The sequence below is a fragment of the Periophthalmus magnuspinnatus genome, chromosome 8 (genome assembly GCF_009829125.3).
Source record: "Periophthalmus magnuspinnatus isolate fPerMag1 chromosome 8, fPerMag1.2.pri, whole genome shotgun sequence".
NCBI lineage: Eukaryota > Metazoa > Chordata > Actinopteri > Gobiiformes > Gobiidae > Periophthalmus > Periophthalmus magnuspinnatus.
This window is the reverse complement of record NC_047133.1, coordinates 22,515,679-22,587,767: the sequence shown is the minus strand read 5'-3', so window position 1 is coordinate 22,587,767 and position 72,089 is coordinate 22,515,679. Positions and strand designations below refer to the sequence as shown.

Here is a 72,089-nt window from a genome sequence, read left to right as displayed (position 1 = left end):
GATCCTCCAACAGAAAAGTTACACAGTGCACCTTTCTATATTGAGTGACTGTTGGACTGACATTTGGCGCAGAACGTTAAATCCGCCATTTTGTTTTATGACCACTCGTGTTGTGCTCTTTGGCAACACACTACACACCGCTGAATAAACTTGAATTCACTGGCATGGCATTTTAGAGTTTGTTTCAACTTCTTTCCTCAGCTCCTCCTTTGGTCATTTCCTTTTGAACCTAAACCACATGGAGAGCAGCAAACACCAAAGCGGGAGGTCAGCCCCCGAAAAAGACCCGAGACCCTCCCTCCTTCCCTCCTTCTCAGCGGGAGCGGCGCCAATCACCAGTGAGGACACAACTCTTAAAGACTCAAGTATCAGGGAAGTGTCAGCAGCAGCCTCAGCTCTCGGCAATCAGTGTGAAGCAAGTGCAAATGAGCAGCTTGTGTGTGGAGCTGATGGAGAGCTGCCATCCCCAGATCTGGGCCTGTGATTGTTCCTCTGTACACATAAATATGCAGTCACATTCACACTACATCTGTCACCAGCACTACAGTGTTATTTAAGACCAATCAACACCAAGGCTCAGTCTTGGGATTTCTGAATGCATCACCAGTTTGAGTGTTTGTTCAGATTTATAGAAGTCTCAGGTTCACAATGGAGAAAGAAGGTAACCAAATGCAAGTAATAAAGTACTGTATTTAAGTAGGTATCTGCACTTAGTCAACTGTAGTCATTTTTTTTCAGTGGATACTTCTTACTTTTACTTCACTACATTTGAGAGCAGGATCTGTACTTTCAACTCCACTACATTTTGAACAAGACTGAAAAGTTAAAAATACTTTTCACATGCTTTGATGGATTATTTTTACCTTCTTCGTGGTAACATCCTGAATAAAGTTTTGAGCAAAGAAAAATAAATACACAAAATTCAAACAAAAAATGAAAAAATTGATTCGAATTGTTACTGCTGATCAAAATATGTTTTTTTTTTTTTAAATAAATATCACAACATTTAACACACAAATTAACAACACTTGTGTGAAATACTTTTACTTTTTACTCTTATGTACATTTTTAAACAGGTTCTTTAATAATTTTACTTAAGTAGATTTATTTCATGTGATACTTTTACTTTTACTTGAATAATTTCTTACCTCTGTATCTGTACTTTTACTTAAATAACAAAATTGAGTGATTCATCGACCGCTGGAGAAATGATGATCAGAAATAGCTCACTATAAACTGATTTGTTTGCTTTTGCATGTATATTTACTGTATATTTTAGGTATACAGTATCGTTGTTATGGCCTCGGCTCAGTAGATCACAACAAAGAACGGGGAGCACACAATCAGTAATGTTTAAGCTTTTTTGGGGCAGTTATTTTAAAAAAGTTTGATAATGATTGTAATAAAATGTAAGTGTTGAAATGCAGGTGTAGATACAGGCAGGGCGGTGATAGTACGGCGAGCTCTTTTATACCCAGAGTTCCAATAGACTCTAGCCTAGAGGATCCTGGCAGCTCCACAGAAACAACGACTCAAAAAGACAATTATATATTAAAACACAGTGACAAATTGCACCACAAGGGGGCCATAACAATCATGAATTTACAATACAAACACATTTGTATTAGCATCTTTCAAGTTCCCCAGCTCTTCACATTGGATTATTTCTGTATAGTGCAAATCTCTATAGTCACACATATCCCGGGACCGTCTGACAAAAACACAGCTGAAAACCTGTGTCTTTACCTCTGCCATCAGCCACTCGTCACACCACCTCAGCACCTCTTTCACCGAGCCTCTGCCTCACAAAGTTTTCACCTATATTAACCTGAGTAATACTTCTATTAAAAGACAAGGTGAGAGTGAAGCGTTCGAACACGTCAAGTGAGATCTAATTGTGATCTTCAGCTCCCTCCTTTGTTTTCACACAAAACCAATCGAGACACTTCTGAACGCACAGTGAACTGTCTCGGTAGGTATTACTTGATCATTAATTGATTTGATGTGTGATGTGCTTGTTTTAACAGATTTGGTATTGGTGCATGCTTAAATAAAGTTTGATGGTGGTTTGTTTAGTTGAAAGATTTTATATTTTTCTATTAGTCAAATAAAGGACTTATATAGGGGCCAATTTGGAGCCAAGTTCTAATGGCGAGTATCATTTCAATTCAATGTATTTTGTAATGCCCAAAATCACAAACAACAGATGCCTGAACATGGGAATTAATTTAACCAACAGAACGTTACGGAATCAACAATGAAAGAGAAACAGACAAGCAACAGAAAACAAGGAAAAGGATAGCTGTGCCAAAACATCCCCTGTCCTTAGACCCACCTTCTCCAAGGAAAAAGGTTGCTAATGTTAACAGGAGCAACCTGGGGAAAAAAGGCGCCTGATCTGACTGTTATTAATGTTAATATCTTGATTTATGGACACAATAGAGAAATAAAAACACCAGGATCATGTAGAGCGAGTAAATCCGAACAATTTAAGACCAAAATGATGAATCTGGCAGCAGCAGTTACAGAGAGAGGGACGACGTTTTTTCAATAGAAAGTGAATTGGAGCCGATGGAGCAGGAAGTGCGCCTATGCTCACTTCCTATTTAGAACACGGTGGCTAACAGGTTAGCTATGATGATGTATGATATTTACATAATTTCAAAACAACTACAACTAGCTCAAGCAATGCATAAAGAGGCACTATGTAACTTTTCTAGTGGTGGGTCCTCCCTATGGAGATGCTTTGCCTAGAATGTACCACCAAATGGCATTAAATAAGCATTTAACGCCACTAGGTCAAGTTACAGGTCAGATCTGTGGAGAGGGGACACTGGTCACAGTAAGAATACATGTTTCTTGAGATACTTTTTAGCAATAAACACCCCTAAACTGCAAGGTAGTGATGAGTTTGATATACCCCAGTGAATATAATGACATCTCCATTGAGACGACTACTAGAAAAATTCCATAGTGTATCTTTAACCAGCATCAAATACAATCACATGCTCAAATGTATACAAAGTGTGTGGACAAGTGCTGACTTCACATACACATAAAATGCTGAATCAAAACTGCAAGCTTTCCCTTTCAAATAAACCTGTCTATATCATTAAATCAAGTTGGCACCATCTGCACAACCCTATGCCCAAACTGGCGGCCATTTTGTATCAGGCTGCATCAAACCACGTCACAGTTGTATGAAAACACTCTAGTCTCCTGCACATACTGTAAACCTGCAGGAGAATGTTTATTTGCATTTGACTTGATATTAAAATCACACACTTCACAGAACGCCTGTAGAATTGCTCCGAAGTGTAGCCTGGAGCGTAAATATGCTTTGAACACTAAAGATCAATTGTTTGCGATGATCAAATACTATAGTGCAGAGAGGATTCTGTTTGAAGGCTGCTGATTGCCGACTCTGCTGATTCAGTGACATTTGGTAACCCCAGCTGCGCATAACCACACTCTGATCTGGTTTAAATGATACACAGGGACATGCAGAGAGATACACTGTACTTTTACTATGGCAATTATTTAGTGTTGCGGTAAATACTTGAGAATATCATGTTTCAGCAGTTTATAACCAACCCTAAGTGGTGTTCCATCATTATACAGAGTGGGAAAGGGGCCAAGCTGTATGCAAGACAGTTGTTAGTAGGTAGTTGTATCATTTAGTAACCAAGGCAACTGTCTTTAAGGAGCAGTTAAGTTTGGATATTCCCTTTATTTATCATTTTTTTCTTACTGAGAATGTCAAACTGATACAAAGTTAATTACAAATGTCACAGTAGGAAAAATATGCAAGAAGAACATGCAAGAAATTATTTGAGAGGAGAGTTAAAGAGGCAGTTTTTGTTAGGAAAGACAATCTGTTTTTCAGCTGGAATGGGGGGCTTAGACATCATTTATCTCTCATTTATAACTCCATTTTCAGACCTAGAAAACAAGGAAAACAATAGTAACAGCCAGTATGCTAATAGGTGTGAGATAGCACCCATTAAGGGCCTGAGTGATTATGCGAAAAAGACTTACTTCACTCAGTTCACACTTCAATAGACCTAGCCAACAAACAGAAACTGTACACAAACAGGTGTTTTAGTTTCAGTGTAGTCAGCTCCTCCCTTCAGATAGATATAAGGAAGTGATAAATAAGTTATTTATTTATTTGATTGGGACAATGCATGTAAATGAACAGATTCAACATGAACTTAAACACACCAGATTATAGACAAAGGCTTATTTCCATCCGTTGTCTCAAGGGCTTGGGTCAAAAAAGGGTCAAAATAAAAATTGCACAGTACACTCATTACACAGTTCCCATAATTGCACATTCCGCTCATTGCACATTTAACACATTGCACATTCCACTCAATACACAGTCTCCATCTGACCAGAACTGAAGAAGTGCCTTGGATGAGCAGCAAAACATCTTCACTCTAAAACTTTTGCCCAGTTGACAATAAAATGTTTCTTTTGCTTTGGATCTTACCTGGACGACTTGGGGATTACACAGACAACATAAAAGAATCTGATAGAACCTAGAAGAAGAAGAAGGCTAGCAGTTGGTATCAAAAGTAGATCGTGACTAGACACTAGGTATCGAGGGATAAACACAGCTATAACTTTAAAGTTGCTAGAATGTGTATAGTAATGCCAATTTTAGCTCTGAACTTACGCAACATTATGAAAACAAGTATAATATAGGTGTATATATGGACTTTAAAAACATGGAGGAGCTTTATGGAATTCAACTTGTGAAGAGCAAGGATTTTGGGCTCTGGACAAAGAGATTAAATATACTTCATAGTGATGGTCAAGCTTAAACATGACATTTGCATCATACAGAACTCAAAGAGATCAACATCACCTGGGCTTGTGGTGTAGTTCACAGCGTTTTCCTAAAATATTGTCCGGGGGAAGTGAAGTGTGTAGAGATAATCCATAGCAGGAGTCTACTCTATGGGCTCAGTCAGTCTGGTTGGCGTGTCATCAGGTCCTCCAGCTGCAGTCTGTGTGACCTTTATATGATGAACTGAGCCCAGCCACTCTCCTGACATGTGCGTTTGTCTTGGGAGTATTTGGCAAAAGAGCTTCAACTTTCCCTCAGCGCAGAAGCCATGACTGAGACCTGGGTCATTCCAAAGGCTAGTGTACTCTTTCTCAACATTTAACAAGGCACAAAGACTATCTGGGCTGTATTCATCACGGAAAACTAATGCTAGTACTAATATGTAGTATAACGCTATCCACGAGCAGAGATGGGTATTACTCTTACTTATTGCTTTTCAGAATACTTTTCTTGCAGCGTACTTTAACTCCTACTTGAGGAATATTTTTTATGGAAGTAACAGTACTCCTACTTAGGTAAAGGCTTTGATTACTCTTTCTACAGTGAGTAAGTCTAGTGACAAAATCTGTACGTTGACAATATTCAGTTTCATTTGTGTTTCTTGCAGCGCTCCTTCAGATATTATGATTTTGCTTGGTAAATACTAGATTTTGTGCATTTTAGCTCATTACAGTATGTCTCAAAACTAATCCTAACTTTTACTTAAAGCCTGAAATATAAAATAAACGACCTAAAACTGATTGAAGCAAAGACTCCTCAATTGTTTTCATATTTAGATTATTTTGTTTGCAGTGGTATTTTTATATTTGTCATGCTTCAAAATCAGCGTTCGTATTGAGACACAAACAGCTCTCTTAAGAAGTTGACGTTTTTACCTCATTTGTTTAGTCTTTAACATGCACCATCAAGTCACTGTCCACTGTCTGATCTTTAAATATTCACAGCAAACACCTCGTAGAGATAGAATTGTACAGGAAGTAGTGACGCTAACAGTGAGATTATAAATCAGATGTTATGTCCTGACAACTACTCTTTAAGCAACTCTTACTTGGCCCAACTCTTTCTTTGTACTACTATTTGACTAATATTATTCTAAAGCGATGTTACTCTTACTTTAGTACCATTTTTAGCTACTCTACACACCTCCTCCAGCATCTTGTTAAAAAGATCAAATCAAAGTTTTACACATTCTACTTTCTACAAACAACTTTCCAAATGAAACTAACTAAAAGTGCTGTAACTGTGGGTGTTATGGCGCTAAAGACACACACTTTTATATGTATATTGTGTCGGTATAATGGGGAGGAAAACCCATTTCAAAGTTGAGCAGCGATTTTGGATGTGGCAAAACAAACAGAATTACAAGTGCTCGTTTGACACCTCATCACACTAACACTGAATGTGGGAATATATTTAAAATCAACAACGGCAACAACACTCGAAATATCTAGGGCAACAACATTACAGCACTGCAACAACTTATGGTTCAAACACTTTATTTATTTTGTGGCTTATTTTTGATGATGAACAAAAAAAATCTATGTCTCTATTTAAATCTATCAAAAATACCTTCTGAACTAACTAACCTCACGACAAACCACTGGTCCAATATTAAAAGGACTAAACTTGTCCAAAGAAATCCAGTTGATGAAATGAAAACAGCACTTGGAAAGCACTTTGAGACATTGAAAAGCCCCAGTTATGTCAGCAAACATTTATAATATTTTTCAACTTGAAAATTGTCAAACTCCTCTGTGGCTGCTTTTGTTGTCTTTGTATCTCGCTGACACGTATCTACCATTACTGTCTCTTGCACTAAAAACTATATTTTTCTTGAATTCTGAAGTCTTTACAAGAGATCGTCTGAGTTGTACTTTTTGTGGCTTATTTCGTCTAATTTACCCAAAAGATGAGGAGTGGAGAAGTGCAAAACATCCCGTTGTTTGTCTGCTGCAGGCTTCACCCAAACTGAAGACGTCTAAAAATATGTGACTACCAATTCAGGAAAATATACACTGTAATACAAAGGAATTCACTTTTGTTGCAGTTTTTCAGATATAGTTCAAACGCAGCACTCAGGGTGTAATTCAGACAGCTGTTTGCATCTAATTATAGAGCGTTTTACTCATAGGAAATAGGAAGTGCAATAGCATGCTAGTTGTGATGACAACTTAAACTCAGCTCTGGCCTCTGAATGTTGTGAAAAAAACTTATAAACTCATCATGGTGAACAATTAGGATACTCAGATGCTTGGAATGCTTTAAGAAGTGAGCAACAAACTGTTTAAAATGAACTACCTTTAATATGTTGACAACTTGAAGCAAAGTGTTAATGGAAGTTTTGCCTTTAAAGGTCCTATATTATGCAAATTTGAGTCTTGTGACCTTTAAGATATGTTAGAATGTTGTTACCTCATCAAAAACATACCTGGAGTTGTGTTTTGTTTCATTCACACATGTTTGAGTAACCTGGCATTATTAGTTTGTCTACATCTCCAAAGCTCAAACTGCTCCGTACCACCTTGTGATGTCATGAAGTGGTTGTTATAAAGTTACAAAAGTTAAGTTAACAGCTACCTTTTACGTTTTGTTTTGTAGAAATAGGCAATAATTCCAGGTCTGAAACAATCCAAATGATCCTAGTGAAGGTGTATGGAGTTTAAAAAAAGCACTTCCTGTATTACCACATGACATCACAAGGGGGAACAGAGTGTTTTCAGTTTGAGAGAAGAAGGTTTGTGTGTTAAACATGTGTGAAAAAAACAAAACAAAACACAATTCCAGGTCTGTTTGCGATGAGGAAACAACATTATAACACAGATCAGAAATAGAGTAATGTGGGCCCTTTAAATATATTGGTATTGTGCTTCTATCTCATCCTATCCAAAGTTTTGTTTTCTGCTCCACCCCAAATGTCCTTTGTATTCGCCAACATAACAAACAGCAATCACAACAGACGGCTAATGCGTGTCTGCTTTGATAAAGGCTTCACTTGGTTGTTATTGGTAAAACATAATATCCCATGATGAGAAATCTATTCAAAATCTGATGCAGGAGCTGTATATTGTCTACCTAATCTAATCTAGCGTACTGTAGGGCGAGATAAGAGATCTCGTTGATACTGAGTGCACGAGCTCGTATCCAGCCAAAGTGTTGATGTAACGACACAATGGGAATACTTTGATAAGCCGTATTCCACTAACACAGCACTGAGCAATTGCAGCGCTCCAATACAATCTATGATCATTTTCCTCGCAGACAAGCACAGGCATTCTCAGCAGCTTTGCATTCGCACTTATCACCATCTCCCAGTCTGAGGGGAGGCCATTAGCTGCACAATTACACTGTTTGATTCTGTGTGTGGTTTACCCTCACATTAAGGAGCAATGCTGGCAATGACTCTACATCAACACTGTGGGGGTTGTTTGTTTGTTGACTTTTAGGTCACAGCAGCAATCGTTACGAATAATGAACATGTTTTAGTTTGATGTACTGCAGACAGACTAATACAACCGTTTACTGCTGTTCTGTATTAATCAGGCCTAGCGTTATGACACTTAAAGGTCCTATATTACGCAAAATTGACTCTTGTGAGCTTTAAGTCGTGGTATAAAGTTGCTACCTTCTCCAAAACATACCTGGAGTTGTGTTTTTTTTCCCTTTATTATTATTAGTCTGTCTACATCTCCAAAACTCAAATGCTCTGTTGCACCTTGTGATGTCATGAAGCGGAAGTTTTCAAGTTAAGAGCTACGTTTAACCCTTTGTTCACTTCGGATTGGTCCTTCCAGGGGTGAAATGATCCAAATGAGTCTAGTAGAGTCAAGATCCCAGTCTGCCTTGTGTTTTGTACTGTTTTCCAATTCCTTTCTGTGTCAGAGCCTGGAGCTGGGCGGAGATTTGGGCTCCTCCCATGCACACCTACAACTTATCGCTAATCTAGCTGCACCTGGGGAGGACAAAGGAAGCTAGAACCTAACACTCAGCGCCAGATCGTCCACATATCCACCGTGGTGCAACTCTGCTTGGCTCAGTCTCATGTTTTTGCATTTGTTACTCGTTCTAAGTTGGATATTTTTTGCTCCTCATCAGATCCCGCCACCTGAACCCGCTCAGCTCCTCTGTCTCCGACCCAGCTCTCCACGACCAGTACAAACCTCACACCCGCCGACCCAGCTCACCTCTACCGGTACTGCTCACCTCATTTCTGCCCCCGCTGCCTACGATCTACTCCTGGACTACTGCAGAAACAACCCCGCTCTCAACTATCTGATCAATCTACCATCATTTGCACATTTCAAGCTGTAAATAAACACTGTTAAACTGTTCCCCGAGTTCGGTCTCTTTGGTCCCGCCCTTCAGTAGATTCAGTGAAGCACTTCCTGTATTACCATATGACATCACAAGGTGGAACAGAGTGTTTTCTGTTCAGGGTGTGTGTTAAACATGTGTGAATGAAACAAAACAACTCCAGGTAAGTTTTTGATGAGGAAACAACTTTATAACATAGATCAGGAAATGGTTTAATATGGGACCTTTAAAAGTCAAAGGTATGCACTATGTAACTTTTATGATGGGAACCTTGTCCCCAGAGATATAGATATTGCTTTGAAGATCCTGCTCTCTTTTAGATGCTATGAAGATGTGTACGTCTTGTTTTCTGCATTCATAATGTTATACCTGATTTGTGTACACATATACATTGCCTCCCAGAGTAAACATTTTTCTATCCACAAGCGGTTTAAAGTTTGTGCCCATAAATCAAGCTTAAATGAGCCTTCTTGCTATTAAAATTCAGCTCCCAGCACACTACAATATGACATGCTGTTTATTTTTTTCATCATTTGGGAATTTAAATTCACAAACTGCTTCTTCTGTCTGCATTTGGCGAGCACTGGGGTTTGGATGAATGACAAAAGTATAGTAAGTTTGTGTTGGTCATTGCAGTGCTGCGGGCCAGACTTCCCGAGTTGAGTAGGAACTTAATTATTGGAGGTATAGACTTGGCCGGAGTTAGTTTATCAGCTCTCTTCCTGGACGAGGTGCTGTTATCGCGGCGAGTGTGCCTTCACCTCCAGGATTCCCTTAGGCCCAGTTCAGGACGTGTAGTCTCTGCTCCCCTGTCCTGCTCAAGAGTCAGATACATGCGTCAGTGTTTTGTATGCGCCTGTCTGCCGGTCCACTGGGAGGTGGCGTGAGGTTTATTTTGTGAACAATGTGAAGGTAATGCCAAAGATATGCAGTATTCTCCGCACAGAAAGCAAAACAGTTGTTATCTTGTTGTTTGCGCCGTAGTTTTGTATTAGCGAACAGTTACAATATCGCAAACTGCAACTAAAATCAATCATTTTAGTGTTAAAGGGTATAATTTTTGGGTGTGGCACATGCTTGTTGCCAGAGAGTTGCCATAAATGTTCGGCAGTATGATAAAAATGAATCTATAGTGACAAGCAGAAGATGCTCCAGGCCAAGTTACATGTCAGATCAGTGTAGCGGCAACAGTGCTGATATGGCATGTTTTTCAATGTAAATTCTGCAATGAAAACAGCTGTGTTTTAATAAATGCAAGATTGTTTAATGCTCTACTGTGGAACATTCCAGAAAAGGGAATAACATCTCTTTTCAGTCATACTATAGATATACCTGCTCTGATGGTATTTTAGATTCTTCCTCCACTCTGCAAGTCTTGCCAGCAGCATTGTAATGACCAACAGAAACTAACTTGAATTTTGACATTCATCCAAGTTCCAGGGCTTGCCAAATTCAGCCCAAAGAGGCCGTTTATGAATTTAAATTGCCAAACAGCGGCTAAAATAAACAGTGTTTGTTTGCAGTTTTGTCCACTTGTGTTTTTACTGCTCTAAAACAACTTGAAATAAATGCATTCTTACTTCGAGCTGGCTTGTTTCTCCACAGATCTGACCTATAACCTGACCTGGTGACGTCACATCTCAATGGAAACACGCAGGTTTTGGACACAGGATGTTACATAGTCCACCTTTGATTGAAGCAGCTTTGTTAGTACATGGCTAACACATCCTCTGCAAACATGATCTGTGCTTTACTGCGTTCAAGCCCCCGCTTTCTGATTGTACATCCCAGCAGCCCCTGCAGCGAGCGGATCACCTGACAAGGTTAGGTTCATCCAATATTTGCTTCAGTCAATTCTGAGAGTAGTTGTATTTCTCAGGTGTTTTGCTTCTCGGATATGTGAGGTGTATCAGATTCTTTAAAAGATGAGACATTTTTCTAACTATCATTTTGCCTAAATAAACGATACATGAAAAAGTACAAAAGCCTTTATGATAGGAAAGAAATGTGTTTGAAAATAAAACACCAGACACGCTGTAACTGTCTTAAAAATGTTAAAAAAGAAAAAAAAGAAAGGAAAAGAGAAAAAAGAGACGAAAGGAAAAGAAGGAAAAAAGGGAAGAAAGGAAAAATAAAAATAAAACATTAGACACACTGTAACTGTCTTAAAAATGTTTAAAAAGAAAAAAAAAGAAAGGAAAAGAGGAAAAAGAAAAGAAAGGAAAAGAAAAAAGGGAAGAAAGGAAAAGGAAAAAATAAATAAAAGAGAATGGAGACTCTTCATAACTTCATAACTAAACTCACTCATTCATTCATTTTACCTGCTCAATAATAAAACATTAGCTCATTGTAAGCCCCCAGCCCACCCCCTCAACCCGCCCCCTCAACCCATCCCAAGCTCTGATCATTCTTTTATTTCTGTTTGTCCTATGTTTTGTACCGGGTTTATAATTTTCTTGTCTGTTTCTTTGTCTCTTTGTTTTTGTGCATGTTTCTATCTCTTGTCAAATCATGTTGTGTTTTGTACTGTACTGTTTAACAAAAAAAAACAACCAAAAACTATATGTACAGGGGCACGACAAGTTTTACTTAATTACATGTACAAATGGTTCACTTCATCATATAGAGGAGCATATTTAATGAGGGCATATCTATCCAACACGTTAGAACTGTGCACTTTATCTTTTACAACAAAGTGTAAAGACTCGAGCTATCCTTATATGGCCCAAGCTGCCAAAGGTGTAACTCAACCCTAAATCTTACAACAGTTGATGGATGCATAGCTGACGAAAAGTGTCCAATTCAACAAAAAAGTTAAATCTCAAGTTAGCACTGAAACCTGTCACGATACATCAGCCCTCTGCATTTGGAGCTTCGTATAGATTTTATGTCGGATCTGTTGTCTCCCATTGAATGACATGCTGCCTCTGCTCCACTGAAACTCCCTTGTCTTCCGTGATGTTATGAGTCCTGACTTTGCTTTACGTCGCAGAGAGCGGCGCATCGTGGAGCCCTCGGGTGCTTGTGCTGTGGTTTCCCAAGAGGAGCGGTGCATCTTCCACAGCGCTGTCTAATTACCCCACTGTGAGCCTGGAGACCTGCTCTACACCTGACCTTTGAGAAGGGAACAAGCACGTGCTCAACTGCTCCGAGAAGGTGAAGCAGCAGCAGGGGCCCACGTAATGTGTATGGTAATGTTCGTAATTAGTATGTTAGATGTTTTTCAATTAGCGGATTGAGTTCAAGTTAGGTTTACAGAACAGGAAGAAAGTAAGTAAGAACGCACTTTTCTGAACACTTTCCTAGCATCATATTTATCACAGCGATGACTTATAAGTGCAATGCTCACAACAACTAGCATGCTAACCACACACTTGCTTGTTCTTGGATGATAAATCTGCTTTATAATTAGATCCATACAGCAAACGGTGGTCTCATTTTGACTCTAAAAGGTGCTTTCGGAGATAACTCACAGGCAGTAATAATGTTTTTTTTAAATATATATATTGATACAGGTTGAAGCAATCGTTTTAGTTTTTTTAATGAGTGATTTAAAACCATTCCAGTGTGAAAGTGCTGCTCTCATTGTCCACAGCGGTAACAGGGACAAGCTCATTATCCTCCGTAGATTTATCTCATTAGAAAGGACAAGTAGGTGTATAAATGTAATAAATTCAACTGGTCTGTGTCGAGCATAGGTGGACGTTTCTCAAACATTTCTTGAATCAAGGCATTCGCTGGTTGATGGTAGTTTTTTAAAGCAGACCTACGATGCAAATTCGACTTTTGAGAGCTTTTAAGCTTGTTTTAGTTGTTTCTCCTTTACGTTTACCCTCTTGAAGGTGTATTTGGCGTGACTCGTGCATGTTTGAGTAAGCTCTAATCACTTATTTTTAAGATGCCATATTGCCGATCAATTTCTGTTTTCACTGCCACACCCACCGAGCTCTACTTTGTTCAATTTTATTTTCTTAATCGATGATGCATGTAATATTAGTGAAAATTGCTAGCGTGACCATAGGAGATGCCGACAACCTCACGGGTCTTTGTTGTGATGACGTTTATGGCGACGTCAGCTCCCATTGGGCACCGCAGTTTTCTAATACGGAAGTCTTTGAACTCTTTTCTTTTATTAAGTCATTTTAGATTACTATTGTGATTCTATGTGGTAGATCACAGGTATACAGCAGGATCAGCCACAATATGTCTTCCGTAAACGACTAAACAGGTTTATATCCACACAACAAAAATAAACTAATTTTAAGTTAAAGGACCTGTATAACTGACTTATTTTTTCTTCTTCTTCAACATAACAGTGAGAGAAGGGGCTAAGTGGGCGTGGCTACTACATGTCCTTCACCCATGGTTCAAAATTGGGTACAAGTTAAGGCTTTCTGTCCACCAAATAAGACGTAATCAATGTTTTATTTCATTAGTTAAACATATGTGCTTTACCTTTAACTGGTCTTGTCTTAGTTGGTTTGGTCTCTGTTTAGTCCTGGTTTCAGACCTGGTTTAGTCCTGCATATTTTAAACCTTTATCGGTGCTTATTTAGATCATTTTTATACTGGTTTTAACAAGATCATTTCAGTTCATTACAGACTATACTTAAAAAGCGGTGTATTTTCTGATCTTTCCTCTGTGGTACTGGGTTTGAAAAGTTTGCGAGTGCGTTGGAGCTTAGTGCAAAACATCTCAGGGCTGCTTTAGTATTCCCTTTTAATAAAGCTGCAGATTAAAAGCAGTGGATTCTTCAATGATTTATCTCAGTTTGTATTGTAGCTGCTGCTAATGAGAGACAGACGTAGATTTCACCTCAGTCGGCAAAAGTTCATGACATTTGGAGCATCTTCTTTGGTATTTGCTTTTGAAGGTTACAATGGTCAGCCAGACAGTTTGTGGTGAAGGCAGTGTCCTTTTACTAACAAACCGTAGCTACATTACAGACATAAATAAACAGCTTTCATTCCAAAAGTGCCAACGAGTCCAAAGGCGATGCATACAAATCATTTCGCCTGGTTTGGCACAATTCAAACACACTCTAACACACATTAATGAATCAGTGCAGAGGTGAATGTATTAAGTAATGCAAATACAGGTGGATGTGCCAGGAAGGGCATCTGATCATTTTTACTGTGCACTACTTTTCTGGGAGAAGGTCCACCACTTGGCTGCTTCCATAAGGATGTTATTGCTTTGCCTGGAATGTTTCATATTTGTATTTCTTGCAGTAAGAATTCAGATATTTAACAATAAAAACACCTGTATCCGAATAAATGCGATATATTTAATGCTATCAGTAGTGGATGAAGTACTCATTTTTGTTACTTAAGTAAAAGTACAAATACAGAGGTAAAAGGTTACTCAAGTAAAAGTATCACATGAAAACATCTACCGAGTAAAAGTAAGTAAAAGTGTTTAAGTACCCGTTTAAAAATGTACTTTAAGAGTAAAAAGTACAAGTATTTCACCTAAGTGTTGTTAATGTGTGTTAAATGTAGTAGCATTGATTCAAAAATGATACATATTTTGGTCCACAGCAGTAATACAAGTACATTTCTTAATTTTCTTAAGAATTTTGTGTATTTATTTTTGCTTGCTGAAATTTGAACTTGAAAACTTAAGTTGAGATGTTTCCACGAACATGGTAAAAATAACCCCTCAAATCATACGAAAAGTACTTTTTACTTTTCGGTCCAGTTAAAAAAATGTAGTGGAGTAAAAAGTACAGATACTGCTCTTAAATGTAGTGAAGTAAAAGTAAAAAATATCCACTGTAAAATGTACTTAAGTAAAGTACAGATACCTAAAAATTCTACTTTAGTGTAGTACTTTACTATTTCACTACTTTTACTTCCTTTACCTTCCAGCACTGAATGCCATACTGTGCAACATTCCTGGAAATAAAGAAAAAGCAGTAGCAAGAAACACTAAGACAATTAGTCGTAATTCAAAACATATTCAAGCGTTATGCAAAAAGTACACAAATACACCTGTAGTCACGGCGATGGAGACTAGTAAAGTTGTATTCGTTAAAACCCAACTTTATTTTGCATTTCTTTTTGACATCACTAAGCAATTTTGACTTTACAACTCCAAAATCAGATTGAAAATAGTCCATTATGTTCCAATAGTGTTGACACAGTCTGTGCAAAGTGATAATGTTGGGTGGCCGTGGTATGGGGAGTTTAGTGTCAGCGCTGTGTCATCCAGCCCTAAGCGTTCTCCAAGGAAAGTTATAATTAAGTGAGCGCAGATAAAGTTGAGCTTATTGCTAAACCGGCTCGTCACTGTGCAGCAGGCAGCGGCAGACAGCGCTGGCAGCTTAATCAAAAATTAATGGGCGATATCACAAAAAGACAGTTTGAATGCAGCAGGAGCCGGTACGCATTTGAGCAACACGGAGGACACCTATGGTTTTCGTTTCACTGGAGGCTTATACGCGCCTTATGTAAACCTGATTAATAATAATGATGATGACTTGGGTTTAACTTTCACTTTTCACTACAAACTTTACAAGCTTTTCACAAGCAACAGTGGCTCATTTTACATCTACTCCTCGCTCTTTTTCATAACTGCATTGGAAAAAGTGTCTTGCCAAAGTACAACATGGAGGTACGAGCAAAAAAAAGCTGGATTGTAACGTTAAGATGACTGTACATAACTTAAAGGTCCTATATTACGCAAATTTGACTCTTGTGAGCTTTAAACTGTGTTATAATGTTGTTACCTCCTCAAAAACATACCTGGATTTGTGTTTTGTTCATTCATACATGTCTGAGTAATCCTTTATTATTAGTTTGTCTATATCTCTACATCTCAAAATGCTCTGTTCCACCTTGTGATGTCATGAAGAGGTAATTTTCATGTTAACACCTTCTATTCATTCTATTAGAGATAAGCAATTCCAGAGCTGAAGTGATACAAATGAGTCTAGTGAAGGTGTGTGGAGTTTAAAAACACAGTGAAGCACTTTGTTTGAGAGTCACTATAGTACTCCTCATGAAAATTTGAATGGAAGGGCATCTGATGTATATGACAAATCAAAATGGAAAGAGTAATTCGCTGAAGGAAAAGAGTGGACTAAAGCTAAAGTGGAGTAAAGGTACTGTATGCTTTGTCAGTTATGTGAAGTTATATGCAGACTTTTAGTGTTCTATACAAAGGACTTTCCATTTTACTTTTTAATGAGTGATCCATCTAGAGTGGTGCCAAGCTGCCATGTTTCAAACCCTTCCAAGGCGAGTGTGCTGCTCTCATTGTCCACAGCAGTAACAGGGACTTGCTCATTATCCTCCACAGATTTACCCCGAGTTCACGTTTAAATGATGCTGTGGCTCTGAAACCACCACGGCAGACAGTAAGGAACCAATGTAAGGACAATGGGGCAGGGCCAGTCTGGGTTACATAACAGTGATGCTAAAGATCACAAAGGCCATGGCAAAGTTCATTCAGATTCACTTTAACGGCGCATTCATGCTTGTCGTTATTTTGTTCTGGTTTGAGCTCGCTTTAGTCCTGATGTAGACCCAGTTTGGTTTTGGTTTAGTTAAAAGGTTTAGTTCCAGGTTTAGTCCCGGTTTAGACCCAGTTTTCATATCGTCTATGTGTAATTGTAGCTTTCTTGTTTGTTTCTCCCACCTGATTGTCACTGCTTTGACTGGAACGCTGTGTATCATTAAAGGGCCCATATTACACTTTTAATCTATGTCATAATGTTGTTTCCTCATCACAAATATACCCGGAGTTGTGTTTTATTTCATTCACATGTTTAAACACAAACCCTGCATATTTAGGCTGAGTTCTTCTCTCAAAAGGAAAACACTCTGCACCACCTTGTGATGTCATGTGGTAATACAGGAAGTGCTCCACTGTGTTTTTAAACTCCATACACCTTCACTAGAATCATTTGGATCATTTCAGCCCTGGAATTGCCAATCGTTACTGAACAAAAGGTAAAAGGTTAACTTGAAAACTACCACATCGTGACATCACAAGGTGGAACAGAGCATTCTGAGCTTTGGAGTTGTAGACAGACTAATAATAAAAAGGTTACTCAAACATATGTGAATGAAACAAAACACAACTTCAGGTATGTCTTTGAGGAGGTAACAGGGCTTAAAGCTCACAAAAGTCCTTTTTGAGGAATAAACCTGGTCAAATTTGTTGAGAGGTGATGTTTTTAAAGGTATGTTTGAGCCATAAAACACCTGTCATAAAATAAATGCAAGATAAATACTTGAATACAATACTGTGGAACATTCAGGCACAGCAGTGCAGCAGGAGGCACACCCCCACTAGAAAAGTTCTATAACATATGCAGTTAAGTTTGCAATTTCATAACACATATGAAGTAGCCAGCATAAGATTACTTTGTTTACTATTCAGTATCTGAAGCAAGCAGATTGTATCCCATTATGAACTGGAACACATTTTAAAAAATACATTCTTACCGCTGCATACGGAAAACACTAGACGTTCAGACCCTCATTCTAAGCAAGCAAAATTGGATACTTTGGTGCCACAAATGCAAGTTAATAATCTGTTTTTTATGTTTTAAATGGACTTTCGTACTTTGTTTTGTTTGTTTTTGTTTGTATTTGTCTGTATTTGGACAGGGTGCCCATAAAAAGGAGAGTCTGAGTGCTCTCCCTGTGTAAAAACAGTAAAAAATAAATCATTCTAAATGTCCTTGCTAGATCAATCTTTTCTTTATGACTTTCTTCTGACACAAACATTGCTTGGTGCCTATATAAATATACATCAGTGGCTACAATGTTAAGAGTGATTAAGTAGAGCCTTCTGAGAGCATACTAACTTGAAACAAGCTACACTGAATCGTTCAATTGACATGCACGACACCGATTCATAAAACGAACATTCACTCGTCCATGTCTTTTATGTTGAAGGCTGAGTGGAAATTATTAATGACATCTTTGATTGGCTTTAGGCTGCAATCTGGAGAGGTTAATCTTGAGCTTAGCGTAGAGACACGTTCAGACGAAGACGTAGTGGAATTCCTCTGTAAAGGTGTTTCAAAAAGTAATGAGATCAATGCTCAGATAGGTGCAAAGAATGGATTTAGCCTTCAGCCTTCAACCAGGGTATTTGTTTTGAGATTTGATGTTTTGTTCCTTTTTATTAGCCCTCACACTCAGTTGTAGTAATATCTGTTTTTCTGCTAAAATATTGTAGTAGCTCAGGGTTTCTCAAATGTTTTCATCCACTTTTCAAAATGCACACAGATATTTGAACCATTTGGAAACCACCCTTGTAGATTATACGGTGCATTAAAGTAAAAAGCCGAAAACAGAGGCAAAAATCTTTATTTCTTTCATATTTTGCATGTTTTTGACAGAGGCAGGTTGGTTACATTTATTAACTAAAATTGTACTTCTTAGTAATATATTTGACTGTGTATCAGTACTCTTAAGCTTTGGTTGCTCTTCCCACTGTAAATCTAGTTAAAAAGGCTTCATGTAAATAATAAACTTTAGTGTTTCTTGTACCACTCCATTGATTTCTTCAGTTCTGGTCAGATTGCTGTTGGACATTGCCTTGGTAGTGGACATCTTCGGTCCTACAATGTTGTGTTGACAGATTTAACTTTGGCTTTTACTATGGATCAGACCTGGATGAGGGATTACACAGACATCTGTATTATTTAATTTGGTTGCGATTAATTTTACTTGTAATAATATTTTGGAGTACTTTTGCTTAAGTACAAATTTTGGCCCTCTTCACATTAATTGAACACACAAAAAACATAGCTCATCACATGTATCCATTTTTTATGTGCTTCCTCTGACAATCTGCAAAAAAAAAATAACAATCCCATTCCCATCGGGTAATTGACAGATTGATTTTAATATTCATTTGATTTTCTGAGGCTGCTTTGTTGAGAGCTTGTTTCAGCAGTAAAGCCAGTGGATCCTTTTGAGGAGGAATCATGAATAAATAAGCAATCTCCTCAATAAACATTTAGGCTTTGTTGACGTTAAGTGACAGGCGGAGGATGTGACTGGAGTGAAGTATTAGCATTATACACATTTATGTCTGAGACGTAGTCACAAGATGGATGCAAAAGTAAACGCAAGAACAACAAAGCTGTCAAACGGTGAATAATTGTACTTTGTGGAAAAGAACGAATCCAATATTCAACCACTTTGTAAACTGTACTTTCAGCCAATAAGCACATACACTTACTAATGGTGCCTTCTAGTTGTCTGTGAAAGTTGGACTTGTAAAATTAAACTGGTACACCCTCCTAACACAAAATACCTACTTGGAAACTAAGAGAACATTTCACAATCAGAGATAAAAATCCTGCACCCTGCATTTAGTGGAAATACAAAATGCAACAGCTTTTTTATTTTATCTGTTAGTTTCATTTGTATTTTGTCTGTCTTGAATTATGTGAATCGTCTTTGAGTGTCATGAAAAATACATAACAAAAGTGTTATGTATTAATCTTGTTAGCTATAATATTAATTGTCCATCCATCTTCTTCTGCTTATCCATGTCCCCAGTGTAGTGTCCACAAACCACCTCCACTAGCTCTCTCTATATGGAGCAGTGGCTCTACTCCGAGCTCCTTCCGTGCAACTCAGCTCCTCACCCTATCTCTAAGCCCAGCCACCCTGCAGAGGAAACCCATTTCCGCTGCTTTTTTTTTTGCTATTTTGTCCTTTTTGCCTTTACCCAAAGCTCATGACCATAGGTGAGGGTAGGAACGTAGATTGACTGGTAAATTGAGAGCTTCGACTCAGCTGCTTGTTTATCACAACAGTCCGATACAACGATTGCATCACTGCAAACGCTGCACTGATTCACCTGCCAGTGTCACGCTCCATCCTTCCCTCACTCATGAACAAGAGAGATACTTGAACTCCTCCACTTGAGGCAGGGACTTTCTTCCCAAGCCACCTTTTTGATTTGTTTTGTGTGATTTTCATATCCTTCTTATTCCGTAAAGTACTTTGAGTTACTTTGTGTACAAATTTCGCTATACAAATAAACTTGCCTTGCCTTGCCCTTTTTCGGTCGAGAACCATGCTGCATGGCTTGATGAAGACATCAGGACAACATCATCTGCAAACAGCAGATCCTATGGTCCCCAAACCAGACCCCCCTCTGGCCCCTGGCTGCACCTAGAAATTCTGTCCATAAAAACAATGAACAGAACTGGTAAAGGGCAGCCCTGGTTGAGTTGAACATGCACTGGGAACAGGCAATGCAAACACAACTCCTGCTGTGGTGAGACAGGGGCCAGACAGCCCTTAGCAAAGTGCCCCAGACCCCGTGCTCCCAGAGCACCCTGCAAAGGACACCACGAGGGACACGGTCGAATGCCTTCTCCACATCCACAAAGCACATGTGGACTGGTTGGGCAAACTCCCATGAACCCTCGAGCACCTGCTGGAGACTATAGAGCTGGTCCAGGACAATATTGATTGTACTTGTCTTATTTTCCCTTTAGTTGCTCCCTACTGTCCATCTGCTGTGAACCTGACCCTATGCCATTGATCCTCTGCAGTTATAAATGTGCTGTTATGCTAATGTTGCTAACATCAATATGTAACTAATATCAACAAAAGCAAACTTGCATTTTGGCTGATTTGAACACTTTCCTAGTTTTCATTACATAAAGGTCCTGTATTACATAAAACTGACTCTTTTAAACTAAGTTTTTATCGTATATATCAAAAACATATCTGGAGTTGTGTTTTGTTTCATTCAGACATGTTTGAGTAATCCTGCATTATTAGTCTATAAAAATAAAAATACTCCACCTTGTGATGCCATGTAGTATTAGTTTTCAGGTTAACAAAACATAACTGCAGGTATCTTTGTGATGCTGTCATGATGTCAGTTTCCCTGTCCTCCCGTGCTCTCTCCCCCTCCCCTACCTTTGTGTCTGGAGCTGGGTGGAGTGCCTGACTCCTCCCGTGCACACCTGGGGTGCATCAGCCTAATCACCACCACCTGCTGCTGAGTACAAGGAGGCTTGGCAGTCTACACTCGGTGCCAGACCGTCCGCGTGTAAAACGTGAATGTTTCTTGCTAAGCTTTGTTATATGGTACTTTCCGGCAAATGCTCATTTGGATTTATGCACCCTCCAGATTCCTGCCTCTACTCGCCCAGCTCCTGCCGCCACGCTCCAGTCCCGGTATCGCTTCCAGCTCGTCTTGTCTCCTGCTCGTCTCGTCTCCTGCTCGTCTCGTCTCCTGCTCGTCTCGTCTCCTGCTCGTCTCGTCTCCTGTCCGGTCCTGGTCTCTGGTTTGTCACCCGCTCCCCGCTCTGGTCTTCGTCTGATCCGCCTGCCCTGGTACCGCACCTGCTTCTATCCCCGTCCTGGTCCTGTCCTGCCCGCCTCTACCTGCACCGCACCCGCCTGACCCGTCTCCCGCTCCCCGGTTCCTGTACCTGCTCTTGTGACCTGTTTAAAGACTGCATTTTCACCGCTGTAAATAAACACTGTTAAAACTGCTCTGGTCTGCATCCTTTGGTCCTATCCGCACCGTTACGACAGAACGGTCTGGCCACTATGGACCAAGCAGGCTCAGATCCGGACCAGACGCGCCGCCTGACGCACTCTCACCCCGAGGCGGTGCTGGGTCAGCATGAACAATCCATTCGAACTCTATTGGAGCTAAATCAGACATTGTCCCAGCAGGTGGCACAGCTTAACCACCAGGTGGCCGCGCTCCTCGTCACCCCGCCTGCTGCAGCTGGAGCGCCGCCACGCCTCCCGGAGCCGAGAGGCACGGATCCGGAGCCGTATGCTGGACAACCTCACCTCTGTCGCGGATTCCTGTTCCAGTGCGAGTTCATGTTCCAGCAATGCCCTTCTCGTTTCAGCTCGGGGGCCACCAAGATCCGATATATATGTGGATTACTCCGGGGCAGAGCTCTCCAGTGGGCAGAGGCGCGCCTAATGAAGACGTCTGTGGATAGCCTGGATTTTAATGAATTTGTGTCCACGTTTAAGCTGGTGTTTGACCACCCGCACTACCAGGACAATGCTGCCTCCCGGTTATTGACTCTCAGCCAGGGCTCCAGGACGGTAGCGGATTATTCCATTGAATTCTGGACACATGCGGCGGAGCTGGACTGGACGGACAGCGCGCTGCGGGCTGTGTTTGTGCGGGGCCTGAACGAGACTTTGAAAGATGAATTGGTTTCCCGGGACGAACCCCCCGACCTGCGGACCCTCATCTCCCTCACTCACCGTATAGACAACCGCCTACGGGCTCGTCGCCGAGAGAGACGCCGGTCACCGGTCCCGCCGGAGCCACGCGCTGCCCCGCCCCCGCCGGATGAGCCCATGCAACTCGACAGGACCCTTGTGTCGGCCGAGGAGCGTCAACGGAGGCGTCGTCTGGCCGGGGCTTGCCTCTACTGCGGTGAGCGCGGACATTATGTGGTCACTTGCCCAGTTCGGCCAAAAGGGGGGGCCCACCAGTAGCACTGGGAGTACTGGTGGGCGAGCAACACATCCTGGACTCTTCTAATAGACTGCGGCTCAGCGCCACCCTGTGCGTTCGCACAGAGACCTTATGCGTTTCCGCCCTTATCGACTCCGGGGCTGAGAGGGACTTTATTGATGCCCAAGTCGCGGAGCAGCTCGGGGTCTACCTGGAGCCCCTCGAACGCCCCTTAAATGCCCAGGGGCTCAATGGACGTTTTCTGGGGCACATCACTCACATCACAGAACCTGTCACCGTGATTCTGTCCGGCAACCACCAAGAGAACCGTCAGTTTCATGTCCTGTCCTCCTCCGCTTCTCCTCTGGTCCTTGGTTACCCCTGGCTACGCGCCCACAACCCTGTTTTCGATTGGGCCAGGGGCGGAGTTTCGGGCTGGAGTCCCGATTGCCACGCCAAGTGCCTTCGGTCCGCCCTCCCTCCGGCCGGGAGGTCCGTTCCTGTCGCTGATCCGTCCCCAGACACCCCCAATCTGTCCTCGGTGCCTGCTGAATATCACGACCTGGGGGAGGTTTTTAGCAAGAGCAAGGCCCTCTCTTTACCGCCCCACCGTCCATATGACTGCGCCATTGACCTCCTGCCGGGTGCCCCACTACCATCTAGCAGGCTATATAACCTGTCTAAACCTGAACGCGAGTCAATGGAGGACTATATCCGTGGGTCCCTGGCTGCCGGAATCATCCGCCCGTCCACTTCACCCGTGGGAGCGGGGTTCTTCTTTGTGGCTAAGAAGGACAAATCCCTGCGGCCTTGCATTGATTACCGGGGTCTGAACAATATAACCGTAAAGAATAAATACCCGCTTCCCTTACTGGACTCGGCATTTACGCCCCTCCACGGTGCGACCATCTTCTCAAAGTTGGATTTGCGGAATGCGTACCACCTGGTGCGCATCAGGGAGGGAGACGAATGGAAGACGGCCTTCAAGACACCCCTGGGACATTTCGAATACTTGGTTATGCCCTTCGGTCTCACCAACGCCCCTGCCGTATTCCAAGCCCTCATCAACGATGTGCTCCGTGATTTCCTTAACCGATTCGTCTTTGTTTACTTGGATGACATCTTGATTTTCTCGCGGTCCCCCCAGGAGCATCATCAGCACGTTCGCCAGGTTCTCCAGCGCCTCCTCGAGAATAAACTGTTCGTGAAAGCTGAGAAATGCGAGTTTCACGCAGAGGAGGTCAGCTTTTTGGGCTTCATTGTGGGGCGGGGCCAAGTAAGAGCTGACCCTGAAAAGATCCAGGCTGTCACTGAGTGGCCCGTTCCTACCAGCCGGAGACAGCTCCAGAGATTTATCGGCTTTGCCAATTTTTATAGACGTTTCATCCGGGATTTTAGTAGGGTTATCTCGCCCTTAACTAAACTCACCTCTCCTGCTTTGCCGTTTGCCTGGTCTCCTGAGGCGCAGACAGCCTTCGAGAAGCTTAAGAGACTATTTACCTCCGCTCCCATCCTGCACCAGCCCGACCCTTCACGGCAATTCATCGTGGAGGTCGACGCCTCCGACTCGGGAGTGGGGGCCGTGCTTTCGCAGAGGTTCGACCCCCACAACCGCCTCTGTCCCTGCGCCTTCTTTTCCCGGCGATTGTCCTCGGCCGAGGTCAATTATGATGTGGGGGATCGGGAGCTCCTTGCCGTAAAGCTGGCCTTGGAGGAGTGGCGCCACTGGCTCGAAGGGGCGGAGCAACCATTCATCGTCTGGACCGACCATAAAAACTTGGAGTACATCCAGTCCGCCAGGCGCCTCAATCCCCGTCAAGCTCGTTGGTCCCTCTTCTTCAGCCGCTTCAACTTTCTCCTCACCTACCGCCCCGGATCTCGGAACGTCAAACCGGATGCCCTCTCCCGCCAGTTCGCCCTGGAGGATAGCCCGGTCACCGCAGAAACAATTATCCCCTCCTCGTGTGTGGTGGCCGCGGTCCATTGGGATATCGAGGACACCGTCCGAGAGGCCCAGACCAACGACCCCGACCCAGGTAACGGCCCTCCAGATAAACTGTTTGTTCCCGATTCTGTCCGGTCTCAGGTGCTCCAGTGGGTCCATGCCTCCCGTTTCGCCTGCCATCCTGGTGCCGGTCGCTCTCTCTCCCTCCTCAGGAGACGCTTCTGGTGGCCCACGATGGACACAGACACCCGGGCTTATGTCGCCGCCTGCCAGGTATGTGCTCGGGCCAAGGCCTCCCACTCACCCCCTTCTGGTCTCTTGCATCCTCTCCCAGTTCCTCGTCGCCCTTGGTCCCACATCGCCTTGGACTTCGTGACGGGCCTTCCCCCTTCCCAGGGGAACACGGTGGTTCTCACCATTGTGGACCGCTTCTCCAAGGCCGCCCATTTCGTTGCCCTGCCTAAGCTCCCCACAGCCAAAGAAACTGCCGACCAGCTGACCAGTCATGTCTTCCGACTCCACGGCATCCCGGTGGACATCGTGTCCGACAGAGGGACCCAATTCACCTCTCAGGTATGGCGGTCTTTCTGCGACAGTTTGGGGGCCACGGTTAGCCTCACGTCCGGGTTCCATCCACAATCTAATGGGCAGACGGAGCGGGCCAACCAAGACCTGGAGTCGGCCCTACGGTGCACAGCCTCCGCCAACCCCGCGACCTGGAGTACTCACCTACCCTGGATAGAGTACGCTCACAACTCCCTCGTGAGTTCCGCCACTGGTATGTCCCCCTTCGAGGCATCGCTGGGATATCAACCCCCTCTCTTTCCCACGGAGGAGAGGGACCTCGCCGTCCCGTCTGTTCAGCGCCATCTCCAGCGCTGTCGCCGGATCTGGAAGAAGGCCAGGGCGGCCCTTCTTCGGGCTGGAGCGCGCACTAAGGCGACGGCCGATCGCCACCGTGTCCCGGCGCCCGTATACCAACCTGGCCAGATGGTTTGGCTCTCCGCCAAGACGGTCCCGCTGAAGACGGACTCCCGTAAGCTGTCCCCCCGATTCCTGGGACCGTTTAAGATCATGAGGATCATAAATCCATCGGCGGTGCGCCTCCAGTTACCCCCGTCTCTCCGGATTCATCCGACCTTTCACGTCTCCCAGGTTAAACCAGTCCGGACCAGCGACCTGTGCCCTCCGGCCGATCCCCCACCGCCCGCCCGAGTCATTGACGGCCACCCGGCGTTCACCGTCCGCCGCCTGATTGACGTTCGTCGCCGTGGTAGGGGCCTCCAGTACCTCGTCGATTGGGAGGGTTACGGTCCGGAGGAGCGATCCTGGGTGCCCAGGGCACGCATTCTGGACCCCGACATGGTGAGAGACTTCCACCGCGCTCATCCTGACAAGCCTGGGGGTCCACCAGGAGGTGGACCTTAGGGGGGGGGTACTGTCATGATGTCAGTTTCCCTGTCCTCCCGTGCTCTCTCCCCCTCCCCTACCTTTGTGTCTGGAGCTGGGTGGAGTGCCTGACTCCTCCCGTGCACACCTGGGGTGCATCAGCCTAATCACCACCACCTGCTGCTGAGTACAAGGAGGCTTGGCAGTCTACACTCGGTGCCAGACCGTCCGCGTGTAAAACGTGAATGTTTCTTGCTAAGCTTTGTTATATGGTACTTTCCGGCAAATGCTCATTTGGATTTATGCACCCTCCAGATTCCTGCCTCTACTCGCCCAGCTCCTGCCGCCACGCTCCAGTCCCGGTATCGCTTCCAGCTCGTCTTGTCTCCTGCTCGTCTCGTCTCCTGCTCGTCTCGTCTCCTGCTCGTCTCGTCTCCTGCTCGTCTCGTCTCCTGTCCGGTCCTGGTCTCTGGTTTGTCACCCGCTCCCCGCTCTGGTCTTCGTCTGATCCGCCTGCCCTGGTACCGCACCTGCTTCTATCCCCGTCCTGGTCCTGTCCTGCCCGCCTCTACCTGCACCGCACCCGCCTGACCCGTCTCCCGCTCCCCGGTTCCTGTACCTGCTCTTGTGACCTGTTTAAAGACTGCATTTTCACCGCTGTAAATAAACACTGTTAAAACTGCTCTGGTCTGCATCCTTTGGTCCTATCCGCACCGTTACGACAGATGCAGAAACAACATTATAACATAGAACAGAAAATAGTGTAATATGGGCCCTGTAATTGAGTCACTGGTTTATAAATGTCAACATTTACTAAATGCTCATTATTTTTCCAACTTTCAATGAGTTTTGAGTTCTGAGGACAACTGGAACACAGCATCAGCTTTGAATTTTGGTACAATACTAATACAATACAATACTTGTCAAGTTAAAACTGAATGGGGACCTCTGCCATAATACAACAAATTATTCCTTTACATTGGAGAAATTTGACATAACTATTTGGCAACTGTTTACTCAAATAGTCTTGTCTACAGCACTTACATTCACACGTTGGTTGTTAAAACACAAATAGAAGTTTAATTAATGAAATGGCACTTAATATTCAGAATGGCCAGTTCAATATATCTTTATTCTCCACATATATCTCTCTCGTGTTATATTACATATTTGTTTTCATATAATCTAGAAAGTTACTTTATACTCTTGCTAAGGTCCAGGTGGTTGTCTGTGTATGGCCTTTAATCCCATTTGAAATCTTGTCCCACGGTCTCATAAAACTTTATATTAAACGGTCTATAGAAGTCTTGCAATTGATCGATTACTTCCTGGTCTATCTGAACATGAGTCCTGCCCTTAGATTTTCCCAGACACCTCGGCTGGCTACTACTCTCCGGCTTCTTAAGACACGGGAATCCTTTGGTACGATTAAAATAGAAATGTTTATCCGAAATGATCCTTTTCAGTCCCAAAAAGTCCTGGACGCGCCCCATTTCTCCGGCCGGATCTGTGATTAGTCGTTCCCCACTCACAAAGTGCATCTGGGAGGGACGGAAATACTGCAGCCAGTTTTCCAAATGGATAATGTACATCCCGATTCGTATGGCATTCCAGGTTGTGTCGACAATTCCCAAGCTCCTGTTTTTGAAGGCTAGCTCTTCGAACGTGGGGAGGTTGGGTTTTTTGGACAGAGTCTGGGTGTAGTCCGAGATGGCTCTGGTGACGGGGTTTCTGACCACGACAATGAGTTTGGTCTGGTGGGACATGCTGGAGATTCTCCTCGGAGCTTCCCTGGTGACGAAGTAGCTGGGAGTTTTCTCTAATGTGATCTGGCTGTCGAGTGTTCTCGGCATTAGGCCTCTGGGGAAGAGAGAGAGAACGAGAAGAGAGAGTCAGTGAGAAGGATAATATGACTAAACAACAAAAGTTTGAATTTAAATGAGAGACACAACCCAAATGTGATGAATAACTTATACAGTTGAAAGCAGAAGTTTACATACACTATATAAAAAGACACATATGCTTTTTTTTCTCTCTGTCTGGCATGAAATCAGACTAAATGTTTCCTGTTTTAGGTCAATTAAGATTACCAAAACTATTTCTTATTTGCTAAATGCCAGAATAATGAGAAAAAGAGAGGTTTTTAGACATTTGTTCATTATTTTCTGCAGAAACAAAGTTTGCATACATTTCATTAGTATTTGCCTTTGAACGGTGTGATTTTGTTCAAACGTTTTCGATATATATATATCACAATAGTTTTGGCCCTTTCCTCCTGACAGAACTGGTGTAACTGAGCTAAGTTTGCAGGCTGCCTTGTTCGCACAGGCCTTTTCAGGTCTGCCCGTACATTTTCAATAGGATTGAGATCGGAGCTTTGTGATGGCCACTACAAAAAATTGACTTTGTTATCCTTAAGCCACTTTGTAATCAGATTGGCAGTATGGTTTGGCTCATTGTCCATTTGGAAGACCCATTTGTGCCTAAGCAAAAGATGAAATTTAAATCTGCCATCTGGACAAAATCTTCTGCTATGTATCAGACGTGGACAACTGAGGGATTACGCAGGCATTTACGCCTAGGCTTTAACTTCCTAACTGATGTCTTCAGAAAGCCAAGCTTCAGTATTTAAAGCCTAGCTTCAGTATTTCCATATGATGTTCTTTCCTCATGATGTCATCTATTTTGTGAAGTGCACCAGTCCCTCCTGCAGCAAAACAACCCCACAGCATGATGCTCCCACCCCCGTATTTCACACTTGGCATGGTGTTCTCAGGCTTGCAAGTTTCCCCCTTTTTCCTCCAAACATAACGATGCTCATTATAGCACTACGGCATTAACAGTTCAATTTTAGTCTCATCAGATCACAAGACATGTCTCCAAAAATGTCGATCTTTGTCCCTGTGTATTTGCAAACTGTAATCTGGCGTTTTTATGTTTCTTTTGGAGTAATAGTTTCTTCTTGGCAGAGTGTCCTTTCAGCCCATATCATTACACTACTTGTTTCACTGTGGATAATGACACACTCTCACCAGCTTCAGTCACCATCTTCACAAGGTCTTTTGCTTTTGTTCTTGGGTTGATCTGCACAAAACACATTCATCTCTGGGACACAGAACCCATCAATAAACCAGATCAGAAGCTTCCAAAGACATGACATCCTCATCTGGGTTTTCCCAAATTGTTTAAAGGCGTAATAATCTTATTGTATGTAAACTTGTGACTTTGAAGAAAGCAATGAAAAATTGTCTAAAAAAATCCTTCTCTCATTTTTCCGGCATTTAGCAAATAGAAATAATTTTGATAATCCTAATTGGCCTAAAACAGGAAAAAGTTTAGTCTGATTTTCCAGACAATGAGAAAAAAAAGTGTATATGTCTTTTTATATAGTGTATGTAAACTTCTGGTTTCAACTATAGGTGGTATCACACTAGGTCTTGATGGGTTGCAGGTCCTACGATGATTTACACCCAAATGTGGGACACGAGCCAGTTTCCCTGTTTTCCCTCATATTTAAGGCCACACAGCTCTTAAAAACTCTGAACTGCAATGATGCCTTTACCAGTTTAGGACTTTATAATGTATTTATCTATTACTGTTGATTTTCTATTGTGTGTGCTTTTACCGATATATGTCAGTGTTTTTAAAGCTACTACGATGAACTTATTTAATTGATTGAAAAAAATATTCAAAAGGAAAATTCATAAATGTTGAGCGTGTGATTTATATTACTAACCAGACCCTATAGATCTCCCGTCACAACAAAAAATGAAACCTCCATCTGTCTTATTTTTACTGGCCTTATGCATTTGGCCTCTGGGGAAGAAAGAGAGAAAAGCAGAAGAGTAGAAAAGCACAATTTTGTGAGAAAAGTTTAAATGTCCTATATTATGCCAAATGGGCTTTAAATGTTGAATGTTGTTACCTCATCAAAAACATACCTGGAGGTGTGTCTGTTACACATGTGTGAATGGAGCAAAACACAACTCCAGGTATGTTTTTGATGAGGAAACAATATTATAACAAACATCAGAACATGGAGAAATATGGGCCCTTTAAACAATGGTTGGTGATTGATGGTTTTCAGATTCTAAAAGGCAATGATGTCCTACTCCCAAATGGGGCACAAGAGCCAGTTTTCCATATTGGTTACACGGTAATTCTCATATTTTGCCTACAGAATTTGAGTGGCTACCCTCTGGACATAGGCTCCAGCTCCCAGCCTGCAGGCCCAGAAGAGGGAGAACACTTTCGAGCCTTGGGGCATCCAGCTCTGAACAGCCAATATCAGTTTGCACTAGCACTTTAAAACTTTTACTGATGAATGTGGGAGTTTTAAAGCTTCTTCCTGATGTTTTTGATTTCTAACTAGACTCTACAACTTGCATCACTACAACAAAAATCAGCATTTTAACAATATATATATGAGTTTGACAATGATTTGAACAGTGATTGGTTGACGTAGGCAGATTGAGGTAAAGTATCCTACATTTTATGTTGTGAGGACATATGTAAACAATAACCTATTTTTATGTGATAGCAGCAGATAACTTTTTTATTGAAATTAAACTGATGGCAGGCCTGTGAAGTGTCAAAAATCTCACCCACTTGTATTGCAGTATATAAAACATACATTCATCTTCACAATAGCATATTTAAGATACTTGACAAACTGAAAAACTGTACTTCAACAGATACATCATCATTATAATAATAAGATTGCGGTGGCGTTGATAGCTTTGTATACCACTGCTAAATGTTCCGATTTTTCAAATTTGTCATGTGCGTTTTCCTGGTTCAGTGTAATGTGTCCTTCTGCTGTGGCACTCCAGTTCAATAAACATGATAAATACGCAGGTCCTGTTCTCTGCAATTCAATAAAGACAATGGTTTCTGATATATACATACCCTCATAATCTCAGAAGTGTCTAAATGATGTTTTGCCTCTCATTCAAGTGATGATGATTAGCCCAATACTTGATGATGAAGAAAACTTAAAGAAGAAAACTTATTGTGCTTGTGTCTGTTATATAGTTATAATCTATGACACCCATGGTGTCATAGATTATATTATATTATGTTATAATTTGCACTAAAGTGACTTAATAAAAGAAACAAGTCCGTTGATTTCCACGTTAGAAAACTATGGTGCCCAATGTGAGATGACGCCATAAATGTCATCACAGCAAAACACGCTCTGATTGATAGCTGCAGATCACACTAGAGAGAAACAGATTTTCATCTGTACCAAAATGACTGTGCAATGCTGCCAAATCCTACGTGTATCATTGATTAAGAAAATTAAACTGAAGAACGAAGTAAGTACAGAGCAGTGGGTGCGTATGACGATGACAGTGAAAACGGGGAGTGGATATTGTCCCATGATATCGGCTCAGCCAAAATCCTGGGGCTTTAACTGGATGTATTGAGTCTATTTACAGGCAGATTTGGACCCAACACATTTGGACTTTTAGCTGTTTTGTAGTTATTTGAAGGATAAATGAACTGTTACACAATTGGATCTCTTATGTTTAAAGTAACTAAGTCCCATTTTCTGTCCCAGGTCTCTGTAAATATATCGGTAAATATTGGATATCTCCAGATTAAGAGTAGTGATCGGGACTGAAAAAGTTGGATTGGTGCATCCCTAGCCCCAATGTCTTTTATTCATCAATTCTTGATAATTCTTGTGGTAATTGTTAAAAACTAAAATATAGTGCCCCTTGTGATTGAGAAGATTATCATTTTTCCAAGATATCTGGTTTGATATTAAATCTTTCAAAATGTGAAATTTAATCTGTGATATAAATACTATTGAAAAATCCCTGTTAAAGAGGAAGTGAAATTTCTTGGCCTGACAATATCCAAAAACATTTCTGATGCCAAAAATAGTAAGATTACACCCAGACTAAACGCTGTGGAGAAAACTTTCGATCATTGGTTAACTCATGATTTGTCAATTCTGGTTCATCTAGGACTCTCTCTCTCTAAAACCTTCAAATTAGGCTCGAAATCTTTAACAGCCACATCAAATCAATAACATCTGCAGCTTTCTCTCCAGTAGGTTAGAGTACTGTAATGTCCTGCTCACTGGCCTCTCCAAATGAGCCTTAACACAGCTGCAGTACATCCAGAACACTGCTGCTTGGGTCCAGACTAGAACCAGGAAGTACTTCACACATGTGTCCTGTGCTCAGGTCTCTGGCTCCTGTGGCTCAGAGAATAGACTTTAAAGCAGCTCTGCTTGTGACAAGTCTCTCCATGGACCAGCACCAAAGAACATCTCCCACATGTTAGAGCCACATGAACCATCTCACACTCTGAGGCTGAAGTCGTCAGAGTGTGAGACGGTTCAAAAGTGCTATATAAAAATATGACCATTTACCATTTACATTCTACCATTTAATTGCAGCTTTTGTGACTCGATAACAAGTAATTGTGCGGCCCTACTATAGAGATTGCACTGTTGATTGCTCCCCTAAAATATATAACTTCCAATTATTATAAATATATAAAAATATTGCATACATAACTATCAAAGAAAGCTATCCAAATGTTAGGATTATTTTAGTAATTCTGGTATTATCACATGCCTCTAACAAAAAAATCTTTGTATTCTCTTTGACTGGGTTACACAGAGCTGCTATGGAAGCAACTGATGAAGTTTTCTTATTGTGCTAAATAAATAAATAACTGAGCTTTTGAGCTATTTTATTTTGCTGAGAGTTAGTTTTTGCGTTCCTGGCTCGAACTATTGTGTGCTAAAGAATCGCTTTTATATTTTTTTGAACTTTTGAACAATACACCAACACAGTGTTGATTCGAGTGCTGGGGTTATGAGCAGGATGTGTTCTTCTCTGGGTGTGAACTGAGTGCAGAGACACTACAATGGGCTTGGGATCAAAAACTCTTTTCTCAGATTCTATTTGCAACCAATTACACCTTAATACTGCTTCTGAATGAAAATTTCAAACAAGTTCTCATTAACCAATTTTATGATAACTTCAACGAGGTCATTGGAGGTCACTCTGGGGTCACCTGGGGTCAGTGGAGGTCAGCGTTTCCATTTTGACACAGAATATAAATGCCCATATAAGCTACTTGGTTTTTCATGTTGAGGATGGGGGACACATTTGAAGCATTTGACAATAACACTACTGTCTTTAGAGGTGGGCAGTATTTACCAAGTATATTTAGAACATAGACAAACTTTTAATACAATTTTATTCATAATAAAGTAGTAATACTTGTGCCTTGGAGTAGTTTTCAAACACACTAATACTGGCGTTTAAAAATGTTTGGAAACACTCGCATGAACCTGCAGCTCAGCGGCACGCGGGGAGGCGGAGCTCCACAATGAAAAAGTGAGTTTATAATGTTAATAACATGGCACATTGAAGTCACCTCAGTTAAAACTAAAACTAAAGTTCGTTCAATCTCAGCTGTGCCACATTTTCTGTTAATTGCTGTTGTATAGACTATTGTCAAAAAATGCAAATTATAAGTTTTTACTTTATTTTCAAAGAATAGTTTGTTTTGTTATTGTCTGGTTGGTGTCTTATATAAAACGGCGACAGTTTATTGGACAGACTTGTTTAAGCTCACATAGTGTCATTTTGGTAGCATTTTGTTTGGCATCTTTAAATAGCATTTTTATTTTTAAAACTTAGTGAAGTGTGAACTTAGTTTCCTACTCTTAATTGTGAATGCAATGCTGTTTATTAGTTTTGAATGCTCCTGAAATGAAGTGCGAGATAGGGCCAATGCATTTTAGTAGAAGTAGTTTGTCTTGCTGTGTGCTGTACTGTAGATTGCATTTCTCTATTTCCAGTGCACAGTAGCAATGATTAAACAGCGCTGTTTCTTTATTATGACTGTGGGAATGCTTCGATTAAAAAGCTAACCTTTATCCGAGCTTTCTTTCTGAAGGTAGGGGTAGCCATAGGTTACCTCTAAAGTCCCGGCAGTATCGATCCATTTAGCTACACTTATGAATGCTGAGTTGCCGGCACTGCCTTAGGGCCACAACACTACGATTAATCTTTTATGAGAACGGCACCTTTTCAACTGCACAGCTTTGCAACACACACAAGTATGCTATAGCTTGGTGTAGTGATACATTTTCATCATCTGTGTTGGTAGAAATAGCAAAGATGAGAGGAAAAAGTGTAGAATCGCTGTAAACACAAAATGTGCTTAAAGTGCTGTTTTTGATAGCTGCCTGCCATTGAGAAAGCAGAATATGAACACATATAGTCAACCATAAGACACAATAATAAAAGTACTTTTTGAACTTTCTTGAACACATTTCAAACTGTTATTTCATCATAAAACATAGCAGAAGCTGTATTTTGTGTCATATATGCATGTCTATACTTGCTTCTAGACTTTAAAGTGGATCCTTTTTACTTTTACTTTACTACATTTGAGGGAAGGTATCTGTATTTTCTACTTCGCTACAGTTTTGAACAGGATTGAAATGTATTTATTACTACTGTTTGACACTGCAAAGGCTGAGAGTTTATTTTTAACACAGTCGCAGTTTGAGCAAACAAAAATATGCAAATGAAAACAGCTTGGAAAAAAAGATTAATTGTTTCTGTTTAACAAAATTCAGCCCAAATCGTTATCAAAATCTTTACCTGAAAAATCATACCTGAAAATCTATGCAAAATACTTTTACCTTTTACCCTTTAAATACAATTTTAAACAGGTACTTACTCTGCGGTATCTGTGCTTTTACTTAAGTAACAAAATTGAATACTTCTTCTACCACTGAATGTTCCACAGACTGGCATTACACTTAGCAATCTCCCTGGAGACCTTCAAGCAGGTGACAACAAACACTGTGGAATATTCCAGGCAGAGCAACAACATCTTGATGCTGCAACCACTGGAAAACTTACACAGTGAACCTTTAATGTCTGATCTTTAACTCGTCCCACACTGACAAATAACTCTTAAAGGGCCCATATTACATTATTTTCTTATCTATTTTAATCTTATTTCCTCATCACAAACAGCTGGAGTTGTGTTTTGTCTTATTCACACATGTTTAACACAGAAACAAGGCATATTTAGTTCTTCTCTCAAACAGAAAACACACTGTTCCACCTTGTGATATCATGAGGTAATACAGGAAGTGCTCCATTGTGTTTTTAAACTTTATACAGTTTCACTAGAATCATTTGGATGAGTTCAGCCCTGGAATTGTCAATCTCTATTGAACAAAAGGTAAAAGATTAACTGTTAACTTGAAAACTACCACTTCATGACATCACAAGGTGGAACACAGCATTTTGAACTTTGGAGATGAAGACAGACTAATAATGCAGGATTATTCAAACAAGTGTGAATGAGACAAAACACAACTCCAGGTAAGTTTTTGCAGAGGGAACAACATTATGACATGACTTAAAGCTCAGAAGAGTCCATTTTGTGTCATATAGGAAATTTAACTCAAATGAAAAAACAAAAACATATGTCTTTGCTGTCACAGAGCTTGGTTTAAAATGATGAAAAAAGGCATTGAAAAACATACACCCATTACACAAGAAGGTACAGGTCAAACTGTCATGGCCAATCTCTTTACATTATAAGACTTGAACTGCGTGTCTCTCTATAGCAGGAAGTTACATGTGCTAACCTTCGTCAGTTTATTGATTTCTACAGCTGTGGTGCTTGTTTACTCCCTGGGAACTGAGCGCTGGCTAAATTACATGACGGTTTCTAAGAGGCAGAAGCGCCAGAGAGGAATAATGATGAGGCCACTGTGGAGAGATGTCAATAAAAATCCAGGTAAGACACATCAACTTCACTTGTGTTAGGATTTATCAAAAACATTTTACCATTCTGAGTAGACTCTTGCACTACAGTGAGCATAATTTGTTGTCTACGGAGAAGATAACTGACTTTTTCCCCTCAAGTCTGCCTGCAGTTAAATGAAGACATGCTGGCAGGCTATTGTAGCTTAAAGAGCCCATATTACACTATTTTGTGATCTGTTATACAGACCTAGAGTTGTGTTTTGTCTCATTCATATGTTTAACGCACAAACCCTGCATTCTCTCAAACAGAAAAGGCTCCACACAAGTTCACTGGAATCATTTGGAAAATTTAAGTCCTGGAATTGCAAATCTCTAAATCTCTGAACTAAAGGTAAAAAGTAGCTGTTAACTTGTAAACTATCGCTTCATGACATCACAAGGTGGACCAGAGCATTTTGAGCTTTGGGGATGTAGACAGACTAATGCTAAAGTGTTACTCAAACATGTGTGAATGAAACAAAACACAACTCCAGGTCTGTTTTGGAGGCGGTAACAGCATTATAACATGGACAAGAGTCAATTTTACGCACCTTTAAATGAGGTACTGCATTAAATTACAATAAAATAAAACCATTTCTGTCAGTGTCTTGCAGCTTTCTTCCATTTAAGTGTCTGTAAATTTGAAATATGCCAAATTAAAAGCCCCATACTCACTTTTTTCCATGTCTTTGATTAAAATTTGTCCAACCTCACCGCAGATATATAGTATAAGCAGCTCTTGAGGTCAAAATAAGTCAGCTGTGTGCTGTCTACATCTGACTATTAAGTGATAATGAACGTGCGTGGTTAGCATTCTAGTTGTTGTTAGGATTACTATGACAATAATCCTAACTATGCCTGTCAAGATAACAAATATTTAAGTATGATATATTGTTGAAGAAAATATAGATGATAAACGAAAACATTGAAACTAATTTATGCCACTGCCACAACAACTCTAAAGTTAAATTATCCCCCATAAAATATGCTAAATGTACGATATGATTAAAAAAAACACAAACGGCAATAAATAAACAGCAGAATGAAACGCTTTAGTTATTTTGCATGTGTAATGAGTCTTAGAAGTTATTTATTCAACCCCCCACAGCTCAAATCTCATCGTAGAACTGGAAAAATAACAACATTTTCCAGACTAGTACTAAGAAAAAGTACCCATGACCCCAAAAAGAATTAATCCATCAAACATATACTGAATGATAAGTCACATAGTATTAATCTTGATGGTAAAACTCTCTGGCTTCTGATAGTTGCACTTATAAACTCATTATGGTGAATAGTTAGGATAGTCTGAACTGCAGTAACTTTCGACAAACCATTTAAAATGAACTAATTGTGTTTTCATATTTTTAAGACAGTAAAAATCAGGTACATCACCTTTAAATTATCCCCCATAGGTACTCCTAAACCAGAATACAAGAAAAACGTTGCTAATTAGCTCTTTGTTCCGTATACAACCTAACAGCATATTGATACACCCAAGAGACTGTTTATTGCACAAAAACACTTTCATATTTCTTCTTCCTCTACTTTTTTAGCACCTGACTCCCCAGCTGAAAACCTTGTTAATATATTGTGTGTGAAAACTCTTCCCCGACCTGTTGAGAGCTGTTTCTTTCCATCTATTTCAGAATTCTTCAACGTATGTCTTCACGTACTGTCCTTTTATGGAACTGTCAAAGCCGTGTATTAGAGTGTGCAGTACCACGGGGGTCTAATTTATATCTAGATTAAAACTTGAGACTTTTGCGCGTGTCATTTTTATCATTTTAGTCTTTCAAGCTCAACTACGATGCAAAGGAAACGCCTTGATATTCGATTTTGAAACCACTGTGATTAAAAAACTAAAATAAATCAATAAATGTCCATGTTCAATCCATTCCTGGTTAGTTTTTGGTGACAGTAGATCAGCTGGTAGAGTGTTTATCCACTGATCCGAAGGTTGGCGGTTCAAATCCCGCTCTTGAAGGTGGAAAAGCGCTATATAAAAATGTGATGAATAGGAAGTTGGAAGGAGGAAGCTGCTAGTCCTTGTTCATTTGCACCTTTACATGATTTTTGCTGAGTGTTACCGTCTTATTTTATCAACACTTACCACAGTGAAAGGTGTTGTAAATGAAAAAAGCCCTTCCAAGTCACATTTCTACCTGCAAAATAAACAACGGCTTTTACCCTGTTCCCAGCGCATGTGTTTTATGATGAGATTAACCCTGCACGTCCAGATCCCCCTCGTAGCCTATTTAAGCATGTCTAATGTCCCACCAGCAGCTGCACATTCAAAGGATTGTTCAACGGAGTGTAACAAAGCCAAAATGCGTGAGAGACAAGGAACCATGCAGCCAGTGTTCTCTGACTGACCTATCTACTCTAGCGTCATGTTATATTTTATATGTAATCGATGTGTGGGAAGCTCTGATTCCTGATTGGCTGCCACGTCTTTAATGATTCAGTCTGATTTACTCTGGGTGGTTCATTGTTGGTTTGGCATTTTATCACTGGACTAATCCTGCAGTTGTTATCCTAAAATGATACTCTCAGAAGGACTGGGAAAGTCTATGGCCAACCACGTTTCTTCCAGTCTGACATCCTTTTGGTCAGTGTAATCCCTCATTTGTCCAGGATAAAGGTAAAAGTTTTAATTAAGTCATCTGGAAATTTTTGTACTAGCACTATAGTATAATGTAATTTAAATTTTGCACAAACTTTTATAAGGTTTGAACATATTTCCAATAAGTCTCTTTATGTTGCAACATTGCCCAGACAACATATTATAGAGCCTTTAAGCTAAGCCCGCCACACACACTACACCACTTTGCAGTCTTAAATGATTTATAAAAAACATGCGACAAAAAATACACAGACAGGAGAAGAATTGTATGAGATTTTAAAATTCTGACCACACAGGCTGCAGCGAAGAGACCACGCACCACAAGCTTAAAATAAATAAATGAGCTAACAAAGCTAGCGCACCTCCATCAGCTGTTTCCTGTCTACAGTAAAACAACTCACTTTGTGCTATTATTTGTGAAATGTGGCGCAGTAGTTCAGATAAATGCCTTTAATGCACAGAGGGCTGGCGAGAAATGACACCGGAAGAGTCACTATCGGTATTCAGCAGCAGCTTCACCCCGTACTCTCGCCTTTCTTACTTTTAAAGAACACTTCAAACTGGATTAATAGCTCTGTTTTATGGACTGGGTGTCATTATTTGCTAAGGACAAATTTTTATGGATAATATGGATGACAATGCTGCAGTTTAATTTTGTGTCCGTCACTCCATCTACCTCTGATGCGTCGGTTTTATTGGCTGTTGCCGTGGTGATGTTTTGTGGTTACGATAATGACGACGCGCACACAAGCAGCACAGTGGCTTAAAAATCACGTTACGAAGACACAAAGTTGGGTTGAGATCTCGTTATTAATTCATTTCCAAATATATTTTGTGAAAGCTCTTCTCAATATCAGCTGCACATTCATTGAAACGTAAGAATTGTAGCGCGATGGGCAAACCAAAGCCTTCTGTCTCAAATTATAGAAGGAACACAGACAGAAAGAGAAGCTAACTCAATTTAGTTTCCCCAAATCTATAATTTGAAATGCTTTTTGGGGTGCCATAACACTGTGTACTTCTCTTGTTTATCGGTAAATGGGCATCCACAGGTCAGCTACAAGTAATGGTCAGATTTCCACTCCAATAATGACCACATGTGTGTTTTCAATCAAAGCAGAGAGGGCTAAGAAGTGCATTTTAATAAACACATGCGGGTGGAAGGCCACACGGCAGAGGCTCATTTAGCTGCTCATTTGCGAGAGAGGAGAGGGACCAGAGCCAAGAGACGAACATGACGAACCATGTGACAGCTGTTTGCAGCCGCGAGCAGAGGATCGGCCAGAGCAACACTGCGTTTTACTTCAAATGTGCATAGGGAAATGACTGCTAATATACTCCAGATTATAGATATAGGAATGTGAAAAGTGTCCGATTTAAGCTGCAGATTTTCTCACGCTCAACTGATGCAATTAAGGTTAATAATCATCGTTATTGTTCCAGTTGATACCCATGGATTTTTCATTCAGCCTTTTTTATTTTTATTCAAACCATCTAATTGTCACTCCTTTAAAGCAGACCTATTACGCAAAATTGTCTTTTCAGAGCGTTTAACCATGCTATAGTTGTTTCCCCTTCTCATTTACCCTCCTGAAGTTGTTTTAGAGTGATTCGTGCATGTTTGAGCCATCATGTATTTTCAAGGTGCCATACTGTCAGTTAATTCCCATTTTCTCTGACAAATGTGATGAGGGTTGAAGGGGTTGACAAATTCACAGGTTTTTGTTGTGATGGTGTTTACGGCAACGTCAGCTCCCATTGGGCGCTTCAGTTTTGTAACTTGAAATTCAGCGGACCTGTTTGTTTTATTAAGTAATTTTGGATTAATGTTGTGATTTAAAATATGCAAATTGTAACATAAGGATCCAGAGGTGTCATAGATTGTAACTGTATAGCAGACACAAGCACAACAGGTCTTCATTAATAAAAATAAATAAATAAATAAAATAAAATAAAAATAACTGTAACTCTCAAAAATAAATAAATAAATAAATAAAAAATAAAAATAGGTATCTGTACTTTACTTTTCTTAAGTACATTTTTAACTGCATATTTTTTTTACTTTTACTTCACTACATTTGAATGAAGGTATCTGTACTTTCTACAGCACTACATTTGAACAGTAAAAGTATTTTTTATTATAGTTTGAGACCTGCTGAAAAGGCAGAGGGTTTATTTTTAACACGTTCATAGTTTGAGCAAACAAAATATGCAAATAAAAACAGCTAGACAAAAAAAAAAGTATTAATTAAACTAAATTCAGCCTAAATCTCTATCAAAAATCATTACATTTGATGCTCTTTAGGTACATTTTTAAACGGGTACTTTAATTCTTAGTAGTAGTACTTAGTAGTTTGGTTTTTTTTGCTGTGGGATCTGTACTTTTACTTCAGTGACAACATGAAATACTTCTACCACTAAGTAAAGCTAAACTATAGTAAGAAAGTATAATAGGCCCTTTAATATAAATTTGAAGTTTTTTGTTTTTTTTTCTTGTCATTAAAGGTGTGACATGTAAAGCTAATTATGTTCTATACTTACAGTGAAATGTGTGAGAACTGCTGCTTTCTCTTACTCTAAACATATTCATGACTTTTAGCGATTTATAAATGAGCCGACATCTGAGCGGGGCGTTTTTAAATGTATTTCATCAGTAGAGCTTGCGTACCTTATTTGCCCAAGGTCTATGATTTATTGCAGGTTTCACAGCACTAAATACACTGCAGCTAAATGGGCAGGGCATGGATCCTCTTCTTGATTCTTAGTGAAAGTTGAAGTCAGATCACATTACAGGCTTCACTCTGACATTTTAATCACATTGAGGAAATGAAGTTAGGTGTGAATGGATCTGTCCACTACTGTAGCACAGACCTGTTAGACTGTGGGCCAGACACAATTTGTTCAACATGGTTAAACTCAACTTTTAAGTGACCGCTGGCTCCAGGATCTAAACCTGATGACACTAATTATGTCAATGGGATTTTACTTTTGTAGAAGAAGAGAAGAGCCTTAAAATATCCAATTATCATAAACTGCGCAAATATGTAGGCTTAGATAACTCATTTGGCTCTCTATTAGTTATTATATATTTCATATTTTATTACTCAAAAAAAATACAAAAAAGTTAAAGGGAGAATGCCTGATTTTATATCTGTGAAAGGAGGAAGTAGAAGGTATTTAGTTCTTAATCACACCAAACCCTTTTGCACTAGTATTCACATGCACACATTTGTAGGCACATGCACAGAGAAATCGGCTCACATTGCAAAGCATCAGAGAGCGGCCTCTTCACATGAGTTTGTGATTGCCAAAATGTTTTATAATAATAATAGTAATAAAAATAATAATAGTCTTATATAGCACTTTTCCAGATGCTCAAAGTCGCTTTACAATTTCATGCATTATTCATCCACTCCATATTCAGTGATGATAAGCTTCTTTTGTAGCCACAGCTGCCCGGGGTCAGACTGACGGAAGCGTGGCTGCTAATCTGCACCATTGGCCCTTCCCACCACCACTAACATTCACACTCACACACAAACACGCACCACATTCATACTAGTCAATGTGGGTGAAGTGTCGTGCCTAAGGACTTGGAATTCCCAGTGGTCTCCCATCCCCAAGTACTAACCAGGCCCAGCCTTGCTCAGCTTCTGAGATCTGATGAGATCAGGTTTTGACAAGGAAGTTTGGCCAAGGGTTGCAGTCATATTCAGACAGAAGACAGCACTCTGACTATGTCTCAATGTGCCGCAATACACTCAATGGAGCAATTTGTTTTCTCATTTACAAGAGAAAAGTTGGATAGAGCAGCTTGCTACCTGCATTTTATCATCAAAAGCTTTCTGTCTTAATTAAGTAATTGCACTGAGATAGATAGACAATAACACAAGTTTCAGTCTACATTGTATATTAAGAATAATCTAAAAAATATGCAGCATTATATGTTTAACTTTTGGATAAACGTAAATAACAATGCACAATAGTCTTTATCCAGGTCTCTAGTGTAAAATGACTTTGAACAAGTTACTTTCAGAGCAGAAGTCTCCAGACTAATGAGCTTCCACTTGATATCCACTGCAAGAGCATAGGCTGACTCAAGTTTCCGTCTCTCAAAGTTTGGGGTCCAGGTGAAGCATTTTATATTTGTTGTTTTATGCTGCAGGAGAGTGCGAAGCTCCTTGATGTAGCGTCCATCGTTAACTTTAAAAAACAGAGCAAAAAAGTGAGTGGGCCTCTTATCTGCAGGTAGTTAGGTCGACACACTGAAGAATGTCAGTCATGCACTTCATTAATGAGCTGCTCAGTGCTGATATCTCCGGAGCTTTTGGTGTTGACCCTGAACGACCCACGAGGGCTTCACTGTTTATCTGCACTGAAGTTCACTCCCTTTGGACACTGCATTATCATTATGAAGTATGAGCCACAAACATGAGCGAAGGACTTCCTGTTAAGTGCAGCCTTATAGTTCTTTATGTTCCATGAGGTCAGGGAAGGACATGAATCTATACTATAAAACACTGTCAATCATTTCTTTGGATGAATCATCATTAAAGTTTGCAACTTAAGAAAGAGCTGTATTTGGACCCATATAAAACCAGACTGATATCTCTGTATTTTTTTTTTTTATACAGATTGATATCAGCCTGGTCTCCACATATGATCGTCCAATCAGATTAGTTTTTTTTCAGTGACATGTGAGAGGAAGGAGATCATTGGTCACCTCAGATTAACAGTTTAGTGCTTTACCCATTGATTCTGCAGATATCCGTCATTTTTTTCAGCCTTCTATGATATTTTTCCAGTACAGTCAACCATGCATGTCTCCAATTGGCTAATCCACCTGTCAATCACGCCCATTTGTGTTAGTTTTAGTGTAGTTAGCTCCTCTCTTCAGATAGATATAAGGCACTGTCCACCAGCAATCTGACCAGAACTGAAGAAGCGACTCCTACAACTTTTTATCCAGTTGACTGATTTGAATTTTTCTTTTACTATGGATCATGCCTGGACGACGGAGGGATTACACAGGCGTCTTTGTAAAGTATTGTATTCTGGATCTCAGGCAGGCAGATAACACTGTACAACACAATGTAACAGAACAGCACAATGCCGTTGTTGGCAGTGCATACACATAGCATCTGGTATGTGAATGTTGCGTTTATCATTTCTAACATATAAGCGACATATTACAATACCGTGTCAACATATGTTCATATTTAATCCATCCACACCAAATAAAACTGCTGACATGCACAGCCAAATCTTATTAAATACGACTAGTCTTAATACATACAGTCGAAGGAGAAAGAGAATCATTTCAACACAGTGTTCGGTTCCTTGGAGCAGTTTAAAGTTTGGCCATTCATACTTGCACTGTGCTGCATGAAGAATGTGTCTGCAGCGTCTCAGAACATACAATTTTAAACCAGTTCAAGCCCCCAGCGCCATAACAGTCAAACATGGTGACTCATGGAGCACAAAGAGTCTACCTAAAAAGTGGACCAAACTTTATGGCCACAAATGTGTGCTACTTCTATCTGCTCGACTCTGACAAGTTTAGAAATATGACGACTTACACCAGTGAAGTTATAAGTCCGACAATAGTTAGATATTTAAAGATGCACAATGTAACTTTTTTGGGTCCATCCCCTGCTCATTTACATGTAGATGTTGCACAGTAGGGCTTTACATTCATCACTCACACAAAGATTGCAGGTTTTTCCAGCAATAAACACCTTTAACTGAACAAAGGTAAGACAGATACATTTTATTACATACTTTGGCAGTGGTGGAAGAAGTAAAAGTACAAATACCAGAGCAAAAAAAAACAAAACAAACAACAACAACAAAACTCAAGTAAAAGTAAAAGTGTCATGAGAAAAAAAATCAACTTAAGTAAAACTATTTAAGCACCCAAAGTGTAAATGTACCTATATTGATTAAAAATAATACATATTTTGATCAACACTAACAATATGAATCAATTTCTTAATTTTTCTTATGCATTTTGTGTATTTATTTAGATCATGGTAAAAACAGTCCAGTTCACAAATATCGTGGAGAAGAAAGTACAGATCTCCAATGTAGTGATGTAAAAAGTATCCAGTGTCAAATCTACTTCAGTAAAGTACAGACAACTAAAAACTCTACTTAAACACAGTACTTTACTATTTGTACTTTGTTACCTTCCACCTCTGTACTTTGGAACATTATGGCAATATACGTCCATAGAAAGGACCCTCCACCAGGAAAGTGACACAGTGCATCTTTAGTCGTTGCCATTGACTATCTACTACATAAACGCAGAAGAACACGCTGGTACAAACAGTAAATCAAAGCACATGTAAAACGTCTTGCGGTGAGAAGAGATGGTTAGCAGTCCTAAGGGAATGAAAAGTCCCAGCACTCAAAAGTATATAGAGTGCAGTGTTTGGCAGCTGGGCCTGTCCAAACTTCCCGTAATAAGGCATCGTTTTCAAGTAAAATGCACTATAGTGTCCACATTTATCACATCATATCTCACAGTGTTAATATAATTACTGGATATATTGTCATCACAGTTTTGCCTGGCTGTTCTCTTGGTGTCACGGTATATTTTGACAAGATTTTGATATTAAAACTTGCCCTTTTACCCTTCGCTCTGTCCAGAAGAATATGGCTGTCCTAATGATGTCTTGCAGGGGAGCTGTAAAGCTGGATTTTGGAGTTTTTATTCTGGTCATGATCCGTACAGTCTTTTCAAGCAAAAATACGACTCAGATGAAAACCAGTGGGTGGGGAGGCGCTTTGGTCATTATGGGTCAACTGTAGGTCAGGTTTTCTTTTGGTCTTTTCAAGAAGCTGAATTGAAATGAGTCCATTGGTTTATTATAGCGTTTTCTTAAATGCAGTATCTCAGGTTCATCATAGATCGGGAGCACTAGAGCTAAGAAAGGTCAACTTTGAATCATCTGCTTGTGAACAATCAATGCTCTGATGTCATTTTTATGCATTCTGAATGTAACTTCCTTCTTTCCTGCCGAGAAATAGCACTACATAAGACTGGACAAACAGAACGTGGAAACTGTGGGTTAATTTGAAAACTGCAGAAAACATACATTAACAGTTGTAGTCCAAGAATAACTATTTTTGCAAGTATTTGTACAGTTGTGGTAACGAAGAAGCTCTTTCAAAAGGCAAAGCGGTTAATCTACATTCCTACTCTCACGGTCATGAACTCTGAGAAATGACCAAAAAGACAAGATCTCAGATACGTGTCCCACCTGGAGGAGGGCCCTGGGGAGACCTAGGTCACACTGGAGGATCTATGTCTCTTGGCTGGCCTGGGAACATCTTGGGGTCCTACCGGAGGAGCTGAGGATCTGGAAAAAGTGTCATCCCTCACAACCTGGCCCCAGATAAGCAGAAGAAAACAGATGAATGGATTCGTACATTTCCCATATGGATGAATAGATTTGTTGTCAATAGTAATAGTAATTGCAATTGTAAGTAAGTAAGTGCTTCGTTATTATCACTGTAAATACCACAAGTGCCTAATATATACCTAGTTATAACCGTCGCAAATATATAGTAATCGCCACATTTTAATTACTGCTGTAGTGCTAGTGTATGTACCATGTAATTACTGGTGTAAGTGCATATCAATAGCCACTGTAAGTAATTGCCACATCTAAGAAACAATTGTGTACAGAACAAGAAGCTACAACAGTATTTCTGAAGTTGATTTTCACACCATTTTCTGTAACCACACGATGATTGAGCATGTTCATTTCAAAGTCATATTGTCATTATCTTCCCTGCCTTTCTATTCATCGTAATCAGCGAGCTGCCTGGCCCATACAGGGTATAATATCTGAACTGTGGAGTTGCTTTACCTACCATGCGCTAGTCATGCAGCATCCATAATAAATCACCCTTCGGCAATTTCCCAACTCAGACTTATGCTAAATCCACACAATTACAGTTACAATGAACACAATGTGCCATTGCTCATATTGTATGTGTGAAAATGACTAAGTTATCCTCCTGTTGAGAGCCCATTACACAGTCTGCATGCATTCATTCCACTACAATGTTTCCAGGTAATTATGATGAGAAATTATCCAAAACATGTTCACAGGTGGTGAGAATTTACATAGTTTAAACGCCTGGGCCACTGCTGTTACTCTCTGTTGATTTGTTTAAACTCAGTTATGTGTCAGATCACTTTTAAACATACAGGCCCTGCAGAACTTCAACAACACGTGAACAACACGAGTACTTTTGTATTGTATATAGGATGTCCCCATTCCCCCTGTGTAGATGTCATGAGTTCTGTAAGGTTTAGCATTCGAACTCTCACGATTATTACAATATCGTCTTATCGTTCAATTTGTGGAAGCTGGAACAATATTTTTTGGGGTCAGTATTTATCGTGTGTACTTTTTCTTTGCACTACTGGGAAATGTTTGGTTAGTTTTTTAGCTATAGGATAAGATTTAAGCCGTAAAAAGACTCATTATTATAATTACAATTTTTTAATAATATATGTATAATTACAATTTTTTTATAATATATAGATTTAGCATAGGTTTTGTGGTTTAAATCTACTCTTGAGGTTTTGCGGCAGTGGCATAAATGAGTTTCAATATTATTGTTTATCTGTCATGAGGCACATATTCTATTCCTGTTTCATCTCCCTGTGTGTTCTCCTCCCTCCCTCACCTGTCTGTACCTGGAGCTGGGCGGAGCTCTCGGCTCCTCCCGCGCGCACCTGCTTCCCATCGGGGCAATCAACACACCTGCTGTGGATAAGAGGAGCTGAAACCAGACACTCGGTGCCAGATCGTCCGCGTGTCAAACGTTCCGGTTCTGCCGTCCGTTCCAGCTCCTGATTTCCGGCTCTGCTCCTGACCCTGCGCTCCCGCTCCAGTACAGTCTGCTCCCTGTCTTCACCTCCTGGTCTCGTCCTGGCCTCCGGCCCAAGCCACGTCTCCAGCTCTGGCTCCTGTTCTTTGGACTGCTTCTGCTCGGTCTCATCTGGTTCCGTCCCCGGTCCTGTCCTCGCTCCAGTTCTGGTTGTTACCTGTCTCTGTCTCCGTTCTTCACGACGCTTCCCTGGGCCCTGGCTCGCCCCCGCTGCTCGCCCTTTGTCGGATTAATGAACTCTTGTTTGATTGTGCACTAACTGTAAATAAAACACTGTAAATCTGCCCCGAGTTCTGCACCTCTTTGGTCCACCCTTCCCCAGCCATTACGACATTATCTTTATTTTTACTTAAGCAATATATCAAACTTCAAAACTTGTTATCGTGACAGAAAAATAACACCTCAAAGGCCCATATTACACTATTTTCTGATCTATGTTATAACATTTTCTCATCAAAAACATAAGTTGTGTTTGTTTCATTCATGCATGTTTAACAGGTAGCTATTAACTCGAAAACTATATTAAATGACATAAGTTATTAATTAGGGTTTTAATTGTGTCAAAGTGTAGTTGTTATTATAAAGTGGTTGTTTTATTCAGTGCTGAAACAAGGTATGCAGAAACAAGCCACTGATTGGCCGGAAAACATAATCACATTGTATAAAAACTTCTTCTAGATTGGTGCGCTAAACAAAAAATGAACCACTTGACCTTCTAATTATCACTTATTATACTGCGTTTAATCTAATTAGCGCTAAACGTCTCATCGGGAGAGCGGGCACGGAGCATATTGGTCTGATTTCCAGCCGTATTCACCATGAGGAGTATAACTGCTGGAGCCATGAGACTTTGCATTACACTGTCACCTCCCACTGGACTACAAATGTGTGCCATTAGAAAAAACATAATGAGCTCTGGCTATTGAACAATGCACAGGAAACACACCAGGACGAACCCAAATGCCACGTTTAGCTGCTCCCCTGAGTCGTTTATTTACAACCCGCTGATGTATCTAAAAGATGATGATAGTCTTTACTGTTTAGGTGTTATCACAGCCACATAATATGCAGTCATTTTCACAAGGTTTTGAGAAAAATAGAGGGAGGGGTGTTAGAGAAAGGAGGGTTACGTAAACGGATGTACAAAGCTTGGGTAGAATGTCAAAAATTGTACCTTATTCTGAAAAACTGTGCTTGAACAAGAAGGGAAACAGATGGAAACAAACCTGGGAACCCTTATTGACAAAGTTTGACTCAATAAACCTTGGACAAACTTGAAAATAGCAGTAGTTTTCTGTGCACGCCGGACCAGGATGTGTGTGGGTGAGTGTGTGAATGGAAGGATGTATGGGTATGTTTTTTTTCTTTCTTCTTCTTTTATATATGAAATGCAATTTTTGTTTTGTCCCTGGAAGTTGACATTCAAAAAATGAATTAATAAAAAAATAAACCAAAAAACAAACTGTACCTTACTACACAACTTCCATAGAGATACATTAGCAAAGATGATATAAAAAGTAAACATAAGAGTCATGGAACATCCTGGTAAAATGCTGAATGAATATGAGTCAAGCAGATTTTGAATGAACACTAACTTTAGCATTTAGCATTTTAAACTTTGCATTCATAAATTTAAGGATCTGCAACTCCTCAGCTGGGGAAAGACTGAGGAAAGCTCGAAGATGCATTATGCCTGTCTGGAGCTGGGCTTGTTTTCTGCCAGTGGAAACCATTAGCAGGATGTAGTGTTATTCAGACAAGGAGCTTCATGTTGATATATGATTAAAATGCCCCTTTCTTTCCCAAATATGGCCACATGGATCGGAACTGCACTTGTAGGATTAACTCTATTATTAACACCACTCAGAACAATCAAAAAACACATCACACCTTATTCAGCCCTGCCCACTTTTGCCGTAAATGTGACTAAACTGCACTTTCTTTGTGGTGGTACTTCTGGTTAAGCAGGAATAACATTTATTTCAATGGAGAATTTGAGAAAAGTTTCGCCTCATATTTATAGTATTTACTTATATTTATATTAAGTGTGTTGTATGTATAGTGTGTGTGTTGTGTGTATAGTGAGTGTGTCGTGTGTACAGTGAGTGTGTTGTATGTACAGTGAGTGACTGTGTCGGTGTGTTACATTTGAGTCACGTTGGCTATAATCTTTGCATATTAACATTTTAAGATGTGCATTAATATGTGCTGTCCCTTTCCAAATAAATAAAAATAAGAATGAAAAGAAAAATCTGATATAAAGTAGATAGATTTTTTTGTTCTATGTTCACCAATAAGTCCACACTGTACTCTGTGAGGCTTTGTCGTCCATATAGAACACAGAAGATCGACAACTTCATGCAAAATAACACAACCACAGTGACGAAGACGGCGCGCATGGCAACTTCAGGAATAAGGTGAATAGAGGCCTTAGAAATTCAACTACAGATGACATTTTTGAAAACTATTTTGCTGGTGAAAATATTTTTGTCTTCTATTTCTTTTCCAAATCACACTCAGTATACAGTGTCTAGTGCAGCTGCACGTCTTCACACATCTGAGCTGTGCTATCACACTGTCAGGGCTGTGTTTGGAATAGACCACATGACTGAATAGCCACATATAACAGATATTTGCTAAGAAATGTAGGTACCACTGTAGAAATATAGGTACCACTTTGTTATAACTGCACCTTAGTATGAACAAAGACTTGACCCATAATGATTTTCTGATCTGTTATAATGTTGTTTATTCATGAAAACCAAATCACTCATGTTTCACACACAAACCCTGCATATTTAGGCTGAGTTCTTCTCTTAAAACAGAAAACACTGTTTTCCACCTTGTGATGTCATGTGGTAAACTCCATACACCTTCACTAGAATCATTTGGAATATTTCAGCTCTGTAATTGCCAATCTCTATGAAACAAAAGGTAAAAGGTAGATGTTAAAATTAAAACTACCTCATGACATCACAAGGTGGAACTGAGCATTTTGAGTAGATAGACAGACAGATAAACGGTTACTCAAAAGTGTCAATGAAACAAAACACAACTTATGTATGTTTTTGATGAGGTTAAATCACAATAGTCAAATTTGCATAACACACACTAATATGTGACAAGTGGAGCGCTGGCTAAATAAACAGGCAATATATGAATGTGCAGCAGTGGTCATCCCTCAGACTCCAATAGACACAAACATTCTTCTGTGTTAATCCTAAACTTTAGTGACAGCAAAGGACACTCCAAGTTGGGACAGCCCACACACCAGTAGTTCCACTCCTGGACTTAAACTTGACAAAAACTACAAAAGGACTTTAATGGGGGGAGAGTGGGAGGAGAAACTCAGACAGCATTTGATCTACGGTCAGCGGGGATACAAGGGTTCACTTGGGGAGGAAGTTAACAAGCTGACAATCTCTAAATGTGCGCTAAGGCTCGCTGGCTACAGGCTATTTCTTGAATCACAATGAGAATCTTGACACTAAAAAGGTGACATATAATTCCTGGCCGTTCAAGTCATCATCACAAACTTTTGCAACCTGTTGGGGTGGATCTGATCGTCAGTTTTTAATGTAAGATTTTAAAGGTGAACTGTGTAACTTTTCTAGTGGAGGGTGTGCTAGCTGCTTGTCTCCATTGAGAAATTATTGCTTTTCTTGGAATGTTATGTCGTTAAATTTATCTTATCTTATCTTTATATTAAATTGCGTGTATTTAACTAGCAAAAATATGCATCCTCACTGAGAGCGGGGCTGCCTCTCCATAGATCTGACTTGTAACATGGCCAGCTAGCACCATATTTTTGACTACATACATGAAGATAGATAAGTTTAGCGTCAAGATGTGGAACATTCTTGGCAAAGCTATAAGTATTTCACGTTTTCTAGCTTAATAAATGTCCACATTTGGAAAAAAAAGAAAAAAAAAGACCTCTGTTTCCAACAAGGTATTTAGGAATTGGAGCTCCCTCTGCTGTCAGCAATGAACAATGAGAACACAAACAAATTGCTAATCGACCCATGTGTTTTTCAAGTGAGCACAATTTGACTATTTCGGAAGTATAAGTCTGGAGATGATTTATGGACCGTGTAGAAGTCTGAATTTTTACCTGTGATGTAACAATCCAGGCAAAATAGAGCATTTTTGAGTGCTCACAGAAGGCAATTTTGGATTAATGGATTAATAAAACAAGTGCGAATGAAGCAAAATACAACTCTGAGTATTTATTTGATGAGTGACAACAATAAAACAGCTAAAAACAACAACAAAAATAAAAATCTATTTAGCATAGTATGTGTTCTTCAAGCCTGATAAAATAGCAGATTTCACAGGGGGGGGAGAGAAGAGAGAGTTGTTTGGTAATTAATGTTAACATGTCTTGAAGCAGCAGTGCAGTGAAGACAGCTCATTAATATTTCAGGGTATAAGGCCCGGGTCGTGTCTGGCTCTGTAATGTGCACTTTTCTCTTCCAACTTTCCGTCCTCATCAACCTTTTATTCTGATGATACTGTTCCCGCGCTCCCTGCCTCCCAAAGCCAATTAATGTAGAGCAGAGGAGAGGCATATTCTCAAACTATTTCAGCACCGCTCGCACGGCTTCAATGGGAAGCGTTCCTGACGTATGTGAAATCAATAGAGGAGAGATGCCCTTTAAAGTCTTGATGGTGTGTAGCGGCGACATGGTTGTGTTTGATCTGCATGATTTGGTCGAATGGGCAGAAAACATTTTGGCGTCGACATGGAGAATAAAAAGGGGAAAGGAGAGGCTGTGTGTGTGTCCGGTGCAGAGGGGGCAGTAATGAACATGTTTCTTCTGGGTTCAAATGATGTGTCATGTGTGGAACGTAACAGAGCGGAGCCAATGGTCACACTAGGATTTGGATGACCTGGTGCAAAAGAAGGCTGAGTTTTATGCTTTCATTTTAAATACAAATATATATAGCACTTATATTATTAAAAAAGTATTGCTTGAATCCTTAGGTGCCAAACTCACTGCATTGTGTAACTATCGTGGTAGAAACTTGCTCCGTGAAGATGTTTTTGCCTTGAATGTTTCCCAATATGACATTTAACTACGCTAACTCCATGGAAACAAGCAGATGGCACCAGTAGGACATGTTTTGATCCGTGCAGATTTGACCCCTCTCAGTAAGAATGCATGACATATTGTGCTCGCGTTTCCTCTACAGTTATAATCTACGACACCCGTGGATCATTATTTTATCAATTGGACGTTTTACATTGCAATATAATATAAAACAACTTAATAAAAGAAACAAGTCTACTTAGAAAACCGCAGTACCCAATGGGAGCTGCCGTCGCCGTAAACGCCATCACAACAACGAGCCGCGGAGCTGTCAGCTGCTCCTATGGATAGCTGCAGGGGAAGAGCGCTAGTGAGCGGTCAAAACTGTCAGGTATGAAAACAAACTAAACCTTGGTCTGAAAAACACACACACACACACACACACACAAAAATCAATTAAAATAAAAAATATATATACACTGCCTGGCCAAAAAAAAAGTCGCCATCAATAACCTGGTCATTCAGTATATTCAGGTGTCAGCTGACCTCATTCTTTAAGCACAGACTGATGCTGAACCTAGACCTGACCAGCTGCAGCAACCACAATCTATTTGCATAGTTAAATCCAGGTGGCAACTTTTTTTTTTTTTTTTTTGCGTTAGACAGTGTAAATATATCCTACGAGTATCACTGATGAAGAAGCAGGTGGCGGTGAAAATGTGGAGCGTTCACAATATGGCCTCTTGAAAATAAGTGATTAAATTGTTCAAACATGCCCGAAACACTTCAAATACAACTGTGAGAAGGGAAATGCGAAACGGAATCAACACCTGCAATTGAATTAGTGCAAGATTGACAGGATGTTTAATGCTACACTGTGGAACATTCCAGGTTAATGACTCCTCTACAGAAACATGTAGTGGACTCTCATCAGAAAAGATACACACTGCACCTGTCGTTAAAAAAAAAAAAAAAAAAAAAAAAAGGTTGATTTTTAACAAGTGTGCACTCATGTATTTCAACTTTTGGATGTGTTAAAAATCTCACTAAAACATAACTTTGGTGCAGCTAACAAATGCGGGAAAATGAATAGAAGCAGCAATGGCTAGTCTACACCAAATAAGAAAATCTGACCTCTATATACCTGCACTTCATTGATAGTCAAAAACACAAGAGCAATTTTCCAGGACGCAATACAATTTTGTCCCGAGATTTAATTCCCAAGGTTAATATAATAAAGCCCGCTGCTGAAATTAATTACTCAATTAACAGGAAATAATGTGCGTAGTTGATTAATGTTTTAAGTCGTTTATCACAGTGACCACCACACAAGGCTCTGTTGCTCATTACATGCTGTTGAGTAGTTCAGTGGATGAATTATGCATGAGGGAGAAGTTTGTGATGCTGACTTTGACAGTGACGGCCTCTCTTCCTCCTCTTTTAACTTGTGCCGTGATATAAAGTAAGTTATGGGGCTAGCAGTATAGTACAGAATACAGCGTCTAACCTCCAGCTCTGTCAAACCTCTTGTTGCTTTGATATTTCTCCTATACAGTCCACTCAGCGGGAGTCCAGACACCTTTTCACTTGTGAAATCACCTGCTGATTAAAAACTCTGGGCTTACAGAGTGTGCATATGAAAGTACATGCAGGAAAAAAAAAAAAAAAGGTGGTGGCATTGTCAAAAATATACACTACCAGAAAAAAGTCGTAATATTACGAGAATAAAGTAATATTTTTATGAGAATATGGGCTGCTGTGTGTGAATGAGTGACCAGTGCGTTGTGTGTTATGGAGAATTTGGAGCATTTTGTTCAGATAAACTTTCAACTGGGGTTTACACACGATGAAATACTGTGTCTTCTAGCCCACCATCACCACACTGTCATCAGTATAAGTACTTTGAAGGGACACTGCAAGCATTTGAGTTTGTTTAGTCGGAGGAACCAGACAGATTTGGAAGAAATTGCTATATCTGAACAAAATGCTCCAAATTCTTCATAACGCACTGGTCACTCATTCACGCACAGCAGCCTATACTCTCATAAAAATATGACTTTATTCTCATAATATTACAACTTTTTTCTCGTAATATTACGACTTTTTTCTCATAATATTACGACTTTTTTCTCATAACATTACAACTTTTCTCTTGTAATATTACGAGAAAAAAGTATTTTTCTGGCTTCGACTTTATTCTCGTAAAATTACGACTTTAATGTCGAAATCCTACGACTTTATTCTTGTAGCGCCCGCATATTTTTTTTTTATTTAAGTGACCCTTATACTCTGCCGTATTTTAAACCCTGTCACACACTACAGGATTTTTAAATGTGTGACAAAAAGCGCAGAACACAGCCACAAGGAGAATCAGACAAGAATTACTGCAGTGGGATATGGCAGTGAAGAGACCGTACACCACAAGCTAAAAGTCGTGAGCTATCAGAACTATAGCGCAACTCGCATCAGCTGTTTCCTGTCTACAGTAAAGCGACTCGCTCTAAAGTGTTCAAAAAATCAGAACATTGCACTACTTTAAATGCAAGTCAAAACTGTGTTGTTATTATTATGTGTGACACGTGGTGCAATATTAATGCACAGAGAGGCTAGTGATAAACTACACAGGAAGCAGAATCGTGTTTACTGTAGCAGCAGCTTCACCCTGATTCTGGCTGCACAGATTTATGTAAACAGACCCATGTGAGGATATACTCTCACCTTTTTACTTTGGAAGAACCTCAAACTGGACTAACAGCGCTGTTTTCTGGACTGGGTGTTACTATTTATGGAGGACACTTTCTGAAGGGTAATATGGATGAGAATGATACAGTTTAACTTTACACTTTCTGAGAGGTGACACAGTCGGATTTAAATTATTTTCAGTATTTCATGTTGTATGTATCTTGCTCCTCTGTGTCCCCGACTAGTGACGCCTCGACGCAATACTGTTATCAGATATCGGCATTGATACTGAAAAATGATGTAAATTGATGTAATAAGACAATTTACTGGTCATAGTTGGCCAAGAAAGTCTGATAATGTTTGAACTTTTATTTATACAAAGTTGATCTGTAGTCATCTTGAGGGATAAAGAACAGTTATGCAAAACATTTGGACCAGTTTTGTCTTATTTTTATTTTAGTTTAAAGGAAATAAATGTGAGAAGAAGAAAAATGGTGCTAATTGTTCTACAGTGTGCGGCGGGTTTAAAGATGCACTGTGTAACTTTTTGGTGGGGTGGTCTGTCACATGATTGTCTCCATAGAAATGAATAGCTTGGTCTGGATAGTTTCACTGTATGGCAACAAATGTATCTATTCAATTACTATTCAGTGTTTTTATTGCTCAGAAATACATTGAAAAACATATACGCATAATTGCTGTGATCGTGTCTTTCCACAGATCTGACCCGTAACTTCATCTTTTGCTGGCATTTGCTTGTCTCCAAGGAGATACATTTTTGCCATTTCACAAACGCATTAGTGTCGCTGGGTGAACTGCTTTGAGTTTGATTGCAGGGAGAAGAGTATTTTATATGTGGTCAGTGCAGGGTTGTTAAGCAGAAAACACATAATGTATTCTAATGGTGTTCTTTCTTATTCTGAATTGTGTGAATAGATTTGTTCAGTGGAAGAAGGTCACGATTGCACATATTTCTTTGGAGTTTTTTGGGGACATTGGCAGATTTCTCTCTCGACTTTGATCAATGAGGCGTACCCCTTCTTGACTGCGACCAGTTTACAGTAAGTATAGTGTTAAATGAGACAAAGTATAGCACGTATTCAGTAGTTACATATTACCACTTCAGTTTTGAGGCGTGTTTTTGATTTGTTTGAAGGGTAAAGCATTGACACACACCAAACAGAAGCCAAATCCACATGCACATTTAATCTCTATGGACAGTTGTTATCTGGTACGTGGCAGTTGTCCAAACATTATGACAAATAACACAGAGCCCACACTTACATAATCAACATCACTCAATCAGCTGTCACTCTGAGAACTGCAGCATTGTAAACCTATTATGTAAAAAGTACAAGGACCAGTCACCACCTGTGGGATGCAGCGACCTGTGTGGTATTGTATTTTCTGACACATTTTTAATCACACATTTTAAGAGATTCTGACCGACACGAACGCCCACAAGACACACAGTTGTTTTGGAGACGCTCTGGTTGTGTTAGGTAATCGCTATTTGACCGTAATCCTTTTGGTGACCCATTTTTTTAACCTTGATGAATGCACCTGACCCAACAACAACTGATACAAACCTGGAAATTGGTTTAAGCAGTAATCATAATGAATTGGATGGATTTTGGCTTTGTAATTAATCAAATTTTACAGAATTATAATTATTGTTTGCAGATCGACATGATCAGTTTGGGGCTTTTTATTTGATGTGGTCTATTTTCCAGTCCTGACACAGTAAAAGCATGTAATTTGGAGGGGAGAGCAAATTTTAGAGGAAGAAATTAGAATTTTTTTTGTGTGTCTGACTGCCTAAACAGCTCTTTTGTCTTTGTACTTGATGAGTCTTACTTTTAAAAAAAAGGAAAAAAGAAAAGAGAAAAAATGACTAAATGAAATAAAAAAGTAATAATAATAATCAAAAATTGTGATTGATCAACACAAGACAAAAAAACTAAGATTTTATGTATTTATTTATTCTTTATTATTATTATTATTATTATTATTATTATTATTATTATTATTATTATTATTATTATTATTATTATTATTATTATTATTATTTTATTTATTTATTTGCCTCTTTATCTGTCCTAATATAAACTGATATAGATGTTATACTCTCCACACTACAGTTGCTTGTGGTCATGTATTTGCTCTCACAAATCAAACTGCTCAATCAAAATTCCCAGTGCACTTCTCAAATCTCTTCATGAGCTGCAGAAGTAGTTTAATGATTGGCTTTAGCTCTGAGCTTAAAAAACAAGTGTGCCCTTGTTTGTTGATATGGTTCATCTCATTTAATTAAATCCGTGGTGAGAACAATATAATAAGGAACAACTGTTTGTAAAATGGCCGCTTTGGAAGCTCTACAATTCAATTAAGTAACTCACCACTGGCACCCCTGCAACAAAAGCAGCACGGGGGATGAAAGGAGAAGAAGAGTGGGATTAATGAGACACAATAAGGATTAGACAGCACGATTTAGAATTTATTTCATATTTGAGTCTTTTTGGGTTGTAAAATTCGACTTTCTCAATAATGTTTCAATCATTAAACCTCAGCCAATAAAAACAGCCACTGTGTATTTACATATTTTAAGCTAATTACATATTTTTCCACAAATATAAAATGTGCTTTCTTAAAAAAAAAATAAAAATACTGCATTCAAAGCAAATCGTACAAATTGTGAAATCGACTGAATTAATTTCAACCCCCTGTGTCTCCTTTGCCAATCACGATTATTTTTCAAAAAGAACTGTCTTTGGATCTTGGGAAATATAAAAACAAACTGATAAGCTGGTTCTTTTCATTTTATTCCTGAAGTTGCATGGGGCGGCCGATCTGGACAGCAAATAAGTTCTTTGTGGACCACAGAGCCGCTTTGAAACGTCCCAGAGAATCAGTGCAGTGTCGACTTGTTGGTCACATGAACATACAACGTTTTACACAAATCAGCCTAGTTTACAACATATTTTAGCTGCAAAACGTTTCTCAAATTTTCCATTGAAATGACTGGGATTCAGCACGGTTTAACAGCATTAAGGTCAAAAGTGGGCGGGGTCAAATGAGGTCAATACATTTCTATAATCCACTGACTGACAGATGCTATTCATTATACATGCTGGAGGGTCTAGACTGGACTTCATCACTTCCTCTGGTTTTTGTAGGCGTTGATTAGTGTCTCGGTGTTGGTGCTAACGGGGATACAGCTGATAGGCAGCTCTAACGATGTAATGTCCCCCACACCAAAGTTGGATGGAAAGTTGGATCTTTCAACTTTCAGACTTTGTGTTTATGAACACAGTACAGGCCACAGGAAACATAGTACGCGTTTGTTCATGCCACTAAGTCACCGATTTCTTTAGAAGTTATTATTTAAACTGTTTCACCTAAGTGTTTCTTTCACACCCAACACCGAATGGAAAGCACCTGCTGTAATGTAACACCCAGTGAGCCAAAACCACATAATTAAAGCGTATCATAACAGAAATAAACGCAAAAACATAAAACCAGATATTAAAGGTCAGATATTACGCAAAAATTGACCATGTTTCCTCATCAAAATCATACATGGAGTTGTGTTTTGTTACATTCACACATGTTTGAGTAACACTTAATTATTAGTCTGTCTATATATCCAAAGCTCAAAATGTGATGTCATGAAGTGGTAGTTTTTACATTTAATTCAGTAGAGATGTTTGTGATGAGGAAACATTATAACATAGATCTGAAAATAGCATAATATGGGCCCTTTAACCTGGACTAAAACTATATATAAGCAAACAAAAGCGCCATGCCGGTGATAAATGCACTCACAAACTTCCAACTTCCAACGGAGAAGTACTGGCACATTTACGCTTTGCACCATGAGTATTTTGTTCAGCTCTATACATTTTATACACTCTACTAGTTCTATATAATGCTTAAATTCTCTATAGCTCCCTCCGATGTACTGTGCACTGTGGGAGTGATCTGATTATACAGGAGCCAGGGAGCTGTCCGTTCAGCACCACAAGCATCTGCTCAAAGCTTTTATCTGAAACATGACAAACTCTGCGTACATGAATGTCCACACATGATAAATACCAGGTGATTTTAACCTTTAGTTTAAATTTTGTGTGTGATCGGTGCAGTTTTAGTGGTGCACACCTTTTGTTGTAGAGTAAACAGATGAAAAGAAGAGAAAATGAGTTGCACCTATAGTCAAAATTGCTGTAAAATCCACTAATTAATTGACACAGCAACAATGTTATGTGGTTTATGGGTTTTTTCTAGTCTCTCATGTTTGTTAGTTTTACATAAATGCTCATTATTGCTCGAGTTGTGGAGTTTTAAGCATCAACAGCAGTGATTCCCTTTAAATACCATGAAATCACTGCATAGGTTAAGAAGTAACACGTGCCAAATGACTGAACACCGCGTGCACAAGTCTGACCATGGTGCACAGAGATAATAATAACAGCAGCAGCAGCAGTAGTGTGCGTGGTCTGCCCTCACCTGTACCAGTCCAGTCCTCGGTCATAGTTCCGGTCAAAGAAGTGTGGCTCTGTGCCCAGCGCGCGCACATCTGGGTGGATCCGGATAAACTCCAGCACCGCTCTCGTGCCTCCTTTCTTCACACCGACTATGAGCGCGTTGGGCAGCTTCTTATTCCCGTACTTTTGCGCCACGCTTATGTTTTTATTATTCAACTTCCCTTCGCTCCAGTGACTCCCGGCTGCGCTCGTTCCAGCCGCGTCTCGCTGCGCCACTTTAACGTCCACCACAGCCGATGCGCATCCCTCCTCCACTTTCCCCAGAAGTTTCTTTCCTCCCGCGTTCTTGCTCGTTACGCACCGCTTGTTCTCGTACGCGTGGTTGGTCATGATTGTTCCGCGGCAGAAGATGATACTGTAGCATAAATACGTGCAAGAGAGTGAAATGGTGAAAATGAAGGCAAATCTGGCGCTGAATCTGTTTGGAGAGGTGAGGAGCCTATGTGCCATGTCTCCATTGGTTCAAAGTGCTGCATGTTGTTCCATCCGAGCGCGCTCTGCTCTGTGCTCTGCTCTGGTTACGGTCTGACAGTGATAAAGGCGCGCAAGTCACACATATTGGTGAAGTGGGGAAGTGCGCGCGCGTAATTCCACTGTAAACATTATAACCTGTCTCTGTAACGCACGTGTCTGTTTCACACTGCATCCACACCCTGAACGAATCGCATTTAGACCAGAACATGTTGCCCCAAAACACATGATCCAAACACTATCCTTCCTGACGTCATATTTCATAATCTTTTGAGCAAATTCTGTTTTAAAGGGGATCTTGAATGCTTCACATCCGACAGGATATTGATCTAAACGAGCAGATCTGCGCCTTTGCAAATGTATGTAGAGAAGACGAGGTTTTCAAAGCTTCAAGACCTCCAAATGTCATGACTCTTACTGCATCTCTGACATACCAAAGAGATTCTGGAGGTTTGAGGGGATTTGTGCGTCACTGGTAAAAGACACTCTGCTCAACAGTCTCACCTTGAAGTGTTTATAGGCAGAGAAGATGTGAACTTTCTTTCAAAAATATGAAGTGCTTCATGAGTGCTTATGTGTGCTCTGTGACTTAGAAGTAAAGAGGACTTGGTAAAAAATTAAAAACAAACAAAAGTAACTAGAAATAAATAAAAATGAACAGTCTGAAAAATAAAATGGCATGAGGTGGAGATATTGAAGTAGTGACAGGTGTATTATTCTGACGATGGACTGCTGTTCTATCAAATATGAACCAAATGTGTTGATTTTGGTAGAACTACTTTTTTTTTTTTTCACCAATATCTAAAATACAATTGTCCTTATAAAAAACAAACAAACATACAATTATGAGTGTACAACTATTTGTGTTAATTGTGTCATTAAAATGATTCCGCTCTGAGAGGAGCTGTTCAAATTCCAAACATACATTTGACAACAGTAACATGATTTATTTGATTCTGTGTCCAACATGTTTAAGTCTCACAAAGGTCGCCTGATTGTGGCTGGTGTTAGACCTGCATGTTTTAATCAACCTGAGGAAACTTGACTTTGTGATCATTTGTGGTGAAGCTCCTCCCTCGTAATTCCTCTCCCTAAAACTTACAGAGGGAAAATTCCAATGCAGACAGGACAGTTACAGGAGCTGCTCTGCTGTGGGGACTGAGATGGACTGAGGTGGATTATAAGAGCTGAGATAAGACTTTTCAAAGATTTTACACGCTTTCTGGTCTAGAAAGTAGTCATTGTAAGCACATGTTTGTGCACAACACAAGGCAGATGATCACACTGTAATCATGTGTCATTGTGTCCACAGGCAGAGACCAGAGCTTCTTCACACTGTCCAGCCCCAAACTGGCTGTTTGTCACAGAACTGTGGACGTTTTTGTGTACTTATTTTACATTGAAACATTTTAACAACATTTGCTGTTGCATGAAAGCCTAACTGTGTAGACTAAATTAAATAATAATAAAAACACCATAAAAGGTCATTTTTCATGCTTAATTAGCATAAACACTCATGTGCACTCACATGATGTGGTCACATTTGATCAACATAAAAATAATACGTGTCAAGCCTAAACATCATGTTATTGCACTATAGTATTATCTATATTATTTTAACTTTTTTCTTTCAGTGTGGTAATCATATGCTTATTTTCAGAAGCTCTTAATATCTAGATTACACAACTGTGATTGCTGTGCATAGCTCTTTGTGGACACTGGGCAGTGGGCACTGGACTGCAAGGACACCCATTGTGGTTGCACTGAATGAGTAATTCACGAGGGATTTCAAGAGCACAGGAAACAGAAAAGAATTAGATTTTCTCATTAACAGTTACATGCATTATATATCACATTACATGTCTGTATGACCACTGGGTCGTATGGGTTAGTATGGGATGGGAAGAAGGACATTTTGCAGAAAATGTAGCTGATCATTATTGCAATGGCTTTGTAAAATGTGGCCAGTAAATTTCCCTGTAAAAAAGGACAAAAAAGTATAACCCAATTTAGAGCTCCTATATTACACAAGATTGACTCTTATGAGTTTTTTATGCCATGTTATAATGTTGTATCATCAAAAACATACATGGAGTTATGTTTTCATTCCCACAAGTTTAACAAGGTAACACTTTATTATTAGTCTGTCTACATCTCCAAAACTCAAAATGCTCTGTTCCACCTTGTGATGTCATGTAGTGATAGTCCTCAAGTTAACAGCTCCTTTTATCTCTAGCTCAGTACAGATTGGCAATTCCAGAGCTGAACTTATTGAAATGAATCCAATAAAGGTGCTTGGAGTTTTAAAACACAGTGGAGCACTTCCTGTATTACCACATGACATCACAAGGTGGAACAGAGTGTTTTCTGTTTAAGAGAAGAGTTGTGTGTTGTGTGAATGAAGCAAAACACAACTCCGGGTATGTTTTTGATGATTAAACATAACATAGATCATAAAATAGCACAATATGGGACATTTAAGCTTCACCAAATGTATCTAGAATAATTTGGATGATTTGAGCCCTAAGTATTTCCAGTCACTACGAATGAAACAAAACACAACTCTGGGCATGATTTTGTGAAGGTAACAGCATTATAACATGACTTAAATCCATTTTGTGTAATATAAACCCTTTAACATTAGGACAACCGCATAACATTTGGGTCATATGTGGGTCTTATTCAAACTTATCATATATTGCTCTATATATACTACACCCAGGCACTTGTCAGCTCCATAAACAGGGAGAATGCTCCGCTTCAGTCAGCTCACACAGAGATCGACAGACGTGCTCATGCTGTGAATCACACTTACATTTGTGTTCGGAGCTGCATCTGTCTCTCTCACATCCTTTTCGCCGTGAACAAACAGCCACTTCTTCAATAGGAAAACACTACAGCAGAGAGCTCACACCGATCTCTACTCTGGCCCTACATGCACGAGGATACTTTCAAGCTCTCGGTGGTAAGAGCAGACAACATTCATGGCATTCATAATTAAAACATACACTCAGAGCATTGGCCATCGTTGAGTCTTAATGAATAACACTTTTATAAATGCAGCTCTAGTCAAGGGTTGCCCTCGGTTATGGATGCCATCTTGAGGACTTTGGGCCGTTCGCTTTAATAGTCAATAGATTTGACAACACATTATAGTTGCTGTTGTGTGATCTGAGCTCTTTTTTCAGCCTTCATGTGTAACTCAGTAAGTTATATCGATGGTGGAATGAAATAAAAGGAGTAAAGTACTGTACTTAAGTATTCATTTTAGGTATCTGTACTTTACTTCACTAGATTTGTACTTTCTACCACACCAAATTTTTTAACTGGACTGAAAAGTAAACATATTTTTTATTATTGTTTGATACCTGCTGAAAAGGTTGAGGGTTTATTTTTAACATGTTCATAGTTTGAGCAAATGAAAATATTCAAATAAAAACTTATTAAAAAAAGAAAGAAAGAAAAAAATTATTAAAAAATCAAAATCACTACATTTGAAGCTTTATTACATCGCAACATTTATGCAAAATACTTTTACTTTGTAGTTTTTAAGTACATTTCAAACTGGTACTTTAATTGTTTTACGTATTAGATTTTACATGTTTTTTTTGTTTTTGTTTTTTTTTTTCCCTCTGGTATCTGCACTTCTACTTGAGTGACAAAATTGAAGAGGAGACAAGATAATGGTCAGATCTATGGAGAAGCAAGCCCACGTATAGAAAGAATTAATGTTTTTCTAGGAATGTTTGAGCTATAAATTACACAGTGCACCTTTAAAGCACATTTTTTTCAGTATGGTTACGTAATCCTGCCCGTAAATGTCAGGATGGGAAAATGGAGTGTAAAAATGGGAGTGCAGATGCAGTGCAGGGTTAAGTTGTGTCATGTTTTTGTTTTTGTTGCATGAATTATTTGTAGTGTTGAGTTTATTTATAATCCCCTGAGTGAACCCCCCGTCACAGTGGACCGCTCAGCCTGTGTACCTAATCCCAGACTCTCATAACTGTGGCTAAATCACTTGACTCTTTTAAACGTGAAGCTGAAATCCAGAGAAGCACCGTGTCACCGTGAATGTGGAAACAATGGGAACGATCAAGGTGTGGCAGTGATTGAAAAGAGGAGAGAAGAAGAGGCGAAAGGGAGAGGAAAGAAGGAGGAAGTTAAGGGATAAACCCATGTGTGTGTTTGCACTTGATTTGTTTTTGGGGTAGTCCACTGACTCCTCCTCCATGACCCAACTAGGTAAAGGGACGAACCTATACTGGAGCTTCTTCCTGGGTTTGAATCGCGTTGCAACTTGCCCTTTTTCTGCTCCTTTTTGTTTGCACAGCCCTGCAACGAGGTGTTATTGGGGACTGAGGACCCGGCTGGCCCTGTACGGGACTGGACAATCTTCATTTTTGCACCGGTGAACTTACGCGCTGCTTATAAAGACTAAAACGTTCCCATGGTTTTACCCATTTGACTTTTACCTGGACTCCAAACTCTAAACCAAATTGTCACACTTTTATATAGTACTTTTCCATCTTCAAGGCACTCAAAACGTTTTACATCAAGAAACCACTCACCCATTCACACACACGAGTGCACACAGACACTAGGGGCAAGGTGGATTAAGTGTCTTGCTCAAGGACACAACGGCAATGATGTTTATATAGAGACAAACACTCAACTGAGCTGCTACATCACTGTTCATCCCTCCTGCAAATTCTGTGAAAAAGCTATTGAGAGTAATAATAATAAAAGTGAACAATATACAGCTCATCATCTGCGTTTTTGGAGCTATTACTTAGAAACCAGTTTTATATGTTTTTTGTTTTTTTCTTTCGAATACACCTCCCACTGAACCTTTTCTATGTCAAATTAGGCTCCCATCAAACACGATCACATCTCTCCCGGTGTTGTTGACTCAGATTGGCCACTTGCTGCTTTGTGCCAATTAACCAGCGTTTTATCTGTGTGCCCCAGTATTAAAACACAGCAGAACTGGCAGCTGCAGCCTGCCTCACCCTGCTCGCCCGTCAGACTGTTGTTCTCAGGGATTCAGATCTTGTTCACTTTTTAAGCCGATCAAAACCTGGGCGAATACGCAAACTCGCTGCGGATGTGGTCCCCCGGTAATGAAACACCTACTATTTCTTCTTTTGATGCTGGCACATGCATATCACTTTTTCATTTATACGTCATGGGAGCACGGTGTAGACGCCAATGTTCATAAATCAAACATATGCAAAGGTTTCTTAAGTAATTTGTGTGGTGGTTTATATGTGAAAAAGTGCCATGGTATTTTAGATGGTGGAAATTTACATGGACACAACTACAGACGTGACGTGGACTAAAGGAGTGTGACATCGCCCATAGTGTTCGGCTCCAGTGAAATGAAGCTCATCGAGGCTAGCTGTTAAAGGGACGAATTTGTAACTGAAAGCCATATTTGGAATTCCGACTGCGAGTATCATAACAACAAGAGCGAAGCTGTTAAAGGCAACACCCCTTCCCGCCAACACTACTGGTTTAACAGAGAGGGGAGCTTAGCAATACTGTCAATCAAACTTGTAACTACTGCTAGAGGGAGCCTCCTCAGGGAAAGAAGGCGCCTGGTTTGTGCCTTATTAATGTTCATATCTTCATTTACAAACACAACAGTGAAAAGAGAGAATTAATACAAAGTCTGACAGCAGCAGTCACAGAGAGAGGGGTGACAGTTTTTCAATAGAAAGTGAATTGGAGCTGGATACGCCGCTATGATCACTTCCTATTTGGAATGCAGTGGCTAGCAGGTTAGCTATGTCCATTTATATATACAGTCTATGGTCACATCTCAATGTCTTCAATCTAAGAGAACACTAAAGGCCAAAATTACTGTCATGGGATACCTATATAGGCGGAAATCACAGGCTGACGGGGGAGTCCGGACTTCTCCTTGCTGACTAGTGTCACCCTCTCCCCTCTTATGTCCCCCCCTCTTCTTGCATTAAGGCTGAATTATGGTAAAACCATTTTATATATCAGAATGTATACGGTATCCACAAAGTTCATCACAATAACAGTTTTTGATTAGGTATCGTTACAACCTCCTTCAAAGGATCGTTGAAATTTCCATCAATTTATTGTTTATATGTATTTATTGAGTGTTACCCTTTGTGTTAAATACATGCTGTTGTTTTTAGACTTTTATAGTTTGAAAAATCTGTTTCAAGCATTCTCTTCCCAACAAAATTATGCACAATAGGTGATCGTCTGTACCCACATAGTCCTGGTTCAAGATGTGGATACACAGCTTGAGACTCTGACATGTTGGACTGGATTTACTAAAGACTGGGTCAAATGATTAGGACTTCTTAACAAAATGTGAACTGGGCCTGTAGTGTTGTACCATAAAGGGACCAGATGATATCCTCAAATGTATTAGTTTTTAGTTCAATATCCCAATACTATATACACTTTTTCCAAGCTGCAACTTAGGACATATACAGAAAATTATAGCACCTTCGTACAACACATCACATTGTGGAGTAGCAGCTCTACCCCAAGCTCTCCACATGTAGCAAACACATAGTCACATCCTATTTCCATCAGACTCTTCAGACATTCTCAACAAGACCATGTCCTCCCTCCTTCCTCCTCCTTGTTTTGTATCTGATTCAGTGTACAGAATACACCCAAACAAAAGCAGACACCCGGGTAAAGGCCACGATCAGCGTGAGCCCTCTCTCTCAGACGGCCCCGGTGTTGACTAATTGCTGCTGACATTTGGTCAAGTGTTGTTTAAATATTCAGACACCTTCACTTTTGTCTCATCCAAAAGCACAGCGCAGATACAATGCCGTCATATTTACCTCCTCCGTGCGTCTCCTTATCGGACTCAACTGCCTTCATTATCTCACTGCTGGAGCTGTCAGGGCTCTGCAGTTTTCTAAAGGATTTCGGCAGCCAACACCTCCTGAGTCAACTTCCACTTTATTTATACCACAAGAATTGAAATACCAAGAGATGTAAGCAAAATGTATTATGCACAAAACTTCTTTCAAATACTTTAAATGGTGGTTGTTGGCAAAAGGAAGGAAGAGTTAAACTGAAAACCTGTATCCCTGTATTTGTATTCGTTCTATGCATTAGCTAATAACAAGAATTACTTTTACCCATTCGAGTGCATAATAAAACTGTAACTATCAATGTTTAATCAGTGGCATAGACTGTATAAGAGGTGGACTAAGGGAGTGTGTGTCACGTCATGTAGAGCAGGTTAATACGAACATTTTAAGATCAAGAGCAGTGACAGTTTTTCAATAGAAAGTGTATTGCCAGAGGTGATGGAGCCAAAAGCGTACCCGTGCTCACTTCCTATTTAAAACGCGGAGGCTAGCAGGTTAGCTACAGTCTATGGTCAATGGCTGTACTTGACTTCAATGTTAATGAAGCTATGGACAGACATCTAGTACCAGTCAATGTCAGGGATGTAGACGTCACTGCTGAGTTTGATGTATCGCTCCTGTGTCCTCTTGCTCATCTCTGTCACTATAAATGTGAAGTGAATTTCAATATTATGTTTTTATGCTACCGCCACTCGACTCAAGGACTGTAAAAAGACTGCTGGTTAAAAGTGAATTTGTTATAGTGATCAGTTGTAGTAGTTAGTACTTAAATCTGTCAGGAGTCTGACACCTGTAGTGTCTCTGTGTTATGGCTTTGCCTGGAATGTTCCACAATAAAGCTTTTAACTTATCACTCTCCATGAGCTAGAAGTTACACATTAGGTCTGTGGAGCGAGGCGAGCCCATTCACAATAAGCATGCTTGTATTCCAAGGATTTTTGAATAAAAAAGATTAATGCCATACTGTAAAACATTCCAGGTGTAACATTAGGCTATATATTATTGAATTTCACCAAATCAGTTATTTTGTTATTGTTGATTTATGTGCCTGTGCTGCTGTGAGTTTGTTTTGGTGTTGCTAAGCAACATGCCCTCAAACATGTTGCACAGCTCTGAGGGCATGTTGTATGATGCTTCACATTATAAGACAAACTCATTTGGGGTCCTGACAAAATATGTATGTATATGTATATATATATATATATATATATATATATATATATATATATTATATATATATATATATATATATATATATATATATATATATATATATATATATATATATATATATATATATATATATATATATATATATATATATATATATATATATATATATATATATATATATATATATATATATATATATATAGTTAATTTTACAACACTTAAGAGTCAGATAATCCATATTTACTGTAGAATATATTTGTTTTAATACAAACATGCAACCTCTTCATTTACAAGGTTATTTGTCTAAATCACGTTTCCAATGAAGCCTGTTAAGTTATTTATGTTTTGAATTTGCTCCCAATGTACATCATCTGATTGACTGTACTTCCTTTGAATACGTTACTGGTCAATAGTATTTTTCTATGAGCAATAGTAGCCACAACATTGGTAGGAGGAGCAGTAAAATGATTTAAGTGACACATTTGGCATAAAATTATATATATATATATATATATATATATATATATATATATATATATATATATATATATATATATATATATTATATATATATATATATATATATATATATATATATATATATATATATATATATATATATATATATATATATATATATATATATATATATATATATATATATATATATATATATATATATATATATATATATATATTGCTAATGAATGCACTGTAAAAACTTAAATTATTTTGTAAATCATTATGTAATTCCTTTTAATTATCTGAAATTATGTTTGTGTTATATCTAATTTGAATCAATATCTTGTGAACTAATGATAATCATACAGTTACTTTGTTACCACTTTTTTCAAGCTGTCGTTACTAATTTACTTAACTTTTCTTTTAAGGAATATTTGTTGGATCCCTCAATTCACAGCAGTTTTTTCTCTTTGTGATATATGATACTTGATTTACTGTAAATTATATATAAATTATATATAAGTGTCTAACAGAATATGTGTTTGTTTAACGGTGAAAGCCAAACTCTGGAATTGCCACTAAATACAGGTTGTCATTTCAATTTAGAATGTGAGAGCTCTCTGAGGAATATCTCTTGGCTCCTCAACTCACTGCAGTTTGTAATTTTTCAATCTGTGATACAATAAACCTTCTGAACCTGGACTGAGCCTCTGTCATTTCTACCACAAGACCCAGAACACGCAGTACTGTAGCATTCTGGTGAAGAAAACACGCCAAAGTTTTTGTGGTTGTTTATTTTCTGAACACAAGGGCTACTGTAGACTTTAACCCACGCCAAAACAAGAGCAAAACAAGAGCAAAACAACAGCAGAATAATCTCACAAGAGCCAGTCTCCCAAACAGGCGAAAAACTGACCAATAGAACTTCACATCAACACATACAAAAGCAGTGACATTAATAACATAGACTGTATATATAAATGCAGTAAACATGGGCATGCTTCCAGCTCCACTGACTCCAATTCACTTCCTATTGAAAAACTGTCACCCTGTGTCCAAAACTGCTGCTGTCAGAGTTGTCATTTTGGTCTTAAAATGTTTGTATTAACCCGCTCCTGGTGTTTTATTTTGCTATTGTGTCCGTAAATCAAGGTATGAACATTAATAACAGACAAATCAGTAGCAATCTTTCCTCGAGGTTGTTCCCGTTAGCGTTTGATGGACAGCAATGCTAAGCGCCCGCTCCTTGCTAATCCAGCGGTGTGGGCGGAGAGGGACGTTACCTTCAACAGCCCCGCTTCATTTGACTGGAGCCAAACGCCGCGGGTGACGCTCACTTAGTTTATGTCTTTATACAGTCGGTGATTAATAACAACACATAAACAGTAACAAGAACAACTCTGAACTAAACACAAAATATCAGATTATTACAGTACTATCAAAAGAAATTGACTCAGGTGAAGCATTAACATCACCATGGAGACAGGTGGCAAACCCCTAACCAAAAAATGCCACATAGGTTTAGGTTTTATACGAATAGCGAGTGAATATTTTGACTTCATCTTACAGTGGCTAAGACAGATGATCCAGTTCACTGCTGCATTTTCCGGTTGATATGGACTCCCCTCCAGCCGTCCCTCTTTTAACAGTAATTTTTACTTTTTTCCTGCCGAGCGTGATGCTTAAAAGTTGTCACTGAGGAAGAAGCTGCTCCGACAACCCACTGTGATCCTAGAACCGACCAATGATCAAAATCTCACTCTGAGCAAAATTACTCCAGAAATGAGCGAGCGTACAGAGAAGTACAAATGTGTCAGCCTTAGATACTCCACTGCACGACAAGCACACATGTCAAAGTAAATTAAAATGTGAAAATAGGATACGAAGTCTTTTTGGTTTGAGCAATGTAAATATTTATACGGTTACAATTAGTGCTGTACTTTCTATAACTCAAGCTAACACTATGGGAAAGAAGAGAACAGCACTGTGTGAAATGTATGACTTCATATTACTACTTCATACTTCACTCACCTGCTGATTAGTCATTGATACGGGAACATTTTCCATATTTTTTCGCTCTGAAGTATAAGTCGCACCAATGAAAACAACGCAATAATGAAGAAAAAAACATATATAAGTCGTATTGGACTATAAGTTGCATTTTTGGGAAGATTTATTTTACAAAATCCGAGACCAAGAACAGACATTTTATCTTTAAAGGCAAGTTATAACAACAAACACGCTGAATAGCAGTACAGCACGCTAATGTAACACATAGACAACGAACTGTCTGGTATGTTAACAGATAATTAAAGCATAAAAAACAAGCTAACAAGTTTAGTCTGGATCTCACTCCAAATAACTAAATCCATGGAATTCTTCATCCTCGGTGTCACTTCTGAAGAACTTGGTCTGCTCCAGAAATAGATGAAGTGTCGTTCCAAAAGTAGATGGCTGACATACAATAGCAAAGATGAGAAATTATATACTGTAATCATTTTATATATAAGTCGCATCTGAGTATAAGTCGCACCCCGGACAAACTATGACAAAAAGTGCGACTTTTAGTCCGGAAAATACAAGATCACAGGCAAAAAAATTGCCGCACCAGACCTGAGATGAGAAAAAGGGCTTTTGGCTGTTTTTCTTCATAAAAGTGGAATATATTTCAAGGACAAGCAAAACTGGACACTTTGGTGCCACAAGCGCAATTTAATAGTGACCTGTTTTTAATGTTTTAAATGAACTTGTTTTGTTTGATTTTTCCTGTATTATATTTTGAACAGGGCGCCCATGAAAAGTGCTAATGCTCTTGCCTCACACCGAGAAGTTCCCAGGTAAAATTAGATCGAATTTCATCCAAGCACTCTGATTTTTCCACATTTTTAAACTTTTATGTGGATCCAGGACACTAAATACAAAAATCTTTTATAAATACATTTTCGATGGGAAGCGTATTCAAAAAGCACTGCCACTAGAGATCAACAAAAGCACAAAGCGTGATCCTCGAGTACATATATAACAGAGGTTCCAGCGTGGTCACAGTGTATATCTTTTGAATAAGGCTGACAAGGTGTTTGAATAATCCCAATGATCTTTAAATAGACTTTCCGGTGTGATTTCAGTCCTTCTTTAAACTAAAACGGCCTTTCTGTGCTCATGGCTCCATATGGATCAATGGAGCATTAGACCATATATCTATTAATAAAGACTTGGGGAGAATATTTAGAGCAGCCTATCCATAATTTATATTTAAATCCATCTTGGCTGCTACTTCGTATTCAGAACTCATTTAGAGCCATGCCAGACAGACTGCGCCTTCATCCCGCAGGAATCCCATCTCCGTTAATGTTCTTAGTGGGATTTGGGAGGATTGAGAAGAAAAGGGTGCTTGGTGGTGACTATGGAAACCCAAGGGAGACAAATCTGGGAATAACTTCAGTGTAAAAGTATATTTGCCCTTGAGAACAGCACATTGTCATTCTAATATAATTCATGATTTAAGACAGTTGTACCTCCACTGTCGACGTGTCCACGGGTCTGCTGTAGCGGGACACCTTTTTGAATGTCTTTAATTT

At 39.7% G+C, this 72,089-nt stretch overlaps 1 protein-coding gene across 1 annotated transcript; it reads right to left on the bottom strand.

Moving 5' to 3' along the window:
- Positions 1–27,170: 27,170 nt before the first annotated feature.
- hs3st2 (heparan sulfate (glucosamine) 3-O-sulfotransferase 2) lies at positions 27,171–59,980 on the bottom strand. Its single transcript, XM_033971211.2, has 2 exons — positions 59,493–59,980; positions 27,171–27,789 (listed from the first exon to the last, which is right to left on the bottom strand). The coding sequence occupies exons 1-2, from the start codon at positions 59,978–59,980 to the stop codon at positions 27,171–27,173; spliced, it is 1,107 nt and encodes a 368-aa protein (XP_033827102.1).
- Positions 59,981–72,089: the final 12,109 nt, after the last annotated feature.

Bases quoted from the DNA above. Each gene is read 5' to 3' on its own strand.
- hs3st2 (XM_033971211.2), bottom strand. From the start codon at position 59,980: ATGGCACATAGGCTCCTCACCTCTCCAAACAGATTCAGCGCCAGATTT. The intron at 27,790-59,492 runs GTGAGGGCAGAC...TCTCTTCCCCAG, and splicing joins CGAGGACTGGACTGGTACAG to AGGCCTAATGCCGAGAACAC.